This window comes from Sapajus apella, unplaced genomic scaffold (genome assembly GCF_009761245.1).
Source record: "Sapajus apella isolate SASKATOON/1434 unplaced genomic scaffold, GSC_monkey_1.0 scaffold112, whole genome shotgun sequence".
In the NCBI taxonomy this organism is placed as follows: domain Eukaryota; kingdom Metazoa; phylum Chordata; class Mammalia; order Primates; family Cebidae; genus Sapajus; species Sapajus apella.
This window is the reverse complement of record NW_022437052.1, coordinates 5,235,603-5,307,691: the sequence shown is the minus strand read 5'-3', so window position 1 is coordinate 5,307,691 and position 72,089 is coordinate 5,235,603. Positions and strand designations below refer to the sequence as shown.

At 48.1% G+C, this 72,089-nt stretch overlaps 1 long non-coding RNA gene across 2 annotated transcripts; it reads right to left on the bottom strand.

Moving 5' to 3' along the window:
• Positions 1-23,734: 23,734 nt before the first annotated feature.
• Positions 23,735-49,251, bottom strand: LOC116537637. Of its 2 annotated transcripts, none has more exons than XR_004263222.1 (3): positions 49,053-49,251; positions 26,325-26,503; positions 23,735-26,196 (listed from the first exon to the last, which is right to left on the bottom strand). It is a non-coding gene; the product is annotated as an uncharacterized LOC116537637 (long non-coding RNA). The 2 variants fall into 2 exon arrangements; XR_004263223.1 differs by lacking the exon at positions 49,053-49,251 and adding an exon at positions 33,322-34,315.
• Between the last annotated feature and the right edge of the window lie 22,838 nt (positions 49,252-72,089).

The following is a 72,089-nucleotide window of genomic DNA, read 5'->3' as shown; positions in this document are numbered from 1 at the left end:
TGTGCATCCATGCCCACACACTCAGCCCAAACACGTGGCACATTATACCCATGTACACATGCAACCTGAGCACATGCACACATGCTCAACACAGCATGTGCACACATGCATACCCATGCACACACAATCCAAGCACACGCACACATGCATATCTGTGCACACACAATGCACACACATGAATGTGGATGCCCACACATTCAACCCAAACATGTATTTACATGCATACATAGCCCAAACACATGCACTCATGTATGCAGTGCACACATACTCAACCCAAGCACATGTGTGCATGACACCCATGCAAACACACAGTGCAAGACCATGTGCACATATGTGCATGTACACAAGCACTCAACCTGAGCACATGTGCACATGGACACCCATGCACACTCAATCCGAGCACATAAGCAGATACATGTGCACACACACGCAACCCAAGCATGCATGCACATGCATGCCCATCTGCACATTCAATTCAAGCACATGTATAATACAGACTCATGCACACACCCAACCCAAGCATGCACGCATGCACACATGCTCAACCCAACCACAGGTGCACTTGCACAAACGTGCACACACACTTAGCCCAAGCACATACTCAACCAAACATGTGCATACAGGCACACTAATGCATACATATTCAACCCAAGCATAGTTTAGCAGGGAGAGAGGTACAGGAACGGACTCTGACATAACAATGAACAGAATCCAAAAAGCAATTACACTCCTAAGTGTTATGCTAATACAATGATTGGAATTGCTAGTCAAAAGCAGTTAATAGAATAATTAAGATAGATTGACCTCAAAGCTGATTCTAAATTAACCTGACGTGCATACTATCTAAAAAGTTACTCTTTCCTCTGATTCAGTCTCTAATTAAAATCAGATTTCACTGGGAGAAAGTATATATTTGCACCATCCTTGGGAGGAACAAGCCATGTTCATTCAGCCACTGATGAAAATAGAAGATTATTAGAGGAGGTAAAATGGGAATACACTTTCCTGGCATTCCCAGGTGCAGTGTGATCTGTCCCTGTAATAAACCACCGCTTACTCCTAGCCTGTCACTCAGGAGGTGATGGAACCCAGTTAAAATGGCCTCAACTGAGGACCCCAAACCACTAGGGTCTGTGTGGGTATCTGTGCTGCTCCCTCACGGGGTAAGGGTTCATAGGGTGAGCAAGGAAGAGAAATGAGCACTTGGAGACACCAGGCAACCCAGAAGACCTAGAGGAAACTCAGTGAGTCTGCATCAGACATCGTGGGTAAAAAACTGAAGCCAAGGAAGGAGAGGGATTGTTTTGAGGCAAACAGCAAAACTTCTCAGGTAGCGGCAGAAGGACAGAGGCTGTTTCAGCATCCACCATCTTCTCTTTCAGCATTCACCATCTTCTCTTTCAGCTCAAGATTTCTTGCCACACCCCAGATAGAACAAATCCCTGTGGAGGTTTCTCTGTGCACACTCCAGGGCCTATCCCAGTCGGTGTGGACAAACTGGACCTGTCCGGCAGAGGCCTGGGAATGCCCCACTGCAGAAGGCAGGTCCTGGTCACTGCTTCCTCCAAGGCCCTGGTATCTAAAACACAGGGGCACTGGGTCACCACAGCTAACGGCCTCCTTGTTGATTTACACCCTTAGAATTACCTGGATAACATTTTTTAAATCGATAGCCACTTCACATTTTTATAAGGAAAAGAATTTCCCTCATTAAAATTATCCAGATCCAGTAATAACACACTGTTAGTATAAGCAGGAAATGCAAGATGCTACAGAATGATCTGTTACCTGGGGGATTTTAAAATCCTAACGAGAAAAACACTCACTACCGTTTGTTCATTCTCTTAGCCTTCAGCACTGTTAGTCTGAGGAGCAGTATGGGACTGCAGCTGGCTGCATCCGCACTCATCCCTCTGATAGCTCTAGAACCTTTTCTTCAAAGGGAAATCTCTGCGCTCTGCAGGGACAGTAAGCAGTGACCCTTAGGTAGCTGTGAGATCCTGAAACATGAGGAAAAGAGAGCAGGAATTTGTGGTAACATGGAAATGGAGAACACAGGCAATGGCACGCTCAGCGCAGGCAGAGTCTATGTTCCCCTCCAGCGACAGCCAGAACCAGGACCATCAGGGATCCGACGTCATTGGCCCCATCACATAGGGTGGGCTGTGGGCAGGGAATAGCCAAATCGCCACGCCACTTTCAGACCCTCAGCAGACACAGGGAATAACAGCTGTGTCTGCCACTGTGACCGCAGTTCCGAAGTTTGAAGAGAAATAGCAGCAAGTGGTGGCACGGCTGTCTGTCAACTTGAATGCTTCTCAGAGAAAGGATGACAGTTCCTTAGGCTCCCAAAGACTTGCAAAGGCTGTGTATTATTCAGGCAGCTACTGTGCCATCAGACTCTGAGTGGTAAGGAAAGGAACCTGGACCCAATCCCATTCTTGAGTGAGTCAGATCAACTCCGCATTCCCTGCCAGCACTGAGGGGGACACCTAAGCACTGCTCAGGTGCTGTGGGGGCCAAGATCTCCCTTCCCAACCATGGGCATTGAAGGGCAGCAAAGGCTCTCCACCACACTTGTGTTCGGGCATCAGGCCTCTTGGCCTGGTGTCTGGAACATGGGATTATTGCCTTGGGCCAGTCCCTCCTCCTTGGTTTTCCCTTCTTCTCACATGGAGTTAAAGCTAAGGTCCTCTTCCTAGATCAATATTAATTACAGCAGGCACCATTTACAAACACCTCTCCGTATCCCAGTTCTGATCCCAGTGCTGTACCTGTATTCTCTCACGTCATTCTCTCTCAAGGGCCCAGTAAGGTAGCCACTTCATTAACCATCTTTTATGAAAGAGCAGACTAGGCACAGAGATGGTAGGTAGGTAGCTTCCTGAAGGTCACACAGTGAATGCAGGTGAGAACCAGGCTGTGCACCAAGGAAGTCTGAGCCCTGATCGGGCTTTAATCACCATGCTGTGCAGATGCTGTCTCCATCAAGTCCCTTCTGTGTGGTGCCCCCTCATCCCCACCTCCCTCTCTACTTGGAAATGAAGTCGCTTTCAGAAACTTTTGTGGGGTTCCTGCCTCCCCAGGGGCATCTTGGTGGGCTTCTTGAGGTTGCCTTAATCATCCCCAGGCACCCACAGGAGACACCTGCTCTTTGTGGGTTGTGCCACACAGCTCCATGCGTCCAACACCCACCTGCAGGCATGGCTTCAGTGGCCCATGCTCCTTCAGTTTCTTTCCGCAGCTTGTTTAGGTTTAATTCACCAACAGTAAAGCCCATTCATGTGACAGTTGTATACAGTCATGAAACATCTACCACAGTCAAGATGTGGAACATTTCACTCTCCTAAAAAGCGTTCTCCTTCCTGCTCCTTCAGATTCCCTCCTGCAGCTCCCAGCCCCAGGTAGACAGTGATCTGATTCCTGTCCCTGTAACTTCACCTTTCCTAGAAGCTCATAGACACGGAACAGTGTTCTATCTCTTCACTTAACTCAATGATTTCAAGATTCATCCATGTCATGTGGGCTTAATATTTTGTTCATTTTTTATTAATGGGTAGTATCCCATAATATGGATGTACCATGGGTTATCAACTTGCCTGTTGATGGGCATTTGGGCTCTTGCGGTTTGGATGTATTATAAATATCACTGGTGTGAGCACTTGTGTCCACATCTTTGTGTGGACATGTTTTCATTTTCTCAGGGTAAATAATTAGAATTGGAATTGCTAAGTCATGTGGCTAATGTTTTACTTCTCAGATAGTGTCAGTCCATTTCCCAAGTATTTCCATTTAAATTTCCAACAAAATTTACATACATTCCCATTTAAGTTGTATGTAAATTCCCATTGTTCTGTATCCCTGTCAACACTTAGTATTGTCAATCTTGTTAACTTTAGACTGATTTAAATGTGTACCTCTCTGATGGCAAGTGATGTTGATCGTTTCCTTATATGCCATCTTTTTGTTATGTATTTGTTTAAGTCCTTTGTCATTTTTGATCACATTTTCAAAGTACTGATTTATACGATATCTTCACATATTCTGAGTACAAGCCCATTGTCAGATATGCATTTTGTAAAATTATTCTGCCAGTCTGTAGTCTGCTTTTGCATTTTCTTAACTCTGTGTTTTTAATTTTGGGCAAACTTTTTCAATTTTGCTGAATTCACTTTTTCATTTTTTATCTGTGCTTTTCACATCTTGTTTCTAAAAAATGTTTATTCTAGCCCAAGTCATAAAAATTCTTCCCTGTTTTATTCTAGAACTTTAAAAGTCTTAGCACCAATTTTCAGTCCACGATCCATCTCAAGACAATTTTGCATGTGAGGGGAGGTAAGGCTTGAAAGTATTTTTTTTCCATGTAGATATCAACTTGTGCTAGCAGCATTTATTGAAAAAGCTAGTTCTGAAAGAATTAAGTTTATAACTTTATGAACAATCAAGTGGCTATATAAATGTGGGTCTCTTTTGACGTCCCCTTCAGCTCAATTGGTCTCTGTCTCTTTCCTGATACCAAAACCACACTGTTGTGATTACTATACCTGTAGGGCGATTTTCGAGATGAAGTAGTGTGGGCCCCACAGCCTAGTTCTTGTTTTTCAAAGTTGTTTCTGGCTATTTTAAGCCTTTTGTTTTTTCACATAAATCCTAGCATCAGCTGTCCCATTTCTTCAAAAGGACCATGAGTGTCACTGGTAGTATACTGGTGAGCAAAGCTTCCTTCCAAAAGGAGCACTAAAATTTCAATCAAAATTTCATTCAATATATAAATTGACTTGGTATCAATGTGGAGAGAATTTTCATCTTAACAGTATTGCGTTTTCCAATCCATGACCAGAATATATCCCTCCACTTATTGTGTTTTTCCTTGCAATGTCTTATGGTTTTCAGTGTAAAGGTCTTTCAATTCTTAAGAAAGTTTTTTTTTACTCCAATTAACTTCATTTTCTAAGTATTCATTGCTAGTAGATAGACCTAAAATTGATTTTTCAATAAAGGTTAAATGCTGCAAGGCTAAACTAATTTATTTGGACTAATAGTTTGGTTTTTATCATAGTAAAATTCAAATGCTATAAAATCCACTACTTATACACAATTTTGAAGTGTACAACTCAGTGGCATCTAGTGCATTCACAATGTTGCCAGCCATAGCCACTGTCCAGGACATTCACCTTACCCCAAAAGGAGACACCATACCAACCAAGTAGTCACACTGCTCCTCCTTTCCCCCAGCCCTGGCAACCATGAATCTGGGTTCTGCCTCTTTAGATTTGTCCCTTTCCTATGACTGGAATCAGATAACATGGGGCCCTTTGTGTCTGGTGGCTTCTTTCACTCATCATGTTTTCAATCTCAAGGTTCGTCCATATTGTAGCATGTTAGTGCTTCCTTCCTATTTATGGTTAAGTAATATTCCATCATATGGGTAGACCACACTTTCTCAGTTCCTACGCTAATTGTTCGCAGGTTTCTTAAGATGTTTCCTCATACATGATTCATGATATCTGCATAAAGAGGCAGTTCTTCGTTTCCAATTTTTATGTTTTAATTTTAATTTTATTTAAAACTAGCTCTGTCTTTGTTCTTAAAGTGCAATTTTGGAGAAACCATATGTGTGAATCTTGTTTTTATATCTATTCTGACAACCTCTGCTTTTTACCTGAAATCTTTGGTTCACTAATATTTAAATAAGTATTGGCATGGCTCTGTTTGGGTCTGTAATTTTGTATCTTGTTCTCTACATATATCCTCCAGTCTTCCCCTTTGTCTCTCATTTCTTAACTTGTTTTAGGATTATGTGAATATTTACTGATTGATTTTTCTCCTCATGATAGGATGTATCTGAAGCTTTTCAGCATGGTATCACCTCAGTAGAGGAGTATAATCAGTCCTAGGCTAATTTAGGCCCCACCTGAAAAAGCTTAAAATCAAGCCTCACGTGTATCAAATTGTTTCCAAGTAAAGTAACTTCACCCCAGAAAAAGTTTTAAACTATTTTTAGGAGTGCAAAACTATCTAGGCTCTAGCAAGGAAAAATACATAATGTCTAGCATCCAGTAAAAAATTACCAGGTATGCAAAGAGGCAGGAAAACATATCATGTAATCAGGAGGAACACCAACAAATTGAAACTGACTCACAAATGGCACAGATGAAGAAATTCGTAGAAAAGCCGAACTGAAGTTATTATCACTGAACTCCACATGATAATGTTAAGTAGAGATATGGAAGACATTACAACGTCCCAATTCAAACTTTTAGAGATGAAACAATGTCTGAGAGAAAGAAAATTCACTGGATGAGATTATGAGCAGATTAGACAGACACTACAAAAGGAAAGATTAATGAACCTGAAGCTGTCTAGTAGAAACCACCCAACATGAAACACTTTGTGAAAGTATTTCCTTCACAAAGTGAAAGAAAATAGACATCTTCCAAAAGAGCAGAAAGCTAATTGGGAGGCAACTTCAATTGGCCTAAAATACATACATTTAGAGTCCCAGAAAGAAAACAGAAAAAAAAGAAAGATATAATGACTGAAATCTTCTAATTTGCTTTTTAAAAGCTACATATCGCAGTCAAAGAAGTAGGAAGTAGGAAGAAGGCACATCTTAATCAAATTGCTTAAACTGGATGAGAATGAGACAATCTTAAAAGCAGACAGAAGAGAGATGTGCTAGGTACAGTGGAACAAGACAAGGATGACAGCAGATTTCTCCTTGAAAATGAGGTGAGCTAGAGGACAGTGGAACAAGCTTTGCAAAGTACTGCAGGGAAAAAGCTGTTGATTCATGATTCTGTACCTGGCAACAAAGGTACAAACAAGGTGGGATACCAACTTTTTCAGACATATAAAAGCTAAAATATTAATCCTACCAGCAGATAAGCACTGAGAGATATTAAAGAAAGTCCTTTGAACAAAAGGAAATGACATTGTAGGAGACCTGATAGAAACGCAGAAAGGAAGTGTATGTTTTGCTGGATATAGAATGTAAAGAAGTGAAATGTATGCCCACAGTGACATGGAGGAGGGGGTGGGCAATGGAAGTGTGCTACTTTAAGTTTATTAAACCATAATGACGTGGTATCACATTATTTGAAGATAGACTGTGGTAAGTTGACAGTGCATACCATAAACCCTAAAATGTATGCACGCACACACACACATACACACGCACATACACACACACATACATACGCACAGAGTTACAGGGAATAAGCCAACAAAAGTGATTAAGTGGGTTCTTAAAAAAATACCCAGTCCCGAAGAAGGTAGGCTAAGAGGAACAGGGAAACAAAATGTAGGCAGGATAAATAAAACACAAATAGCAAGGCGGTGGTTTAAATCCAACCATTGTCAACAGTGCATGTTAGATGAAAATGGCCTATAACCATTGGTCTAATTAAATGGCAGTTTGTCAGATCAAATAAGAAAGCAAGACTCAACTAATTGCTGCCTACCCAAAACCCCCTTTAAATATAAACTCACAAATACATGAAAACCAATGGGATTTTAAAAGATAGACTGTGCTAACACTAGTCAGAAAAAAAGCTGGAGCAACTATATTAATATTGGACAAAGTAGATTTCAGGGCAATGAACACGACCAGGGTTATAAGAAGGTCATTCTGTAACTCCAACACGGTCAATTACCCAAGAGGCTATAACACTGTTTATGCACCTAATCCAGTTCCAAGCCACTTGAAGTAAAATCCTCATCTTCTCTCACAACACCTGGTCATTTGCAATCCATCTCAATTGATGCTCTTTTCTTCTAAGAAAGTGTCCCACTTAGTTGGTTTCCCTGTATGCTGAGTAATTGTGAATTGAGTCCTGGACACTATGCATGTGATGTGGAGGTTCTGGACTCTGTTGCTTTCCACCAGCTGCTATTTCTCTTGGGGTAGTAAGTAGTAATCGTGTGTGTACTAGGTAGTGATCATGTTTGGTCTTGAACTGCAAATGTGGCTCCTGGCTACCGCTGCAGCCTGAACTCAGACTTTCTGCCTTTAGCTGGATGTCTTTCATCCGTTTTGTGTGTGTGCAGCTCAGGGCCAGTCGGAAACACGAGTTTGAAGTTTTTCCTTTGCAATCCTTCCCCTTCTGGACGCTCCCCCTCTCCAGGGACCACAGCTTCCCCAATTTCATTCTGCTCCTGTTCCAGGCCATGAAGACTGTGGTCTTCCCCGAGGACCTCCCCGCTTCCTCATGCCCTAACTACACAGGACCCAGGCTAACAGCCACAGGCAGTGAGAACGTGTGTCCTACAACTCCGTTATCCCCCATGTGCACTCCAGGCCTGTCTTGCTGTTCATTCTCCAATGCCCACCAGCGGCCTGTCTGAATTGTGTACAGATTTTGAAGCTGTTTTCAGTGAGGGAGTGGGTTTGGTGTAATCTTACAAAATCCTTACAGGAAGCAGAACCAGCAATTACCCATCCACTTTTAGAACTGCCTTGTGGGTGAACCTTTTGTCCTTGAGTCACACTTGGAAAAAGTGTATGTTTATCTGTTGCAAAGGTCATGGTGGCTTCACTCCGAAAACTTGAGAAACAGTCATTTTCTTAAGCAGGGCACAATGGCAGCATTGTGAAGAGCCCTGCATGGCCATGGAGTTTGCTGGATGAGGGACGCGGACGGGCTACTGCAGAGAGAACAGAGATAGACAGGGAGAGGGAGACACAAAGCAGAGACGGAGATGGAGGCAGAGAGAAGTCGGGAGACAGACGGAGAGAGAACATCTGGCAAACCCATTCCACCTTCAGATCCCTGCTCTGGACCTGGAGACCTGCTCTTCTCCATAAGCCCACTTTGAGATAGGAGCCTTCCTGTCTGTTTTTACACCGCCCTTGAAGGCATTTACCAGGCCCCTCTGCTTCATCTCGTGGGCCATGTCCATCCTTTCATCAGATACTAAGTCCCTCGAGGCCCCTGCCAGTCTCCCTGACCCCTGTCCCCTCCTTGTCTCTTCACCAGGGATCAGTGTCACCCCCAATCCTGCTCTGGCCTGGCCTCACCCACAGCAGCTGGCGCCTGCCTTGACCCTCCTGGCTGTGGCCTTGACCCCTAGTGTTCATCCTGGCTCAGCCCCTGGCCCTGGTTCTTCTTCCCAGTGTTTTCCTGATGTTATCTAAACAGTCTAGATTGTCTTGTGCTCATCTTTTCTCTAAATATTTGTTTAGCAGAGCAGAGCCGATTTAAAAAATATAAATCATTGTCTGTTTGACCAAATGCAGTGATTTCTCCCAGCTTGAGAAATAACTGTTATTTACAAGGTTGTGTTGCGTCGAAGCAAAGCTGGGTAAACCTGAGCCACAATGGGCAGGAGCCCACGGGAGCCAGGCCGTCGTCCAGCAGCAGTGTCCAGACAGCTGGGTGGAGGGAACATGCAGCCCTCGCCCTAGAGCCCGGCCAGGATCATGGGGACTTAGAAAAAAAGAAAGGAAAAGACAAGGTGGGATAAGAGCTGGGTTTGGTCCAGGAAAGGAGGGGTGGGGGTGCAAAGCCCTCCCGGGCAGGACTCTGGGATCAGTGCACCATCCCATAGCCCCTGGGAGCCGCCGATCTCCCCTAGACAGGCCTGCACTTGCGCATGTGGGGGTTGGGGGCCCCCATTGTTCTGCCACAGTGGCCCAGCCAGCTGGGAGATCAGTGGAAGAAATAACATCCTCAGGCCTCACATGGGATCCAGATTCAAGGCCAGAAGAGCAGACTTTGCCCGGGGCACTCACGCAGGTCCCCACGGCTCAGGCACTGCAGCCCTATTACCATAAGTGATCATGCAAAGGTGTGATAAAAGCCATCTGTCATTCATAAAATGTGATGATGCCTTTCTGCAAAGCCGTAAGCTATCCTGGGGCTCAGCCAAGAAATGGCTATAAAATCCTGCATAATGACCTCAAAGCATACTTTCCAATATAAAGGTTATTCTAGGCAGCTGTTTCCAGATTATTTACGTGCAATAACTTCACATCCCCCAGACTCTGACGTGCTCACAGTCTGACACCCCGTCTCATCTGTAGCACTGAAGGGTCTGTGCAGAATTCTTACGACGCTTAGCACTCATTTTGGGCTTTGTCCTCCCAGAATCAGGGCTCAGTCGCCCTTGACACTGTTTCCAGTTCTCCACTACCCTGCAGTTTCTCAGAGTGGCCCATCCAGAAACTTGCCTTACACAGATGCCTCCTGGTGACCACCTTGCTACGGGACAGCCCACAGGACGCACCTAAACCCCACGCCCTGCAAGGACTGGGCTGTTATCCCACAGCAGACCCCTCCTGGTCCCCGGGTGACCTCCTGGGGCTGTGCCCCACTGGCTCTGAACACCTGGAACTCCCTGTGGGAAACCTGCTTGGGTAATACTCTGGACCCCAGTGAAGGTTTTGGCCACAGTCCCTGTCCCTCTGGCTAAGTATAAGATGGCACCCCCTTCCCACCAGCAGCCCTGCAAGGTGGCTGCCCTCTTCTTCTGGGTCTGTGAATCACACTGTTATCTCCAGTGTTCTGCAGAGTTGCCACCTGAGTCTCCCCTGACTGGGACACCTAAACCCACCTTTCCTCCCATCAGTGCTATCCTATGCATGGTTGTCTAGATAGGAATAAACTGCAGGCAGGCATTGGCCAGTTTTCTGTGACAGGGACACCTGGGTCTTAGGCCATCCACCAGGACAAAGAAGGGCCAACCACTGGAACCCCAGGTTAGCCACCTGTAAAAATTAGGAGCTGTCACCCCCCCAATGCTGTCCCTGCCCCCAGCTTAGGGACATTTCTGAGGTAAATGAGATAATGGTTGGAGTCTTGAGCATAGCGTAGCTGCAGAGAAGGCAAGAAACCATCGCCACTGTCCATGCTCATGGTTAGGAAGAATCAATATCGTGAAAATGGCCATGCTGCCCAAAGTAATTTATAGATTCAATGCTATCCCCATCAAGCTACCATTGATTTTCTTCATAGAATTGGAAAAAAACACCTTAAACTTCGTATGGAAACAAAAGAGAGCCTGCATAGCCAAGACAGTCCTAAGCAAAAAAAAAAAAAAAAAAACCCAAAGCTGGAGGCATCACACTACCTGACTTCAAACTATACTACAAAGCTACAGTAATCAAAGCAGCATGGTACTGATATCAAAACAGCGATATAGGCCAGAGGTCTCAGAAGTAACACCACACATCTACAACCATCTGATATTTGAAAAACCTGACAAAAACAAGCAATGGGGAAAGGATTCCCTATTTAATACATGGTGTTGGGAAAACTGGATAGCCATGTACAGAAAGCTGAAACTGATCCCTTCCTTACACCTTATACAAAAATTAACTCCAGATGGATTAAAGATTTAAACATAAGACCTAACACCATAAAAACCCTGTAAGAAAATCTAGGCAATAACATTCAGGACATAGGCATGGGCAAGGACTTCATGACTAAAACACCAAACGCAATGGCAACAAAAGCCAGAATAGAAAAATGGGATCTAATTATACTTAAGAGCTTCTGCACAGCAAAAGAAACTATCATTAGAGTGAACTGGCAACCAACAGAATGGGAAAAATTTTTGCAATCTACCCATCTGACAAAGGGCTAATAACCAGAATCTACAAAGAACTTAAACAAATTTACAAGAAAAAAACAAACAATACCATCAAAAAGTGGGTGAGGGATATGAACAGATACTTCTCAAAAGAAGATGTTTATATAGCCAACAAACACATGAAAAAAGCTCATCATCACTGGTCATTAGAGAAATGCAAATCAAAACCACATTGAGATACAATCTCACATCAGTTAAAATGGCTATCATTAAAAAATCAGGAGACAACAGATGCTGGAGAGGATGTGGAGAAGTAGAAACACTTTTACATTGTTGGTGGGAGTGTAAATTAGTCCAACCATTGTGGAAGACAGTGTGGCAATTCCTGAAGGATCTAATAATAGAAATGCCATTTGACCTAGCAATCCCATTACTGGGTATATACCCAAGGTATTATAAAATGTTCAGTTATAAAGACACATGCACACGTACATTTATTGTGGCACTGTTTACGATAGCAAAGACTTGGAACCAACCCAAATCCCGTCAATGATAGCCTGGACAAAGTAAATGTGGCACATATATGCCATGGAATACTATGCAGCCATAAAAAAGGACGAGTTCATGTCCTTTGCAGGGACATAGATGAATCTGGAAACCATCATTCTCTGCAAACTGACACAAGAACAGAAAACCAAACACCACATGTTCTCACTCATAAGTGGGTGTTGAACAATGAGAACATGCAGACACAGGGAGGGAAACATCACACACCAGGGCCTGCCAGGGGATGGGGGGGTCTAGGGAAGGGATATCAAGGGGTGGGGAGATTGGGGAGGGATAATATTAGGAGAAATACCTAATGTAGGTGAAGGGGGCATGGGTGCAGCAAACCACCATGGCACATATAGACCTATGTAACAAACGTGCACAATCTGCACATATAGCCCAGAACTTAAAGTATAATAAAATAAAATAAAGAAATCATTGCCACTGTCATCATGTGATAATTGGGAAGTTTCCATGAAACATTGCGACAGTGAGTTTAAAATTAGGTCAGCAGAGGCCAAGGACTCCTTCTTAGCTGCAGGGAGGAGAGGGCAGAGCCGAAATCCGGTGGGTAAGGTCAAAAGGAAGTGGGAGCAGCGGGCACAAAAGTCCCTGAGCCCGGATCCCGGTTGCCCCACTGAGGGCCAAGAGAGCAGCTTGGAGAGGCATCGGGTGCCCTCACCCCATGCCAGAAGCCCACCTTCACCCAAAAGCCAGGAGCCCCCAGAGCCCCCCACCCCAATGATGACTTCCTCCAGTGGGAAGAATGGGATCAGCCGGAGCCCCTGCTGAGCCTGGACAAGAGAAGTGAAGTGGACGCTTAGCATTTCCATAGCACTCAGCAGTCACAGGGCGATTTCTCAACTCTGAACCTCGGTGCTGGGGGGTCATGGGGCTCCTGCTGTGGAGAAGGAAGCAGGGCTCCCACCCCGTCTGGCCTCGGCCTCTGAAGACCTGGGCACAGCTCCACACACTCCTGCGATGTGGCCATCCCTGCGTGGGTTTTATTTTCTCCACTCAGCATCCTGTGATCACAGAGATGGCATGAGGTAGGAAGCTGCACAGCCTCAGCACGGAGCCCACGAGAGGAAGTCTGCAGCAGGCAGCTCATCCTGGGCTAAGATGACAGTCAGCAGTCGTGGGCTGTTTAAAGTCTTCACAGTTGCTTCCTTGCACCCTGCGCTCCAGCTGCACAGAAGATTCGGCTGAGGGGGGTTCCTGGCATCTGTTCCCGGGGTTGAGCCTTCAGGGGCCAGGCCAGTGGGAGCTGGGTCTTCCTGTGCCAGAAGCCTTGTCGCCTGCAGACCTGTGGTGTGGCCAAATGATCTTGCACTGAGCAGAACTCCTTGGGCTGTAGGGGACTCTGCCACCAGCCACCCATCATTGGCAGGGTGGGGAAGGCCAGCTCACACTCAGGTTCTGCTGGGAGACCCTCTAAGGGAGTGAGTTATGAGCAGGAGAGGGGCCAGGAGCCCCTGAGAAGCAGGCCCTGAGGGCTCAAAGCCACAGAGCATTCTTCAGCCAGGCCTAAAGCAAACACAGATGCCACTCCTATTCCAGCCCCGCTGCCCCAGCCAGGGGACCTTGGCCCTGGCGACTCACAGGTCAGGGCACTCACTGCCACGGAGAAAACCCATTCCTTTCCTCTGGTTCTCTTCCCCAAAGACATGCACATACTTTTCCACGAATTTTCTAGCAGCAATGATGCACAGACTCTTAACTTTAAACTAACCTAGAGGCTCAGGACAGCCTGATTACTTCTGGCACAGGCACCTGGGCACAGTGTCTGGCCTGGCTCACTCTAGAGTGCCTGAGTCATGGTGCAAATTCACTATTTGTTAAGGAAATTGACCAAAGGATGAATGAAGAAAGAACATTAAGTTCAGGAATTTGTTCCTGGGTGGCTCCTGCACTGCGGCTAGAATTGCTGCACCATGGGGCTCAGCCCAGTACACCTGTGTGGGGAGGGAGTGGGAGCTGGGGGAGGAAGGAGGGGTCCTGTGAGACCACCGCTGGGCCATGCCCACTTGCATTCTCTGCTGGGCTTGCAGCCAGGCCACCGCCCCGGCCTGGACCCCTCAGGGCCTCTGGACAGGGGCTGTAGGCTGCCTCTGGGCTCTGCTTTTGGACTGGTCTCTGCTGGATGGTGGCACCCTGCACCTCAACAGCTGGGCACAGCTGTCACCTAAACACTCAAAGGTGAAGCTACAAATTTAACCTAATATAGGGGAATATAATCATGGCCAAGGAGCAAGGCAAGGCTTTTTAAACAGCATGTCAATAGCACAAATCAGAGGCAAGAGAGAACCAAGCTTTAAAAAGATCAATGTGGTATAATCAGCATTAAAGTTTCCTGCTCAGTCCAGGACTCCTTGGGCCTGGGAGACAATCCGAATGCCCTTGGTGTGAAAGGGGACAGATGGCAGCTCAAAGGCTGGGCTCTGCAGCAGGGCAGGTCCAGCCCCGGACAAGCACTCGGCCACACAGAGGGTCCTCTTCAGCATGGTGACTCCTGTACCCACAGCAGTCTCGCTGATTCTTCAAGAAAACATACAAACTGAAAGATATCAAACACAGCAAATCGGCTGCCCATGGGGAAGGGTGGGAACCAAGAGAGGCACTGGCAGGAAAGGGAGTAAAGTGGAGAGAACAAGAACCTGAGGATCTGTGGGGCCAGCTTTCCCAGGAGCTAAGGAAGAGGACCTCAGACCTCTGCACCTAAGGGCCGGGGGAGCTGAGGAGGGAAGATGGGAAAGAGGGAGGAGGGAGGGAGGAGTAAAGAGGGAGTGGGAGGGAGAGAGGAAGGGAGGAGGGAGGGAAAGAAAAGAGGGAAGGGGAGGCAGGAGGGAAGGAAAGGGGAGGAAAGAAAGGAAGGAGAAGGGGTAGGGAAGGAGAGAGGAGGGAGTAAATTGGAAGAGAGAAAGACAGAAGGGAGGGAGGAAGGGAAATGGATGGAGGGGGTGGGGGAAGGGCAGGGAAAGGCAGGTGATGTGAAATGCATGTGAACCTGATAAAGCCAGACCAGGGTGTTCACTGTGCATCCATTTCCTCTGATAACAGGCTCCTCCCTGATAACAAAAACAATAAAGAGGAAAAATAATGATACTATTTTAGGAATGGAAGTAAGTAAGTGAATGGAGATTCCAAAATCATTTGAAAATGACCAGGCGGCCTGCAGCGGTGGGGGCTTCAGCGGCCCTCTGTGAACCCAGGGTCCTGTATCTGTGTCAAGAGACCCAGGGGGTCCTGACAACCACATCGCACCTGGAGTGGGAAACGCCTCTCTCTTCAAGGAGCCGTGAAACCTCTTCTTTAAATTGAACATATGTCAAATCCCAAGAACACTTAGACCATATTCCTCAGCCAAAATCAACAGCAGGAAGAAAATAACAGCAATCGTAGAAGCGGAAAACCTAACATCCTGAAAAACAGGTAAGCAAACAAAATCCCTCCTGAACAATTTTTGAGTCAAATAGAGCAACAGAGTCTAAATTTCAGAATCACAGAAAACAGCAATTATGGAATATGATCTTTCGGAACTCAAATGATATGAGTAAAACAGTCTCAGAGGAAAATTCACAGCGATAACAATTACATTAGTAACAACCAAATATAAACAAATAAATTATTCATTCAACTTACAAAATTAGACTCCAGAAAATAAAAAGAACAGGATAAATGTGAGAACCAAGAAGAAGAAAATGAAAATGGTAAAAGTGTATGATTTGAAACCAGGAGAATAAAAAGCGTGTTCACGTGCTGGGCCTTTGAAATTCATCAGTGAATAAGCCTGTGTCTACCCCAAATCAGGAACTATGGGGCACTCACACATACATGTACACAAGTTTAACACCGTGGAAACACTGACAGCACAGGAGCACATGCAAGAGCATCATTTACAAATTCCATGCAAATACTTTGAGTTCTAAATCGTATGGATGATTACCCCAGGGAAACATGAATTGCCCCAACTGACTAAAAGGAGACAGAAATGTAAGCAGAATATTAACTGCGGAAGAAATTGAGAAATCTATTAAAAACCAGCCCACCCACCTCTGAAATTCCAGCTCGGATAAATCACAAGTTCACTAATTCACAATGTCAGTGCACCAATAGAGTATGATTAAAATTCCCTATTTATGGCAGGGTGCGGTGGCTCACGCCTATAATCCCAGCACTTTGGGAGGCCGAGTCGGGTGGGTCACGAGGTCAAGAGATCGAGACCATCCTGGTCAACATGGTGAAACCCTGTCTCTACTAAACATACAAAAAATTAGCTGAGCATGGTGGTGCACACCTGTAGTCCCACCTACCCGGGAGGCTGAGGCAGGAGAATTGCTTGAACCCAGGAGGCGGAGGTTGTGGTGAGCCGAGATCGCACCATTGCACTCCAGCCTGGGTAACAAGAGCGAAACTCTGTCTCAAAAAAAAAAGAAAAAATCCCTATTTATGAGCATTAAAAGAACTCCTGCATTCTTTTAATCATTCCAGTATAATATTTGTACCAAAACATTAAAAAGTTACATACACATGAAATGAAACATACCAGATACTGTGATAAAGTCCTCACACATTACTTCACGTGGATAAAACACACACATACAGTAACGACCACTTCTCTGCTTCAATTGAGGTTTTCCAAGAACCTTAAAACAAGTTCAATATTAGGAAATCCATCAATACAATGCAACAAAATAATAAATCACAAAACAACCATTTCAAGAGGCCAGGAAAGGCAGACAGAGTGAACCTCAGAGCAGCCAGCCATGACAGAACCACGTGCCATCACACCTCTGTCCCTGAGGACCCGGAATCCCAGAAATAAACCCTAAACTAGGCTCACCCATCCCAGCAGTGCTCAGGGAGGCCTGGACGGTCACCACACACCCACAGCCACCATTACGGCAGCCAGCACTCTCCTGCTGGGGGCTGGCGGGATCAGCGCCTTGGAGGGTGGTCTGCCCCGGACCTAGGCAGGCCTCATCCATGCACTTCCTAACAACCCAGCATCTTGGGCGGCAGCTTTGACAGCATGAGGTGATCAGCAGCTGCCCTGAGCCTGGCTGCTTACCTGAGCCTGTTCCTTTCCCCAGAAGACCAAAAAAATCATAAAATAAAAGCTACAAAGATGGGAAAGAGGCAAAATTGCCATATTTTGCAGATGGTTTAAGATCGACCTAGAAAACACAGAGGGTGGACCGCAAGGGTAAGAAATAGGAGCACTTCACATGAGAAAATGCACACCAGTCAATAGTCAGTGATATCCACTTAGAAAACAGAAAAAAAGTTCATTCACAATAACAGAAAAACACATAAAATCCTGATGGGTGAGGAATTTAGTGAGAAAGGTGGAGCTGTTGAAGGAAACAGCAAAACTCTCCTGAGGAACATTTTAAAAGCGATAAATGGACACAGGTTTTAGACTAGAAAACGCAATATTGTAGGGCTAGGAAGATTGGATTTTTTTTTCGTTGAGCATATGTATTTCTATACATGGAAAAGGACCATATTTTCAATGAGTTATTATTATCATTATTCCTATTATGAGAGGCAAAATCTTACAGCAGATCCTTCTTCCCCACCTCCTGGCCTGATCCTTTTCCCATCTCTGAGCCTTAGCCTCCTCCTCTGTGAAATGGGCACCGTTATGGTAACTCCCTCGTGGCCCAAGGACAGGTGCACTCGCATGAAGAGCCCCAACTGGCTGGCACTAGGAAGCCATAGCTCAGATCCCATTGGCAGGTGTGTCCTCCCGTGGGAAGGGGCAGGCTCAGGCGGGAACAGCCCCTCCTAGCTGGGGTTCAGCAGGGCTGTGCTGTGCAGGAATGGGGACTTCGGGCTCAGGGACCTGCTTCCTGGGTCCTACACAGGCTTCGTGCTAGTTTATAATGTGACTTGGGGCAGCCACCCCTGTGAGGCTGGGAGGAGCCTTTGGGAGATGGGGTCACTGGTGATGCCTGAAGGATGCAGCCTGTGAGAGCGTGGGTTCAGCAGGATAGAAAAGAGGAGCCAGGGTGTCCTTCAGCTGAATGAGCTGCTTTTCCCCAGGGCAGCACTGGTGCAGCCTTTGGCATCCAGCTTCTCGCTGTCAGCACTGAAAGAGCCTCTGGACAGTGTAGGCTGGTCCGGTAGACAGGGGCCTCACCCCTGGGGCTCAGCAAGCCTCCCTTTTAGCCCATGCCTGGAAGAGGAGCTTCCCTTGCCTGCCCCTTGAGGTCCAAGGTCAAAGTCAAGGTCAGCCTGCAGGCGGTTGGGCTTGGACTCACTGGCAATCCTTCCTCCCCAACTTGCTCACTGGCCACAGTAGAAATAAACGCTGAGGACAGGGCTGACATGCCCACTCAAACACCAGGGCTGTCAGGCCTCCCAGGGGAGCCACTGGCAAGAGCGGATGTGATTCTGGGAGGAATCCCTCTGATATCCAGTTCTCACCTTGCACAAAGTAAGGAAAATTAAAGGTTTCAATAGTACCGATTAGCCGAGAGTTCTGCAAGACTGACTCTGGTGGGAACATTCCCATATAAGCAGGCTGCTCTGTTTTCCAGGCCTGATGCGATCATTTGTGCACAACCGCCTGTAATATTAATGCTGGCAGCAGGCCCCGCAGACTCTCTGACTGCCTTCCTGACCCCTCCATCCTGTGCTGGCATCCACCAAGGTGTATACCCTGTACATGAGGCCACTGTCCCAGAGTGGACTTTGAAGAGACCCTCCTCCCCTCGAGACTCCTGGCAGAGTGCACTGGTAGCCTTTTATTTATTTATTTATTTTTGAGACAGAATCTTGCTCTGTCGCCCAGGATAGAGTGCAGTGGCACGATTTTGGCTCACTGCAACCTCCATCTCCCAGGTTCAAGCAATTCTCTGCCTTGGCCTCTCGAGAATCTGGGATTACAGATGCCCACCACCATGCCCAGCTAATTTTTGTATTTTTAGTAGAGACGAGGTTTCACCGTCTTGGCCAGGCTGGTCTTGAACTCCTGACCTTCTGATCCACCCACCTCAGCCTCCCAAAGTGCTGGTATTACAGGTGTGAGCCACTGCGCCCGACCTGATAACACCTCTTACAAAGACATGGTGGTAAGTGGGCTCCTACCCTCCTGGATCAGGACGAAACATAATGTCTCCATGCCCCCTCATTTGCACCCAGAGCCTCACTTTGCAGATGTGAAAACTGAGGCCCAGAGGGAGACAGGGGCTGCCGAAGATCACATGAGGAGTCAGCCTCACACAGAGCCAGACTGCAACCCTTTTCTCTAAATATACTTTTAAATTAAAGCATATGGGATACACAGAGATTACAATACACAGATATTGTAAACTCAGAGCTTCATAAACTGAAAACACTTGTGTAAGCCACATTCAGATCAAGAAAGAAAAAGTTACAGACACCTGGAAGTCCTTCAAGTGCCTCTTCTCATCACCATTTCCCAAAGAATAACCACTGTCCCCACTTCTGAAAATATGACATCATGACTTCTGACATCATGGCTCATGACATCATAACTTATGATGTCATGACTCATGACATCAGGGCTTCTGGCATCATGGCTCTTGACATCATGACTTAATAACTTCTGACATCATGACATCATAACTTTCTACATCATGGCTCCTGACATCAGGGCTTCTGGCACCATGACTCTGGCATCATGGCTCCTGGCATCATAGCTTCTGACATCAGGGCTTCTGACATCATGGCTCCTGACATCATGGCTCCTGGAATCATGGCTCCCAGCATCATGGCTCTGGCATCATGGCTCCTGACATTAGGGCTTCTGGCATCATGGCTCCTGGCATCAGGGCTTCTAGCATCATGGCTCTTCACATCATGACATCATGGCTCCTGACATCATGACATAATAACTTCCTACATCAGGGCTCCTGGCATCGTGACATCATAACTTCCTACATTATGGTTCCTGACATCATGGCTTCTGACATCATGACCTCTGGCGTCAGACCTTCTGACAGCATGATTCCTGACATCATGGCACCGTAACTTCTGACATAATGGCTTTTGGCACCACAGCATCATAACTCCTGAGATCAGAGCATTATAACATCACAACTTTCTATATCAGCACTCCTGACATCATAACTCCTGACATCAGGGCTTCTGGCATCATGACATCATAACTTCTGACATCATGGCTCCTGACATCATGGCACCATGACCCATTTCAATGGAATCACATGTTGTGTATTCTTTGGTGTCTGATTTCTTTCACTCAACATTGTGTTTGTGAGACTCATTCATTCTTATCATTTATTCCCATTGTTGTATTTGATGGTATGACCACACCAGTTTATCCATTCTACTCTTGTTGGACATTTGGGTCATTTCCAGCTTGAGGACTGTCATGAATAGTATCACTGAGCATTGTACATGTCTTTTGGTGAACTTATTTATGGATTTTTCTTGGTTACATACCTAGGAGAAAAATTGTTGAGTCATAGGCTAGGCATACATTTAGTTTTAATAGATATGATGAAAAAATGTTCCCAAATTATTCTACAGGTTCACAATTTACATCCACTCTGACCAATAGAAACCGAATTTTGGTGGCTCCACATCTTTGCCATCACTTGCTATTCTCTCTCAGTCTTTTACTTGCAGCCATTCTGTTCACTGTGCATTATATTATAGTGTTAATTTTCGTTTTCCTAATGAGTAATTACCTGATTCACAGCAAATGCTTAGTTTACTGATTATTAGGTTTTCTGACATTCTAATTTTTGCATTGAAGTCACAAATTTCCATCTAGTTATAGCCTTACCTGCATCACTTCTGTATCCCTGAGTGAAAGCTCTGAGCCGGGGTCTGCCTGGGAGAGCTTCCCTGGGTGCCTGGAGACCCCTCTGCCCCTGGAGCCTGGGTCTTATATCTGACAAAGTGTGTCCCTCCTTGGGCCCAGCCTATGTTGTATGAGGTACAGGTGTCCATTTTGCAGGAGCAGAGGGTTCCTCCCTGAGCCTGGTCTCCTGTGGGAGCCTAGGGACCCATCTAACCTGCCACTATCCAGGATGCATCCCAACTCCACTGCCTGGCTCATGCATCTGAGAAATGGAAACACTCTTGTTTCAAAGATCGCAGGGTCCACCCTGTTCTTGCTCCAGACTGGGAGTGGGTGAGTTGCTGAGATGCCGGCCCCAGCTCTGCTCCTCAGCTAATCCAGCTTCCCTGGATGTGTCAACCCTCTGCTGCCAAAACACATGATAGCAACCCAGCTCCCTCTCTGTGGGAGAGGGCTGATAAGCTACAATGATGGGGACTCCAACAAGAGGAGTGGGCCCCTGGGTGTGCCACTGCAGGCCCTCCCATGTGGTGCTCACCAAGGTCTCCCCGGCCAGCCCTGCTGAATCTGCAGATGCTGATGCTTTAGAAAACAGCCTGTCCAAAGAGTGACAGGTGACACAGCTCCAGCCCCAGAGTCCCTCACACAGCCCCACACAGAGTGGCCCTGGGCAAAGGGCTCTTCCCTGGGGCCACCCAATAGCACTTCCTGATCTGGCGGTGGTGGGGACCACTCATTGGAGTTGTTTTCTGGGCACTTCTGGAGTCAGAGGAGACTTAGGGTAAAAGTGTCTCAAGGCAGCCAGGATGAAATCATGGTTAGCATGGCAGGTGAGAAAGATCTACATGGAAGATACCATGGGCAGGGCCCAGCCACAGGGTAGAGGAGGAGCCTTTGTGGGTGCACACTTGCCGCCTTCAGAGCAAACGCATGTCCACCTTGGCCAGCCCCGGGCAGCACGTCTCATCTCAGCAAATCTCTGTTGTGCTACAGACGCTCCGGTCACACATGCCTCACCTTGTAAGAATCAGTTTGCATGTGTTAGCCAAGGAGTGCACCCCAAAGGGTTTTGCCTTGCACGTAGTGGGGCTCAGCCAATTTGGGTGCATCGATTCCTCAGGCCTGATCTCAGGGACAATGCTTACTCCAGAGTGGTCAGAGGAGAGGCCACCCTGGTCCTGCATGCAGGGTCCACAGTGCTGTACAAATGGTGCACAGTCCTTCATGCAGTGTCCATAATGCTACATGAATGGTGCACAGTCTTGCATACAGGGTCCAGAGTGCTGTAAGAATTGTGCATGCTACATGAATGGTGCACAGTCCTGCATACAGGCTCCAGAGTGCTGCATGAATTGTGCATGCTACATGAATGGTGCACAGTCCTGCATGAAGGGTCCATATTGCTACATGAGTGGTGCACAGTCCTGCATGATGCATCCACAGTGCTGCATGAATGGTGCACAGTCCTGCACGAAGGATCCACAGTGCTGCACGAATGGTGCACAGTCCTTCATGCAGCGTCCATAATGCTACATGTATGGTGCACAGTCTTGCATACAGGGTCCAGAGTGCTGCATGAATTGTGCATGCTACATGAATGGTGCACAGTCCTGCATACAGGCTCCAGAGTGCTGCGTGAATTGTGCACTGTCCTGCATGAAGGGTCCATAATGCTACATGAATGGTGCACAGTCCTGCATGAAGGGTCCATATTGCTACAAGAGTGGTGCACAGTCCTGCATGATGGATCCACAGTGCTAGATGAATGGTGCACAGTCCTGCATGAAGGATCCACAGTGCTGCATGAATGGTGCACAGTCCTGCATGAAGGGTCCACAGTGCTGCATGAGTGGTGCACAGTCCTCCATGAAGGGTCCATATTGCTGTATGAATGGTGCACAGGCCTGCATGCAGGGTTCACAGTGCTACATGAATGGTGCACAGTCCTACATGAAGGATCCACAGTGCTGTATTAATGGTGTACAGTCCTGCATAAAGGATCCACAGTGCTGAATGAATGGTGCACAGTACTGCATGAAGGATCCACAGTGCTGCATGAATGGTGCACAGTCCTGCATGCAGGGTCCACAGTGCTACATGAATGGTGCACAGTGCTCCATGGATGGTCCATGCTCCTACATGGATGCCTCCTCATCCTGCTCGGGTTCCAGCATCCAGCTCTGAGCCACTGTGGTGCTGCTTTGACCTCCTGTTCAGATACCCACCATGTTCAGCCTTGTCTAATTGGTTAGCACTCAATTTTGGGAAAGAGTATGAAAGTCAGAGAGAAAGCAGAAGAGCGGCCATGTTGACATCTTACATTAATTAATGCCTACAGAAAGTGTGTAAGTGTTTCTGCCACCATCCAAGGAGCTTGAAAATGCCTCATTACCAATGTTGCATATTACCTTTAAAAAAAGTTTCTTTTTATGTTTGCTTTATTTGATTAGTGATGACAGTAAACACTTTTCATGTTTATTGACTATTATTATCTTTCTCAAGTTTGTCTTCTCATGACTTGTTCATTTTCCAGTTGATATGTTAATCGTTATTTTTAAGAAATGATTGTAGAGAAGGGAAGTAGCCCATGAAAGCTTTTTATGACTCCCCTTATACTTTGTTTTTATCCTTATTTTTGCTATTGTCTTAAATTATAAACTTAATGTTAATTAAGTCTATTTTTGTGCACTTTCTTACACATTTTTCTTAAAATGTCATTTTTGCCTTAGAGCCAAAGAACATTGTTGTGTTTTATCTTCTTGTTTTTTATGGTTTTATTTTAAAATAAAAATTGCCTAGAACTTGCATTATAAGGTGATATGAGAAGATATTACTTAATGAACATCGTTTTTTTTAATCACATATCACAGATTGAATAAATCTTTCTCCAGAGATATGTAATGATACCATTAACCCCTAGTATATTATAATATGAACACATAAAATTATTTCATAAATTCTAATTCTTTCAGGAGTAATCTGTTTTCCCCGATATAACTGATAATTGCAGTTGTGCCACTTTTTTGTGATTGTAGCTTCACACTATGGTTTAATATCTGAGAGGGAATGTTCCTCCTTAATAATCTTCTCTTAAAATGGCTTGTGCTTCTTCAAGCTCAGTTGCTTTCCGGATAAGCTTTTGAATCCTATTAGCATGTTTTAAGACAGCCAAATATAGTTTTGTTTTGACTTTATAAGTTCTTAAATCCAGAGGAGAATTAATCTATTTGCTCATCAGTCTTTGTCTCCAGGGTAATAATGTGGTGATAATGTGTCTACACAGGTAAATTCCCTTAACCTTAGTAAGCCTGGGACCTTTCCTCACACTAAGCCTCAGTTTTAATACTGTTCTTAATCCAGTTCTCTGCTAAGTTCATGTGTGGGTTGTTAGTACTGAGGAGAGAACTAAGCTTGTCCATATTGCATTTTCTAATTTATGGCTGACTTTCTGGAGGAAATGTGTACATTGTATGCATTTACATTGTCACCGTTCTTACCACGTATTTCCTCTTCCTGTCGTATTGCAGTGGCCCTGTCAGTGCATCATTGAAGATGAGGCCAGACCAGCCCTAGAGGATGCACAAGGCAAGCAGCTGCACTTGAGTAACAGCAGTCAGGGTGCTGGGAGGGGCTCTGCTCAGTCCTAGCTGGGAAGACTAGTGTTAACCAACTGTGTACGTCTGTGCACGGTCCCAGCGGTATTTCTAGCACTGCTCAGGTTCACTTGGGTCAAAGGCCATGTCCCACCTCTCTGCCTAACCTCCTGGCTGTGTGGCCTTGGGTTTTTTCCAGCCACAGACACCATTCCCACTGCCCTTCTAGTCCCTGACCTTGGATCCTAGGAATTTTGCTCACACCCAAGCATCAGCCAGGTGGTAAGTCTGGGACCCTTGGTCCAGGCAGGGTGAGTGCAGCAAGATGGGAAAGGGCCTGGCCTGGCAGCCTCAGGAGAGAGCTAACTCAGAAAACCCACCAGGTGGCCCTACCTGTGAGGAGGATGCTCCTCAGAGGGCAGGGTCCTCCTCTGATGTCGTGCCCAGCCCTGACCCACCCATGGCCCACCTGCTCTGTGCTCACTGGAAATTCCCCAAAATGCACCTCTGTGGGGCTCACTTAGTGAAAAGTAAGCAAGTGAGCATCACGCAGATGGAAACCTGGTACAAACGGCTCCCTCCAGCAACCATGCTTGGCCTTGGTGAGGACAGCGCTGAAAGCTTGGGGAAGGCAGAGCCCTGGATGGCTATCCTTGCTCCTGCCTCAGCACACAGAGCCCTGGATTGTGCTCTAAGTCTGTGGCCTCTCCTTGCACAGGGAACAGGCCATGCAGAGACCCTGGCAGGCCACTGCTCCTCCCTGCCGTGGGCTGCAGGGATCCGGGGACCCTTGAAGATGCCATTCCTCCTATGGGCCTCAGCCTCAGACCCCAGGGAGCTGTCTCCGGGCACTTCTTGGCAAGTCCACCTCATGGCCATGCATGTTGGCTCAAGGTTTTCTTCCACGTCTGATTTCCAGGAGTTGTTTCCTGAAGATCTGGACCTGCCCCTAGACCTGAGCTGGATTACAGAAAAGAGAAAACTGGTGAAATCCACATCGTGTCTTTTCCTTCAAGGACATTTTAAAAATACATGTGGGAAAAATCAGAGTTTCAAAAATGGCAAGTGTTACGAAATAAAGTGCACACGTCCTCTTTTCTGCATGAAACAGAAAGCACGTGGTTATTTTTAGCTTCTGGAGCTCCACTGGAAATTGGGTGGTAGAGTTGCCAATGTGTACACAGAAGCCTTCTTTTTTTATCAGCCGCTGAAGCCTCCAAGGATAGAGTGTGATTCTAAAGGGTGCATTAAGGCAAACATTGAGCTAACAGAGTGAACGCTGCCAGCAAGCGGCAGTAGAGACGGGCGTCCCTGGAACGCCTCCACTTCCCTGGCTGCCTTGCCACACTCCCAGGATGCTCAAGGAAGACCCTGGTTTCCTAAGGGGGATTTGACGAGGTGCTAGCACACTGCTTGCCACACTCAACAAAGGGCATTATTATTTTTATTATTGTTGGTATCGTCAGTGTTCATCTGCAAATTCCAGTGTTAACTCACTTGATTCATTTTTTAACTTTGTATTTTGAGATAATTTTAGGCTAACAGGAAAGTTACAAATGTTGCAAAAGTCATATCTCCAGGGAACAACAGCCTGGATGAGTCACTCTTCCTTGTGGAAACTGACCCCGCACCTCCTGCCTTGCACAGATGTCAGGGAAGAGCGGTGGCTCTGGGGACTTCAGGGAGTGAATGTCAAGGAGGTCTTCAGAGCTCCCAATGCCCAAGCTGGAGAAATTCTAGGAAGAAAATGAATACTCATAGCACAGATGCTCCTGGACTGGTGAGGTCACATCCCAACAAACCCATGGTAAGTCTAAAATGCCCCAGGTCAAAATGCATTTGAGGCATCTCACCTTCCGGGCATCATAGCTGAGCCCTCTCACTCAGACGTGCTCAGAGCATGGACACGATGCTGCAGTTGGCAAAATCATCTCACACTGCTCATGGCTGCCTGCAGATTCTCACTAGCTGCCAGTGCTTCCTGGGGCGGTCGTGAGAGGGTCTGCAGCTGCCGCACAAGGCGAACGCAATGCTGAGAACAAAGTTACACAAGGAATGTGTCAGAGTTCCACTGTTCACAGTGGGAATCACCTAAGACAATTCACACCACAGAATGAGCTCCAGGCAGCTGGCTGCAGGGACGCGGAGGCCAGCAGGTGGAAGTCAGTATTTACAGCCACAGGTAGACATGGTCTCAGCACCTTCCCATTTGTCCCAGCCCAGAGGCGCTGTCTGAGCACACCACCTGGGGAGGGGGCAGGTCTAACCAGCCTGAAAGTGACCCTCACCAGGCCCTGCAGCCACGACTGCGGAAGAGGCCCATCCTCCCACAGGCCCTGCGTGTCCCTCCCACTTGGGCCACAGTCCCTGCCAGGCCCTGTATGTCCCTCCTACTTGGGCCATGGTCCCTGCCTCCCACAGACCCTGGATGTTCTTCCTGCTTGGGCCACAGTCCCTGCCAGGCCCTGGATGTCCCTCCTACTTGGGAAGAGCACTTATTCTTTCCAGAGCAGGGGCCCCACCCCAGCCCACCACAGACTTGGGGTGCAAGCCTCCTATTCACGGGTGCTCCTCGAGGTCTTCCTGGACGTCCCGAGCTCCTCTGGGTGCATTTTCTGTGCTGTTCACAGGCCCACTGCATGGCCCAGGAAGGAAAAGGGAGGGGAGGGGAGGGGAGGAGAGTAGGGACCCTTCTTGCTCCCAAACTGATGAATACTCAGCATTCACCTCCTTTCTCATTCAAAGGAAGGCCCTCACCAAACATCCCTGACTCTCGAAGGTGCTGTTCACTTATTCCTGATCCACTCAGTGGCTGGTCACCCTCAGCTGCCTGTAGCCCAGTGATTGGCTGACCTCCTGCACACGCCATGTGGGTAGCTTGCCAAGCCGCCCTCCCCACTGTTTCCAGGAAGGGCCAGGACTCCCAGAAAACAGGCAGGTTTGTGAGCCACACTGTCACTTACACTTTGCAAAGCAGCATGGGTGCGCTTCTACTCTGAAGCATCTGCCGAGGCCTGGAACACACCCAGCGGGCAGCCGTCTGCTCTGTTTTGGGGAAGGGTCTCTGACAGAGGGAGTACCAGGCCTGCAGCTCTGATGGGAAGAACAAGGGTGTCTGAGGGACCAGGGAGGAGGCTGGAAGAGTCAGGGGGACTTGCAGACCACGGTATTCATTTCTTACTGCCCCTGGACAATGTGGCAGCCTGAACAACACCCATTTATTACAGCAGTTGGAGAAGGTTGGCTCAGTGGGGTCCTTTGTTCTTGCAGGTCAAAGTGAAGGTGGCGGGGTGCCGTGGTGGGGGAGGGGGCGGTGCTATTGCGGGTGATGCTCTTGTCTGGGGCTCAAGGAAAGAACGTGCTTCAGGGTCACTGGGGACTAGAGCACTTCTCCCTGCGGCTGAAGGATGGAGGCCCTGCTCCCCTGCACGCTGTCAGTTCAAGGCTCACTGCACCCCTCTTCTCAAAGCCAGCAAGGAAGCCTGAGTCCACCCCACCCACTAAGGCACCCACTCTCCCACCCCATCCTCTCTGCCACCTCTTCCACCTGCAGCCAGAGGACGCTCTCTGCTCTCGGGGCTCATGGGATTACACTATGCTCACCCAGAATTCAGGATAACCTCCCTGGTTTAAGGCCAACTGTCTATGAAACAATGTGCTTCGAGGTAGCTTCTCATCACAATCAAGCTTCCATGGATGAGCACGGGGACTCCTTGAGGGGCTCTTAGAAATTCTGCTTCCCACAGCCATTGTGAGAGTGGCTTTTCCTGACCTGCTGGAGGGATGGGAACTGAGAGAGGTCTGAGCTGACATGTATTTTGGAAGAAACCTCTGGCTGTTGTGTTGAGACTGGATTGGATATAGATACAGCTCATGTATATTGTTCATTCACAGAGCACTTTCACCAAACACCCACATTCCAGCATTCCTGAATGTGGCCTGCTACCTCAGAACAGAATCTATGTCATCATCTATGTCATCATCTATCTAGCTATCTATTTGTCTATATCTATCATTTATCTGTATCTATATATCTATCATCTATTACCTATCTGTCTCTATCATCATCTGTCTATATCTACCCACCTGCCTATCTATCATCCTCTATCATCTATCTATCTGCCTCTGTCTATCTATCTATCCACCTGCCTGTCTGTCTGTCTATCTATCCATGTGCCTGTCTGTCTATAGACTGGATATGGGTGGGAGGGGCAGGGCAGCCATACAAAACAGGTACAGAAGTCACAGTGGTTCTGCTGGAGTAGTGATGGTGGAGGTGGTAAGAAATGGTTGTATCTGGAAAGAATTTTAGACCAGAGCTTCCCAAAGCACTCTCGATGCATACCCCACACCCTCGCTATCTTTGACAACTAGGGTTTTGTGGGTTTTTTTTGTTTTTTTTTTCCATAAGAATCTGGCTTAGCTGTAAATTTCAGGGCAATTCTGATTTACAATACAGAAAAATCCTCTAAGCAAAGATGTACAAAGACTGCAGGTCTGAAATTAGTGTGAAAAGAGAATATAAAGACAGGCCGGGTGTGGTGGCTCATACCTATAATCCAAGCACTTCGGAGGCCAAGGCAGGCAGATCACCTGAGGTCAGGAATTCAAGACCAGCCTGATCAATATGGTGAAGCCCCATCTTTATAAAAAAAAAATAAATAAATAAAAAAGAGAATATAAAGACAACATATGCAGTAAATATTTCAACACATTTACTCTGTGCACACGTCTGCAGCTTCAGTCACCCTTCTGATTCAGGTCCAGCCATACATCTCTCCCCCTGGGGGAAGGAGTCAGACCTAGAGCCCTTTTTCTTGAGGAGCTGGGCAGTGTGGACTGGACAGCAGAAGGAAGTCCAAGACGCCAAATCTGCACAACAAAGACTGAGCCAGATGCTTGAAGTCGCTGAGGCCCCAGAGGAGTTGGGAGAAGAGAGATGAGTGGCAGATTCCATTCTGCTGGCAAAGGAAGTGGGGACTGAGATCCATAGTGAGGGGGAAACAATTTTCAGAAGTTTTGGGATGTACCACAAATGTAATTCCCCCTTTGGTATTTTCTTGAAAGGCTTCAACAAGGGCTAGCAACACTTTCGGATGCAGGTGCTGTTTCTCTTCTTGACTGTGCCAAGACAGGGCACCCAGAATGACAGGGACGGCCTAGTGAAGCTCCGGCCCATTTACATGCTTTCTGCGAACAGAGGGTGTGATGACGCCTTTCATCTCTACTCTCTGATGGGAGAAAAAAGGTCTTGTTTTAATTTGCATTTATTTGATGGATTGTGAGGCTGAACACTTTGCTATGGTTGAGCAGTCATCTCCATGTCCTCATTTGTAACTCATCTGTTCAAGTACTCTGTCCCTTTTGCTGCTGCCGAGGTGTTTTTCTATTAAAACTCTTTACACATTGAGGATATTCTTGGCGGGGCATGGTGACTCACGTCTGTAATTCCAGAACTTTGGGAGGCTGAGGCCTGAGGATTGCTTGAGCCCAGGAGTTCAAGACCAGCCTGGGCAACATAGTGAGATCAGTCTCTAGAAATAAATAAATAAGCCAAGTGTGGTGGTGCACACCTGTGGTCCTAGCTACTCAGGAGGCTGAGATGGGAGGACTGCTTGGGCCTGGGAGTCAAGGCTTCAGCAAGCCATGATCACAGCACTGCATTCCAGCCTGAGTGACAGAGTGAGATCCTGTCTCTAAATAAATAAATAAATAAATGGATTTATCCTTTTTATGTAAGTGTTGACTATTCAATCTCAGCAGGTCATTGCTCTATGTCTTCTGTTTGCTTGCCTGTGCACTGCCTTAACTTTGAGGTTATGTATATGAATTCTTCCTGTCTTCTTTTTGTTGTGTTCCAAGATAAAAGACAACATTGAGGAATGCTTGAACGTAGGTGTTTTGTGAAAGTATTCTGTGAAATAAACAGTATAGATGAGCAAATGTGGGCCACCAAAAAGAAAAGAGAGAGAAGAGAGGGAAGGAAAGGGAGGGGGAAGGGAAGGAAAAGAAGAAGGGAAGGGAGGAGGAAGGCAAGGGAAGGGGAGGGGGGAGGGCAGAGGAAGGGGAAGAGAAGGGGGAGGGGGAGGGCAGGGAAGTGGGGAAGGGAAGGGAAGGGGGAGAGAAGGGAGGGGAAAGGGAAGGGAAGGAAAGAAAGGGAGAAGGGAAGGGGAGGGGGGAGGGCAGGGGAGGGGTAAGGGAAGGGGAGGGGGAGGGCAGGGGAGGGGTAAGGGAAGGGGAGGGGGAGGGAAGGGAAGGGGGAAAGGGAAGGGAAGGAAAGGAAGGGGGAAGGGAAGGGAAGGATGGGGGAAGGGAAGGGAAGGATGGGGGAAGGGAAGGGAGGAGGAAGGGAGGGGAAAGAGGAAGGGAATGGAAGGGAAGGGAATGGAAGGAAGGGAGAAGGGAAGGGAAGGAAGGGGGAAGGGAAGGGAGGGGGAAGGGAAGGGAAAGAGGAAGGGAAGGGAATGGAAGGGAAGGGAAAGGAAGGAAGGGAGAAGCGAAGGGAAGGAAGGGGGAAGGGAAGGGAAAGAAGAAAGGAAGGGAAGGGAGGGGGAAGGGAGGGGAGGGGAGGGGAGGAAAGGGAAGGGAGGGAAAGTTTGTGGTACATCTCAAAACTTCTTAAAATTATTTCTCTCCTGGCCCCCTCTTTATGAATCTCAGTCCCCATTTCCTTTGGCAGCAGAATGGAAGCTGCCACTCAACTCTCTCATCCCAACTCCTCCTTCTCCACGTGTCCAGGGGAGAAGAGAGGAGGGGAGGGGAGGATAGGATCCCAGGCGCACTGGGATCTGGCTGACCCAGAAACAAAACTGAGGCTACAGGCTTCACTCAGCAAACTCACTTCATGTCCCTATTTCATGCCAGAAACTTTTTTGGAGCTGAGGATTCAATGGAAAGCCAGACCGAGAGGATTCTGCTCTCATGAGTTTGGAGACCGGTGAGCAAGCCGTCAAAATGTGCTGCGTTACAGGCAAAGGAAAAATAAAGACAAAGAGAGCCTCGCTGCACTTTCTCCAGCGTGACTCTAGGCAATGGCTTGAGGGGACAGGAAAAGAATGGTATTTTTCAAAGTAAAACCACGATTCTCATTCAAATATAAAACGGACACACACCAAATATTTGGTTTTATTTGTGAATGAATGAGGAAACCAGTAAGACATTACAATCAATTCAACAAGGATTCACACACACTCATATACTGGCAATCAGAATGCTAAGATGAATTTACAGGCAGACATAACACTGGCCAATACCTATAAGGCAATAAGCGATTGCGTTCTTACAGCAGACATTTGCCTGCCTTTCAGTGGACAAGAATCATGTGCATGACTCTCTTTTCCACAACTTAAGAAGAGTGGTGACAGAGCTTAGGGACAACAGAAGGCCTCATAGACTCAGCCAAAGCAGGGAGCAGGCCAGGAAAGGTGAGCCAGCAGGACAACCAGAGACTGTTTTTATTTTGGTTTTTGCCATAGTAGAATTTCACGATCTTCCTGGCCTGCCCACAGCAACCAGTCAGTCCTGAGTATGGCCAGGCCCCTGCATGTGGTGACCTGGCACCTGGCCTTGATCTTCAAGAAAACTGAGCCCAAAACAAAGGCACTGTCATGGGGGGAGGGGGGCGGAGGGTGGTCTGCAATCCCCAGGAAGAAGGAGTGGGGTTAGGGGAAGGAGATGGTGAAGAAAGGGGATGAATTCAAAGTGATGCTCTATGTTATTTATTTATGTATTAATTTTGAGCTGCCACAGATCACAAAGAAAACAGCCAATGATGACTGGTGAACGTGTCTCAGGGAGGCCATGGGGGCCCCTACACCTTGAGATGTTCTAAGGTGGGGAGGAGGGAAAGCAATTGGCCTGGCAGTCCCTTTCCCTTGCTCAAGCCCCTGGCGTTTGCCCAAACAGAAATGGTTGGAGGGGTCAGGACGACAGGCGGGCTGCTCAGTGCAGAGGAGGCAGCCGGCACCCACTCTGGCTGGGGAAGAGCTGATGGCCCAGGGCCCGGAAGGGGTGCGCAGTGGAGCAGATGGGGAGCGGGCAGCAGACCCAGTGAAAAGCGAGAGCCAGCACTGCAGCCACAGGTCAGGCATTCGACAGTCAGCGGTCATTTGACATGGTCACCTGGCCCTACTTATCCACTCATGATGTCCAGAGGAAGCATGAGCATACACGGCACCTATGTGATAGAACGTGCTTCTCCCCATCCTTTCCCAGGTCGCTGGGAGCTGACACCCAGACGAATGCAGCAGGGACGAAACAGTGGTAAGCCGCCGCTGAGCTTCTGTCCTGGTGTAGGTCAGCTGACCCCACTGAGAGCCTACACTTACCCAGGAGAGAATCACACCTGGCCCTTCTGAATGCTGAGGTGCCTTCAGATTCTAATCGTAGCAGATGCCATGAGCTCTGCCCACATTTCTCTGTGTCTGTTGGCCATTTTTATGCACCTGATCCCCAGGTCTCTCAGTCCCAGCATCCAGCTTCTGAATTTTGCAGGGGGCTGCCCTCCAGTCACAGGACCCGCTTTCCTGTGGCTCTCTGAGCTCCTGGAGGGCTAGGCTGTCTGGAAATTTACAATCCTTAGCCAGTGAATGACAGATAAGACAGAGAGTACCTGAGCACCGCCCCTAAACCCGAAAGGGACACCTTTGAGCAGTGACCAGTAACTTCCCAGTTCCTTCATGGGATGAAGCTGGAATCACCCCCAGCACTTGGCCTCCTCCCCACCCAGTACTGCCCGAAATTCCCATGCTGGTTTTCCAGGGAACACATCATTTATCCTGCTTCCACACAAATCCTCATCTTGGGATCTGCTTCTAGGAACCCAGACTGAGATATCAACCACTTTCACACCAGTGTCCAAATTCCATTTCCAACCAGGTGCCGAGGATGGCCAGGTGAGCAGCAGAGGGCGATGGCGGGAATTCTGAGTCAGCCTCAGGCACACGGTCACGCCATGAGTCCCAGAGTCAATTGCAAAACCAAGTGTGTAGTGCAATCCAACTTTTAGAAAGAAAAATAAATCCTTTACACATGACTGTGTAATAAAGAATTGAACCTTGCCTGGAGAGACCTGGCTTCTTCTCTCAGCTTCTGAGAAGTGGTCTCTAAGCCTTGGAATGTCATGCCTGATGAGAGGGTCTTGGTTTGCCTGGGACCTCCAGACCATACCAGGAAGACTACAGTGAGATTTAAGTGGAAGTTGTGATCAGCTCACCCCCCAGGGTGAGTTGGAGACCACCATCTGCATGGGCAGTCAACCGTGGGGCCCCAGTAGAGACTCTGGGACATTAAGCTCAGGCGATCCCGCCTGGATGCCAGAAGTGACGCTGTTCACAGCTTCACAGGGAAGGATAGCTGGATGTTCTGCAGGTAGGACCTTCCTGAACTCTGGCCTGAGCACCTTTCCCTGGGTTGATTTTAATCTGTGTCCTACCCCGTGCTAAGTCATGACCATGAGTATAACAGCTTTCAGTGAGTTTTTCTAGCAAATTATCATACCTGAAGGTGGTTTTGGGGACCTTTACCCTTGCAATTGGTGCAAAACTGAGGGCGGTTTTGTGGATTATGGTTCCCTCTAGCCCTGCAACGATGCTGACTGTAAATTCATACAAGTATTTGTTAGACACTGGAATACTATATGCAAAATGCAGGAAGTGGATACCTCTGGGCTGTAGGGTCATGCACATGTGTGTATTCTTGTGCTTTTTATTTATTTTGTGCAAGGCACTGTGATTACGAAGATGGCTGATCACCAGCAGCTCAGGATTGTAGCTCCCACTGAAAGCACAGAGAACAAGAGAATGCCACACTTTCAGATCAATTTTTGTTGCTCACGCACCAGGAGATTCCCAGCAGAGGAGCAGCACGGGTCGCCAGCGCGACTCTTGAGGCTGGTGAGGTGGTTTTGCTGCTGCCTTGGTGCAGCGGTTCTCAGTGCACAGTCAGAAAAGCACCATCAATCTTAAAGCCGCTGTTTTGGCTGGCGCAGTGGGTTGCTCAGATTTTAGCACCAGGAATCAACAAGTTGGACGTCCATTCAGAAACCCAACCATAAAGATGGTAATTATAAAGACCATAGATGGATAAATTTATAACGAAGGGAAGAAATCAGCCGAAAATGGCTGAGAATACCCAAAATCAGAACGCTTCTCCCTCTACAGGAGATCACAGTTCCTCATCAGCAACAGAACAAGGCCTGATGGAGAAAGACTGTGTTCCATTAGCAGAGGCAGGCTTTAAAAAGTGGATGATAAGAAACTTCTGGGAATTAAAAGAACCTGTTCTAACCCAATGCAAAGAAAGGACTTTGAGAAAAGGTTTGATGAAATGTTAACAATAACACACAATTTAGAGAGGAATATAAGTGAATTAATGGAGCTGAAAAACACAACACGAGAACTTCGCGAACTAAGCACAAGTTTTAACAGCCGAATTCATCAAGCAGAAGAAAAGATATCAGAGGTCGAAGGCCAACTTAATGAAATAAAACAAAAAGACAAGATTAGAGAAAAAAGGATAAAAAAGAATGAGCAAAGTCTCCAAGAAATATGGGACTATGTGAAAAGACCTAATCTACGTCTGATAGGTGTACCTGAATGTGACGAAGAGAATCAATCAAAGCTGGAAAATACGCTTCAGGATATTATTCAGGAAAACTTTCCCAACCTAGCAAGGCAGGACAATATTCAACTCCAGGTAATACAGAGAACACCACAAAGATATTCCTCAAGAAGACCAACCTCAGGGCACATAATTGCCAGATTCACCAGGGTTGAAATGAAAGAGAAAATACTGAGGGCAGCCAGGGAGAAAGGTCAGGTTACCCATAAAGGGAAGCCCATCAGACTCACAGCAGATCTCTCAGCAGAAACCATACAACACAGAAGAGAGTCGGGGGCCAACATTCAACATCCTTAAATAAAAGAACTTTCAACCCAGAATTTTACATCCAGCCAAACTAAGCTTCATAAGCGAAGGAAAAATAAAATCTTTTGTGAACAAGCAAGCACTCAGAGATTTCATCACCACCAGGCCTGCTTTACAAGAGCTTCTGAAAGAACCACTACAAATAGAAAGGAACAACCAGTATCAGCCTTTCTAAAAAATACCAAAAAATAAAGAACATCAACATAATTAAGAACTCGCATCAACTAATGGGCAAAACAGCCAGCTAACATTAAATGGCAGTATCAAACTCACATATATTGTTATTAATTCTAAATTTAAATCGACTAAATCCCCCAATCCAAAGACACAGACAGGCAAAAAAAGCCAAGACCCATTGGTATGCTACATCCAGATCCATCTCACATGCAAGGATACACAAAGACTCAAAACAAAGGGATGGAGAAAAATTTACCAACCAAATGGAGAGCAAAAATAAATAAATAGAAAGCAGGAGTTGCAATTTGTGCTGATAAAATAGGCTTTAAAGCAACAAAGATCAAAAGAAGCGAAGTAGGATATTACATAATAAAAGGATCAATGTAACAACAAGAGCTAAAGATTCTAAATATATACACACCCAATACAGGAATACCCAGATATATAAGACTTATAAAGAGACTTGGACTCCCACACAATAATAGTGGGAGACTTCAACATTAATTTTAGACAGATCAGTGAGACAGAAAGTTAACAACGATATCCAGGACTTGAACTCAGATCCGGAACAAGTAGACTTCATTAACATTTATATAACTCTCCACTTTAAATACACAAAATATACACTCTTATCAGTACCACATCACACCTATGTATAGGTTTAAATGAAATATTGGTTGGCTGCTTGTTAATTATTTTCTTCCCTCATTTTTTTTTATGTCTCTATTATTAAACACAATTACAGCAAAAAAAAAAAAAAAAAAGAAAAGACACTGTGATTACATATAGTGGGTGTTCCCTCAACCAACCTCTGCTCCAACAACTCACATAATCTTGGTCAAAATGGGCTGGATGACTCATTGAGCGCAGGTGGGCACGGGGCTGCTCCTTGCTTGTTGTGGATTTCGTCAGTTGAGATGTGGCCAACCAGGAGACACTTAGGTTTGCTCCAAACCTGCTTACGACACCTGTGATCCTTACTAGTGTCAGAGGCATTTGAAACAGAGCAACTCCATCTTGAATAGGGGCTGGGTGAAATGAGGCTGAGACCTCCGGGCTACATCCCAGGAAGTTAAGTGTTCTTAGTCACTGCATGAGATAAAAGGTCAGCACAAGATATAGGTCACAAATACCCTGCTGATAAAACAGAATATGGTAAAGAAGCTGGCTGAAACCAAGATGGCAATGAAGGTGACCTCTGGTCATCCTCACTCCTCATTATACACTAATTACATGCACTAGCATGTTGAGACCCTCCCACCAGTGTGATGACAGTTTACAAATGCCATGGCAATGTCAAGAAGTTACCCTATAGGGTCTAAAAAGGGGAGGAACCCTCAGTTATGGGAATTGCCCACCCCGTTCCCGGAAAACTCATGAATAATCCACCCTTTGTTTAGCATATCGTCAAGAAATAACTATAAGTGTAATCAGTCGAGCAGCCCACACACTGCTTTTCCCATGGAGTAGCCATTCTTTTTTTCCTTTACTTTCTTAATAAACTTGCCTTCATTTTATGGACTCCCTCAAATTCTTTCTCGTACAAGGTTTAAGAACCTCTCTTGGGGTCTGGATCAGGAGGACCCTTTCCAGTAACACTATGGAACTTAATTAAACATTCTGTAACCTATTATACATAGGTGCAAAATGAAAGAAAGTTGTTTTTTTTTTTTTTTTGTCCCAGGAAGAGTGTTAGAAAAAAGTTGTTTCTAAATAAACCTAGATAAATGATTCAGGAAATCAAGATCAAGGCAAGTTGAAGCTGCTTTAAAAACTGATTTTGAATTAGGTATAGACAAGATGACTCTTAAAAATGAAAAATAATTGGTGAACGTTTGGAGAAATTCTGGTCTTAGATTGTTTTAAAAAAATATGAACACTTTTTGGTCCACTTTAAAAAATATGAAATTGGGTAGCCAGAAGAAGAATTAAGACTGGGGTTTATATTAAAAAAGAAGAAATCCAATCAGCAGATCAATTAAATACAAGCTTGGCTGGGTGCGGTGGCTCACACCTGTAATCCCAGCACTTTGCAAGGCTGAGGAGGGCAGATCACCTGAGATCAGGAGTTCAAGACCAGCCTGACCAACATGGAGAAACCCCGTCTCTACTAAAAACACAAAATTAGCTGGGCCTGGTGGCACATGCCTATAATCCCAGCTATTTGGAAGGCTGAGGCAGGAGAATCACTTGAACCCAGGAGGTGGAGGTAGAGGTTGCGGTGAGCTGAGATTGTGCCTCCCGCCTGGTCAACAAGAGCGAAACTCCATCACACACATAAAAAATATATACAAGCTTGTCCCTATACGGAAATATCCAGATTCATGAATGGAGCCAGAAGTGGCCAGACAGTGATGACGGCCAGAGGGAGGGTTGGAGGCCTGGGACTGTGATGTGGGCTAGGAAGGGGTGGGAGGGCTTCTCTGGAGTCACAGAAGCCTCATGCATCTTGACTGGGACCATGGCTGCATGGCTTACATTGGTCCCAACTCATCCACATGTATGGCTGATAACTGAACATTTCATTGAATTGGACTAAAAGGCAGGACCTCAGGCAAAATTCATGTTAAGAAGGGAGTTTGGGTGAAGCTTGGGGATTGCCACCAGAAGTATAGATTCAAGTTGCCCTGAATACATCTATTAGTAGCAATTATAGGTGGGTTTTTCAAGGGAAAAGAAGAGGCGGTTCCAAGTTGTTTACCAAGAAGTTATGTTAAAATAACATGATCTATTTGTTGGCTCTACATTGTTAAGCCACAGGGTATGAGTTGTAGTATCTGCTGCTGCACTATTAGGTTAACTTGAGGCTGCAGAAAGCAGTTTGCAGACATCAATACACAGCTCCAAGGAGGGGAGAGGGAGATGACTGCCATCTCATTTCATACCTCTCTGGGCCTGACCATTTGAAAGGACTTGCATTCCTCAGCAAAAAGTTATTTTCTTAATTGTATGAAAATTATACCTCAGTAAGTTTATTACAAAAATTAATGAATAGATATGCATAAGTTTACAAGTTAAAAACATATGTAAATATGTTCACTCCCTTTTTTAACCTATTTTCATCAGTTTTAAAAATTAACTAGAAAGAAATAATAAGAAATAAAAAGAAATCACAACGGAAAAGTGTTTCTTCCTTTTGTTACTTTCATAATGAAATAAGAAATGTATTTTAAATAACATTTAAATTTAATTTTTTCATTATCATCTGGGAAGCCCCAGCTCTGTATGAAAGGAAAATAATGTCCACTTTAGAGTAAAAACTTGCTGATGGAAAAACCAAACTCCATAAAATTCTTTTTTTATTTTGTTTTTTGTTGTTTTGAGATGGAGTCTCACTCTGTCTCCTAGGCTGGAGTACAGTGGCGCGATCTTGGCTTACTGCAACCTCCACCTCCTGGGTTCTAGCGATTCTCCTCAGCCTCCTTAGTAGCTGAGATTACAGGCATGCGCCACCATGTCTGGCTAATTTTTGTATTTTTAATAAAGAGGGAGTTTCACCATGTTGGCCAGGCTGGTCTCAAACTCCTGACCTTAGGTGATCTGCCCACCTCAGCCTCCCAAAGTGCTGGAATTACAGGTGTGAGCCACCCTGTCCGGCCTTCCATAAAATATTTTAAAGAGGTTATTTCTGAGCCAATAGGAGTGACCATGACCTGGGGAGACAGGGTCCAAGGAGGCCTGAGAAAGGGCCTGAGGTTGGGTTGCAGTTTGGTTTTCATATTTCAGGGAGGCCGGAATTTACAGGCAAAGACATACAGCAATGCATGGAAGGTGGGCATTGGTTAGGCCTGAAAACGCGGGACATCTCAAAGAGGGGGACTTAGAGGACATAGGTGGATTCAGAGATTCTTTAATTTGCATTTGGTTGGAGGAGGAAGGTCCTATCTAAAACTTCAATGCTGTGTAGAAAGATTGATGACCTGCAGGTGTGACTTAACCCTTGCCTGGCATGGGTCCTGGTTATAATTTGGTATCTTATTGCCACAAAGAGTCCGTTCTGGCCGTCTTAAGATCTCTATGAACTTTAATGCTGGTCTGTGGTTCCATCTAAACTGCAAAAGGGCAGGGGTATAATGAAGCCTGGCTGACCTCCCTTCCCATCAAAGCTGGGAATTCAGCCTTTCAGGTTTCTCTGGGGCCCCTTTCAGTCGTTTAGGGGGCTTAGGATTTTATGTTTAGCTTACAAACTTTTCCTATTGGAAATTCAGCTGGAGTTGAGGTCACAAATCTTGTGGGGCATTCCCTAACGTGCAGAAAATGTCCCGCCCTTTAGAATTCTAACAGGGCAGAGAAAGTGGAGGTGAGAAGCCCACCCTCTCCAACTCCTGCTCTTACCCGGGCCCCAGGACCCCAGAGGAGTGGCCTGCCTCGGCCCTGGGGAAAGGACCCAGCCTGTGCTCCATGGAAGGGTGGGTTACTCCGGGCAGGCTACCCCTGTTGGCAAGGCGATGACTCAATTTCAGCCCTGTACCTGTGGCCTCTGGCTGCAGCTAGTCTGCAGGGTTTCTCTCTGTTCCCCTCCTCTCCATCTTCTTCCCATGTGGGGCTCCCAGGCCTCCCAGTGGGGAGGGGAGGCCAAATTTCCTTTCATTCAATAAAGCCTTCTGATGGGTGATTGCAGCTTTCTCTCACTGACGACGACCAAGGAAGAGCTGGGGCAGGCTTCAGGCAGCCAGAGACACCACTGTGCTTCTGTGGGTTTCCCTGGGGCACCTTCAAGTTCCAGTGTGAGTGCCATTGAGATTCTGGGAGTCCAGCGCATGCACTGAAGATAGCCATTGCCTCCCCTCCAGCCCCAGCCAAGGTGCACAGGGCGAAGCCTGTCTGGGTGAAGGCAGAAAACCTTTCACAAGCCCTAGCACTATGGCTGACAGCCCTGTCCCCATTCCCCCATGCGTCTTGACCTTGGGCTGTGCGGGTCTCCTCCACAGGTGCCCCTGCACCTCATCATGCACACCTAGCTGTCTCCTAGAGAAAGGCTGAACCCTGCCACCAGCCCCATGCAGCTTGCTGAGGCCTCCCGGGCTGCTCAGGAGTGGCTGGACTCTTCCCATGCTCCCTCTTTGAGTGCTGAGCATGGGAGGCAGGCGGGGGTACCAAGGTTGGAGCCTTTCAGAAGCCCCGATTGTGTGGTTTTCAAGTCAACTCTGATTTCCATGTCACTGGTGATTACTTTGTTTTAAAAGGTAACCTCCTGTTTTGGAGATGTGAACAAAAAATGTAACCCTGAATCCCCCGCCACTGAATGAATCGGCCCCTTCTTGGTCAAGGGAAATCCAGAGAAACCTGAAAAGCTGAGTTCCAGGCCCTGACAGGAAGGGAGGTCAGACATGCCTTGTCATATTCCCTCCTTTTCAGAGTTCAGACACAACTGACCAGCATTTACGTTAAAACAGAGATCTTAGGACTGACAAAGCAGACTCTCGGCAATAGGATGCTAAATTATGACGGGATCTGAGGTCACACAAGGCAGGGTGAGTCCCACCTGCTGGCTGTGCAGGACTAAGGCTACACCTGTAAGCTACGGATACTGCTGCACGGCACCCTTATCTTAACTTAAATGTTCCAAGTGTTAGAGCCTTGCTCCTCTCACCAACAGCACATCAAAGAATCTCCGGATACACCTATATCCTGTAAGCCCCCTTGAAGATGGCCCACCTCCAAAGGCCAGACCAACAGTGACCTGCCACGCACTGCTGTATATCTTCGCCTGTAACTCCCACCTCTCTCGGCTGTTAAAACCAAACTACAATCCGATCTCCTCAGGCGCACTTTCTCAGATTCACTGGGACTGTGTCTCTCTGGCTGTGTCACTCATTGGCTCAGAAGAAACCTCTTCAAAATATTTTACAGAGTTTGGTTTTTCCATCAACAGAAAGAAGACTTAGAATATGCAGGCAAGACTTGATATATTTCATGTGGTGGACAGAATGCTGGTCACAGATGCACCCACTGCAAGTCTGCAAGGCTGAGGAAGAAGCTGGCGCCTGACACTGACTGTGACCTGACCCCAAAGGGCCACCTGGCCAGCACAGGCTGGTTATTAAGGGCATCACTCCCTCCCCCACCCAAAGCCAAAGGGGTGTGTTTAGGACTGGGGTGCATTTGTCTTAGTATTCATCAGCCTGGAAATCAAAATGTGTTTCTGTCAGGGGTGAGCCTTGCCCACTGGAAGTGGGTTTCCGAAGTTTGCCATGGGAAGCATGAGCTTGCGTCTGTGCTCACATCAGCACCAGCCGTGATCAGTCGCTGAGGTCTGTGCTGGGTGTGGAAGATGAGATTGGTGCCACACGTTCCTCCATCTGGACGAGGAGTTGGTCTGCGATTAGCAGAGACCACCCTATCAAGAGCCAAGGGCACTGTGTTTGCTCAGGCAGCAGGGCTCTGATGCAGTTCTGGGGCAGATGCCAGCCAGGCAGAGCAAACAAGCTCCACTGCTTCCTGCGTGGGGTCAGAGTCCACAGAATGGGGCCTGGTCCCTGGAGACTCTGATCCCTGGGCAGGGTAAGGGGAGGGAATGATGGACAGGAACAATGCAGACAGCAGGCCAGGGAAGGGGCCAAGTCAGGGCCTAGGTAGCCGCGGGTGCCGTGTATGAAACATTAAAAAGGGTGAAAACCAATTATATATACCGAGTACTTAATATTTCTGTTTTAGCGCCCATTACTGGTTTAGGGATGGACATTCCAGGAGGTCTGGCACAAAGAAAAGACACTATAGATTTTGGCAATTCCATTTGTTCCAGATTATGCATTTTCTTAGGACCTAAGGTCCCAGAATTTAAAATGAATGCTGTAAAGTTAGAAGCCAAAACAAAATGCAGACAGACTGTACCCAGCACTTCCTGACTCTGCAATACGGGCCTAATTCAAATAGTCATCTCCATGGTTTGCCAAAACCCTCCCACTGGAGCAAGCCCTGTGGTCCAGTGCTCAGCACCATTCATGCCTACATTCAGGGACTAGGAAGGAAACATTTAAAGGAATTGAGCTTGAAATAAAAAGAAACCGGGTATATTTCACATCCACTAGCAATATGCCTTTAAAAAGAGAGGCTGGCAACAGCAATTGGGAAGGACACAGAGTGACTGGAACTCTCATTCATTCCTGCTGGGAGTGCAAAATGGCACAGCCACTCTGCTGACAGTGCCCAGCAGCCGCGCTCCTAGGTATTTACCCAAGAGAAATGAAAATCATGTCTGCAAAAGACTCGTAAAAGAATGTTTATCAGCCTTATTCATAATATCTCCAAACCCTAATGACATGAAATGTCCACCAACTGGAGGATGGACAAGAACTCGTGGCACTTCATAGGATGGGCTCCTTCTCAGCAGGTGAAAGCACACATGTGTGGAAGGAATGCCAGACATGTGACACATGTGACATACCATGTGCAGGGATGCACCCATTTTGCAGAAGGGGGAGACCAGCCACTAAGCTGTAGGGTGGGGGCCTACCTTGTCCCCTTCCCCTGGCGGGGACTGCTTCAATGACAAATCCTCAGGACTGGGTGGGTCCTTGGAGCAGCGGGCCTGGGTGAGCCTTAGTGGAATCCTCTATGGCCTGTCAAGGGGTCTCTGCCCTCATTGCACCCAAAGAGATCAGGAGACCACACTGGGGCAAGTTTTCCAGAATTCTCTAGTAGAGGACTTCAGATCAGAAGGAAATTGCTGAATCCATCCTCAGCCTGGCAGTCTCATGGTACTGAGGCGGCCACGGGCCCAGGGAGGGCCTCATTAGTGGGCCCCATGCTACAGGCTCCTGGCGACCTGCATCCCACTGCCTGGTCTGGTTTCTTTTCCCAGACTCTTCAAGGTCCCCGTTGTCTGCAGAAGGTCCTAACCCTGCCAGGGGAAACCCCCCAAATCCAAAGGCAAAGGAACAGCCAGGAGAGGGAACCTACTGTGCACGCTGCAGAAAGGCCCACCGTTATCCTCTCTTCACGAGATGCCTGACCACAGCTAAGTCACCTGAAATCTCCCCAAAGCACTCCAAGCGCACATGAGGGTGCTTCTCCCTGTATTTCGGTATCAACATATTTCCCCTATTCCACCTCAGTCCTGTGGCTTGTCTGTGAACTTTGCTGAGCGAATCTTCTCCTGAAGCCTGTGGAGGAGCCCGGAGCACTGTCGGACACTGTGATCATGCCACGCAGCCCCGGCCACCCAGGCAGGCCCTGGGAGCCGGAGGCCTGAGGGGAAAACCAGTGCCCCTGAGACACTCCTGCGGGTCAGAGACACCATGAGTGCTGCAACCAGGCCACACAGACTCTGCGGCCTGCGGAGGGGAGGCTTCAATCTTCACCCAAAGCACTCACTCAGTGGGACTCGCCCTGGACTGGCCTGACCCAGCACAAAACTATTGTGTCAGAGAAATTCAGAAAATCAAAAGAAACCTAGAATGAACGAAAACTGAAATGGAGAAAAAATGGAAATATTAACTACGTGGTATATACAATTGGTTTTCGCCCTTTTTAATGTTTCATACATGGCACCGGCTGTCACCCAGGCTCCTGCTCGGCCCCCTCCCTGGCCTGCTCTCTGCGTTGCTCCCGCTTGTCATTCCTTCCACTTATCCTGTGTTTCCTCCAAAGCTCTAGCTAATGCCTGAAACGACAGCATGGATTTGCTTCTTTGTTGGGCTGTCCCTCATACATACGAGCTGCAAGAGGGCAGGGTTGAAGCCTGTCTTGTCACAGGGCCCCCAGTGGAGCTGTACATGTCGTGCCCTCCCGAGAGGAGCACTTTGCTCACCAACTGCCTGGAGGGGCAAGTTTTCCACCACATTCACCCAGGGGAGGCCTTTTTCCATTCTGTGCAGAGGTTCTGCGTGAGCTGGAGGTGGTCACAGGCCAGCCACACAGATGGTAGCTCATGGCTGGTGCTCATCCCTCCACATTCAGGAGAGACCGACTGCCTGAGAGGCATTCTGGCATACACACCACGGCTGTACCTAGCCTCAAGTGGCTCGTCATACTTCAGGGGATACAAAATGGATACACAGATAACTCTAATACAAAATAAAGTCTAAGGGCAGGAATGTGGGAATATTGTCATATTTGTTTCTAGAGTTCTTTTAGAAAAGCTCATATTGAGGGATCTGGATGAAGGGTCATCATTACATTCTTGATAGACCCATTTGGGGAGCAAAGTGGAGTCCTTTCGTAACACTGGTTTGGATAAGGGAATGTGAATTTACCTTAAAGAATAAGCAACAGTTCTAATTTTCACTCCACTTAGGTACAGAAAAAGGATGGAGGTAGAAAGTCCTCTCTCCCAAACACTATGATTTACACCACAGAGTTTTGCAACTCTCATACAAGAGTGATTTCACGATGATCTCAGTAATGGTTCAGAGAATCAGCCACGGATTTCACTGAGGCATGGTGATAAAAAGATCAAAGTGGTCTGCTCTGAGCAAAGTCACAGAGAGTTCCCTTGTCCAGGGCTATTCTCACTTCTGGGGACAGCTCCTTCCCTATATGGTTCCCATGTCACTGCACTTTCCTGCCTTGTTTCTGGCTGAAGCTATTATTTTTTAATTCACTAGGAAATATGCAGAGCTGACATCCCAAAGACGCTAGAAAAATTGATGAGCAGGAAATAGATCAATCCTTTCCATCAGTGCAAGGCCATTCACGAGGAAAGAAGCCAAGAACATGGGGTAATTTTTTCGAGATTTGACAATGTTTGCCAAGTAAATAAATCTGCCATTTAACACTACAATAAAAACTGTCATCCACAGGATATTAGTGACGACTTGAGGTTTGGGGACTATAAAGACAGAGTAAGATAAACATTCTTCTTAACTATACAAAAAAGAAACGGAACTGCAAGACAGCCCTTCTTACTTTTCTCCATCTTCAACGGTGAGGAAGAATTTTTAAAAAGTTGCTTTTAAAGTATAGTCATTAAAATCAAATTCTATTATTACACAAAATATTTATGTGAAACTGGCCACAAAAGAATGACAAGGAACACTACTGATTTGTCCATTCTGGGCAATAAGAATGAAAGTTATTATCTTACTCTTGTTAAAAGAAAACTTCAGCTGAATTAAAAGTAAAGGAGTTTAACTGAGCAATGAACGATTTGCAAATCGGGTAGCCCCTAGAATCACAGCAGATTTAGAGAGACTCCAGCACAGCCACTAGGTGGAAGACTTACAGACAAAAAAGGCCAGTGAGGTACAGAAATCAGAAGTGAGGTACAGAAACATCTCAATCAGTAACAGGTTGCCATTTGCCTTATTTAAACACAGTTTGAACACTCAGCAGTGTATAAGCGATTAAAGTATGGCTGCTGAGATTGGCCAAGACTCAGCTATTATCACAGGTGCATACTTCTAATTTAGGCTTTCAATCTTGTCTACCTATTAAGTTCGGTTGCAGTTTGTCTACAAGGACTCGAATATAGAAGTACGGAGTCCTTCTCAGGCCATATTTAGTTTGTTTTAACAATTCCCCCCTTTTGGTCATTTTCTCAGTTTTGAGAGATTGACCAAAACTTGAGTTATTGATATCACTATCACCATTGGTCCTGAAACCCACTAGGGAACAGTAGAACAGTGAGTTTTGCAAAGGTAGGAACAAGGACTGAGTTGAGGGTACCACGTTATGCTGGAAAAGTCCTGTTTGCAAAAGAAAAACAAAACTTGGTCTGTTCTAGGACCCATGTGTTTCCCTAAAATCTTAATTCGATTATGTCACATTTAGCACAAATGATGCCACTTTGGTTTGGTTTGCTCTGTTGGGGCCTAGTGATCAGTCCAAAACAACGGCCTCCCATAATTTTGTTTTAAAAATTCCTCCTTTTTGGTCAGATTCTCACGTAGGCAAGAGTGTGATGAAAGCTTGGGGCATTGGCGCCACTCTCTGTTACCATCATTTTGGGTTTCCAGTCTCAGCATGTTACAGTGTCCTCAGAGTCACACATTTCTTTCAGTGTTTATCATTCCAACTGAAGAGAGCTCATTTGACATTCTAAAGATGGCTACAGGCAAACCCTTAAAACCTTTGACAGAATACAGTGCACCAGGGAGGCTATTATCATGACTACTGGGAGGGTAACACCAAGAGTTTGGAGTATGCTCCTTACCCAGGGTCCCCATAAACGAAACCACCTGAAATCAAATGAATGGAAGAATTAGCTAGATAGAGTCTACTCACTTAACTAAGTGGTCTTTTCATTAGTTCCCTACAACTGAGTCTCTTTAATACCTGATGTTTTCTCCATAGGTCTGAAGTGCCAGGAGCTGCACAGATACTTTCCTGTTTAGCCAATTCTATCATTTAACATAACTTTCACAAAAGAATTTAAAGTCTATGGTATAGTCTTCATGGCAGAATCTGCTATAGAGCCTATCAAGAGGGATACATTTCTAATCATTGCCCTTTTTATTCCAAATCACGGAAAAAAGACCTAACAAATTATGCCCTTCTAGAAGAGGAAAGGCTCCTGGCAATGTTCTCTGTAACCCATGATGTGGGTTAAGAGGAGTGAACCAATGTTCTGTTTCTGAGTGATTATGAGGCAACGTTATGTACCATTAAAGTTTCTCACCTATGATACATTGGGCCTTCATCTTTTATCTATCAGGTTACAAGATTATCCATGTATAAAGCTGGCTGCAAAATCCTTCACAAATAAAAGTATACCCCATAAGTGCACACAACAGACCTCCTTCTCACTTCTATTGTTCATAGAGGCATAAGCAAGGGAAAAAAATTCAAAGATAAGAGTCTCATGATAGTAGAGAAGTTTTAATCCAAGATCTTCAGAAAAATCTGTTGACATCAAAGATGTCATCTTCTTCTGGGGAGAAACTTCCCTGGTTAGCTTTACCTTAGGGTTTCAATGAATGTACCATTCCAAGAGTGTGGAGTGACCCTCCTCAGGTGTGAGATTATGACCACAAGGTTCAAGATCCTGATGTTTTATTGCAGTGTGGATGGCAAGGGAAGTTTTTCTCTGATGTTCTCAAAGATCCTATCTTTGGGTTCTAAACTGTGAACGGATTGATTGTCCTCAGTGAACAATAAAAAGCTCTTCACTTGGTGAAAATACAATGAAGCATAATAATCTACTGTTATAACATTAGTCCTCCTGCATGGGAAGGCTTTCATACAGCCAGAAAACATACACTGAAAATGAAAACTGAATGAAATCCCTTTATAAATGTTTAAATGGCCCCTCAGGTAGCCAAACGTACGTGATGCTTTGACGGTTTGACAAACTAAACATTGGTTATAAACTATTTTAACAATTTATAAATCACCACACCAATATATTTAATTTGGATCATTTTGTCTTTTCCAGATGAGTCATGGAATGCACAACTTTTAATAACAAAAGCTTTAAGGATTCAGGAAGGACAAGGCAGCTGTCCTGGTTCTCCATGAATCCATGCTTAACACTGGACTTACGTCCTCTTGGGTGCCAATTGCTTCTCCAAATTCGGTGCATAGCATGGATAACTGATGGGTTACTACAGGTAATTTGACTTAGACCATGGAGTTCACTCAAATTGAGTACCTAAGCAATTTCAGTATTGGCTGATTTAGAATGCAAACCTGCTGAAGTATTTCCTTGGTATTTAATTAATTTTTGTTCTATTTGGGTTAGCAATTTTATAAGCCAGTCTTTTCATTAAAGTTTCAGCAATTCTTACCCAGTCCAAATGATGTGATTTTAAAGTTATTAGAAACCTGCATTCAACAGTGCTTTTCAGCATCCTTGCCATCCTTTCATGAACTTCCTAAAAGACACCATGCTCTACGATTTTGTGTGCCTGTGAAGTTTTCAGAAACTACATCAGCCTGAAGCAATTAACTGAGGAAATGACTCTGAGTACTCACAAAGACACAATTGACAAGGATATTTAGTTATAATAACAACATAATAACCGTAATTATGAGTGGTAGCATATACTCAAATTGGAATTTTAGAAATCCCATACAACTTTGGAACATATATCAGTCACTAAAATATAACCTGAAGAAGGTTCAACTTTATTTTGACACCATTCTGTATTGAAAAGTCCAAAATGTTTCTTAAAAAGTAACTATAAAAACATTGGCGTAATTAAAGGACACTTCCTGTGCAGGGGATGGAAAAATCTCAATTAAAAAGCAGCACAGAAGTGCCTGCCCAGGCGGGAGGATATGGCCAGGCCCGTAGGCGACGCGGCGGCACCAGTTGAAGGAGGCCAGCAGGCCAAGCCAATGAAACGCGAGGAGGGCTGGGCTGCCCATCAGACCCCACCGGCCATTGCCCTGCCTGCGTCTGCACCTCCGGGGAGGCCTTCTCCACACTGCACCTGCGCCAAGTCCGGCCTCCTTCACACCGCGCCTGCGCCAAGTCGGGGGCGGAGGGGGGGGGGTCCTCCACATAGTGGAGGCTGCGCCGGGGCTTCCTCCGCACAAGGCCTGTGCCAAATACAGCCCGCCTCCACACAACGCCTGCGCAGCAGCCCCCTCACCTCATCTGCTCTGTGAACAGGCGAGTCTGGCTGATCGACTCCGTGTTCCTGTAGGCTCACAGAGGCCGCCTCGCGGTCCTCCCCCATTATCTTCCTCACCCCTTCAGCTGTTTCCGGCTCTTCACTCTGCGCTTGCGCAGGAGTCGCTCTCTCGCCCCTCCTCTCTGCGCCTGCACGGAGGCCACCTCCTCCCTAGGCCGTGCGTTCCCTTTGCGTCGTCTTGGGCGCGCGCGCCGACCCCCTCCGCTTACGCATGCGCAGCAGTCGCCCTGCGCGGGTGCGGGGTGAGTCCCTGTGACTTGAAGTTTAAAAGCGTGGGCGCCACCCACGCAGGCATAAGTGCTGCTAGTCGTTTTATTTGTAGCGTTAGATTTTCCTCTTTAACAAGGAAGTTAAAAAAGCAAAGTTGTGAAATAAATATTAACCGTCCTTATACGTACTCGGAACGTTCGTCCTTTAGGTTTTCTCCGGGCTGGTTTTGGTTCTAGAGTCCTGGGCACCCACGCCCCCCTGCCTCGCCTCGGCGGGGACGCGGGACTGGAGGCCCGGACCGACCCTGACCGGTCCCCACTGGTAGTGGCGGGCGGTGACCGGTCCTGACCAGCCCTGACCGTCATGGCAGCGACCAGGCTGGACTCGGCTGTGGGGGGTGGAAAGGGGAGCAGGGCGGGGTGACGCCCAGAGAGCATCCTGGCCCTGGTGGCTGTGGAGGGGAGGAGAGGGGCGGGGTCGTTGCCTTGCAGTGGCCATTGTTCCAAAGGAAGCTGGGTGAGTGCGAGCTTGGTCCCCTTTGCTTCTCCCTGGGACCTCGGGCTCCACAGGGCGCCTCCGAGGCCCACGTGCACACTAGGTGACCCACAGTCCAGACCCAGGCAGGGCACAAGCCAGGGAAGGAGAGGCCAGATATTGGCCTGGGGGTGCTAAGTGAACCCCCAAGGTCGCCGAGACCGCCGGCAACAGCAAAAGGAGCTCTGCAGTCTGAAGCGAGAGCCCGGAGTCCTCCCCAGGCGTGGATGGCAGAGAAGCCCCTTTTCAGGCCCTGCTCACTTGCAAAGCGCTCCGGAGCTCCGGTGCTTCCACCAGCAATCCTGGCTGGTGACATTCACGCCTGTCCCCCGTTGGGTTTCTTGAGGTCTGAGGACTGGGGCTGAGGATTCTTGGGCACTGGGGTTGGGGGACAGGGAATGTCCTTTCCCAGTCTGTGCTTGTTAAAGAGGGCAAAGGTGTCTTTATTCAAAGGGAGGGGGCTGCTAAAGCAAGGTGTGGGGTTAGGGGAGGCAGGTCCAGCTTGACTCCAAAAAGAAAAATGGGAATTGCCAGCCAAGGAGTAGGGTCGGGGGTGGATATTACTAAGATGAAGGGTCAGGGGCAAGGCAGATTCTGGCTGCATAGACTTGACAGGATTTTTGCTGAGGGCAGGCAGCGTGGTCAGACACCAAGGGTGGGAGTTGAGGACTTTGGTCGGGATTTTCACTAAACCGACTCAGCAGGATTCTTGCTAAATTGGCCTAAACCTGCCAAGGTCAGGGACTGGTCACAGGGAGGGCTCAGAAGAACCTGACTCGAGTGTGGTCAAAGGAGAGGGTCTTTATCATATTTTAAGAGGCAAGAGTGAAATATTAGTGAGAAACAGTGAAGGGATCACGCCCAGGCCAGCAGTCCCTAGTTTGAGATGAGGACAGGCTGGGTCCAGGAGGGACTGCAGGAATATTGGGCATCTGGGACTGCAGAAAGTGGGAGGCCAGCACCAGAGCCCCCGCCCCCAGGCAGACGTCAGTGTGTCCTGCCCTGTGGGCGTGGCAAGGCCAGACCAAGCTGGATGTAAACCAATCCCAGAATCTGGCCTAGAATTTGGATTGCAATTTTGTTTTAGATGATATTGCTGTTTGATTTCTCTCCTTCTCTCTGCCCTGCGCTACCCCCAGCCCAAGACTGAGTCTTGCTCTGTCGCCCAGGCTGAAGTGCAGTGGCACCATCTCGGCTCACTGCAACCTCCACCTCCCAGGTTCAAGTGATTCTCCTGCCTCAGCCTCCCAAATAACTGAAATTACAGGTGCACACCACCACACCCAGCTAAATTTTGTACTTTTAGTAGAGACGGGGTTTCACCATGTTGGCCAGGCTAGTCTCAAACTCCTGACCTCATGATCCACCTGCCTTGGCCTCCCAAAGTGCTGGGATTACAGGCCTGAGCCACCTCGTCTGGCCTCTACAGTGTGGCCATTGTGGCTACATCCGTCCTGGCTAACAGAGATTTTAGTGCACTCAGATTCTATTGACTAATAAGAATTAATTATAATTCTGGGGTATATAACAATGTCGTTACGCAGTTTTCATTGTTGCAAATGGAGAATTAAATCACGTGCATGTGACACTAATGTGACCTGTTCATGCTCTGTCACTTAAATGGAGTAAAGTAACATAGCCCTGGGCAGGAAGACCTCTGGGACACTTTCCCCACTTCTTTCCAGGAGCCCCTTACTCAATTCTGGGGAGCATAAAGGCTCTCAGTGGTCAACGGGAGTAACAACAGACAGGAATGAGACACCTTCCAGAGCCCTTCCGTGCTGCTCTTTCATGATCTGTCAGCCATGGCATCCACCCTAGGTGGCGGGGTTCTGAGTTCCCCATCTCAGAACATCTTTCAACCTGGTTTGTCTGAATCAGTATCATTATTGATCATTGAGACAGGGCCTCAATCCATCACCAAGGCTGGAGTGCAGTGGTGTGATCATGGCTCTCTTGACCTCCCAGGCTTAGGCGATCCTCCCACTGCAGCCTTCTGCCTGGCTGATTTTTTTGTATTTTTTGTAGAGATTGCATCTCACGATGTTGTCCAGGTTCGTCTCAAACTGCTGTCTTGGCCTCCCAAAGTGCTGGGATTACAGGCGTGAGCCACCAAGCTCAGCAATCTGAATTATTTATGCAGAACTTTTTTCTCTAGCTGGAAGACCTGTTTATATGCATGTTTCTTTGGGTGCAACTCTTCTCCATTGTCACATTTTTTTTTTCAACCCATTCCCGGGGGATTCGTTGGAATGATGTCAGAGAGGCATGAGGAAGTGGCCTTCACCCAAGACGGGTCCTGGCGCTCCCTCAGCTGCCTTCCACTCAAGTGAGGAGAGAGGGGAAACTGGTGTATTTTTAGATGAAGTTTCCTTGGGAAATAGTTTCTATTTTATATTTTATCAATAATCCTCTGGCTGATGTTTTAAACCAATATTTATAACACTGCCTAAGAGCTTTGGAATAAGTGGATTTCCATAAAGAAAAGCTGTTTTAAGTGCTACGCTGTAAGAGGGGCTTGGCAAACAAGAAGGGATGGAGGAAATACCACCAAGTGAGAGGCGCAGGTGTTGGGACAGAGAGCACTGAAAATGGGGAGAGGTCAGCAGGAGCACAGCGTCACTGACCCGCCAGGTACTTGGCTCTGCTGGCCTCCTCCCTCGAGGTCAGCAGTGGCTGTGGTGGGAGGAGACCCGGCTTGCCTGTGGTTGCCTTTGTTGCTTTAAACAAATGTACTCAGGACTATATCTTGTCCCATCATTTCTGGCAGTGTCCGGTGGTCCCTACCCTGTAATGCCAGGAGGTTCCAACTCCACCCTTCCCTCCCCACTCTCTCTTTCATCTCCCAGATATTATCAGATGATGACTTTTATAGCTGATGAAGTGTGCTTTTAGCCCTGTAACCATAACTGAGTTTCCCCTGTGCACATCGGTATGAATGGTGTGCACCAGAGCTGAGCGGTCTGCTAGGAGGTACGTCCCTCCCTAAGGCCCAGGACGACGACCCCTGAGCCACTCGAAGGAATTGTTCCCAGCCTTAAGGTCAGATATGCCTTTTCCTTGTATTCCATTATTTCTTTCAAGTCCTCCACATTTAAGTTTCTTTATATTTAAACTAAGACCTTTTATTTATTAAACTTCTAAATGCTGTTCTTTTATTCTTTTTAATAGAAGTTTGTCTGGCTGCGGTAACCGACTGGGAAACTTATAAATAACACATTCATCTCTCACACTTCTGGGACATTGGAAGTCCAAGATCAAGTTGCCATCTGGGGAGGGCCCATTGCTCCCAGCGCCTTCTAGCTCATGCCTTATTTATAAGGGCACTCATCCCATCCACGATAATGTGTCCTCATGACTTATTCACCTGGAAAGCCCCCACCCCCTAAGACTATCACCATGGGGGTGAGGATTTCTTCTCTTTTTTTTTTTTTTTTTTTTTTTCTGGAGACAGAGTCTCGCTCTGTCACCCAGGCTGGAGTACAGTGGCTCAATCTCGGCTCACTGCAGCCTCCACCTCCCAGGTTTAAACAATTCTCCTGCCTCAGCCTCCTGAGTAGCTGGGATTATAGGTGTGTGCCGCCACACCTGGCTAATTTTTGTATTTTTAGTAGAGACAGGGTTTCACCATGTTAGTCAGGCTGGTCTCAAACTCCTGATCTTGTGATTCACCCACCTCAGCCTCCCAAAGTGTTGGGATTGCAGGTGTGAGCCACCTTGCCTGGCAAGGGGGTGAGGATTTCAACACATGAATTTGGGGGCTGCAAACATTCAGACCATGGCAAAGCATGAGGTGCCCTCCCCCACGTGCTTGGGTTGATCCAGTGTGTCACGATAGCAGCCATGTGGAATTGTTATTTTTTCTGGAGAACTCCATCTGGGACCCCTCTGATGTCCTGGAGCACCTGGGTGGGCCATTGACGTTGTGCACCATGTGGCTGTCCTCTGGGGAGTTCTGCTGTTTCTGTGGGTTCTGTCTGTATCTGTGTCCCTGCAGGAACACAGGGCACATTAGCATCATCCCCAGAGGGCTTGGTAAGGGGACTGTTTGCAGAGACATAGGCACAGTGCTGGAAAACTACCAAAAAAGTGCAGTGTTCTGGGCCTAATAATAGCAGAACTATTCTCACCCTGGTCTGAAGGGATGAGGAGAGGCGCAGTTAATGGATTCTGGAAGTCAAGTTGCACAGAGTGACCTTGAAAGATGCTATGACCTTCACCGAGGGCCAGAGAGAGACTAACATGACCCCATAAGAAAGTAAAACCTGGACTTATCCTCCCACCTCCTGCCATTCCCTGCCAACTAGTCCCCACTGGCAAAACAGGACTGGAAGCCAGAGGCTATGAAAGCCAATGGATGAAGTCCACAGGCCAGCCTCCCCGAGCACAGCCTGGACAGTCCACAGGAGGCATCTCCTTTCTTAGGCGTCCCATGCTGCATGCTCCTGTTCAGCCTTGCGGAGGTGGAAGCTTGGAGTGGGTCACAGTGGGCACATGTACGCTGCAGACGTCAGCAAGTGCTGCGAACCAGGGCCGTCCTTTAACTTAAAAGTGATGGAGAAGATATTAATAATGCAGATTAGACTTAAAAGTGTTGAAGCTAATACATTGTGAGTAGCAAAAAAAATTAAGGAAATCTTCTGGCATTAAAAACAGTTATTCAATTCAGCAGAGAAGTCACTGACAAACAAGAGAACACACTGACTTCTTTGTTGTTTTGCTTTTGTCTGACTCATTAATGCAGATGAGAACACTCACTGACGTTTGTGTAAGGCCTACCCTCCCTGGTCAAATACAGCTGTAGGTTCCCTGCGGATACAAGTTTGTCAGAATTGAACAGATGTTTTCTGCGAGAATCAATTGATCATACAGAATTTACAAAAATGAATACCATATACTGTATTTGTAAACTGTATGCTGCAGATGCTTTATTTTACTAAAAAATGTAATAAACTTATCCATGTATATACATGCATGCATTTTTGTTCCTGAGATCCAGCTGTGAAATGTTTACCAGCACATATATTACCAGCACATGCTTTTTTTACCCACTAGGTAAAATCTTCTTTTATCACATCAAATTCTTGTAGTTTTTGTATTGCAATTATACAGATATTGACTATTGCAATATTATTGGGGTTATACAGATACTGCAATTTCAGATATTGTCATGTTGGTTTCTAAGGAGGTTGACTTACCTCATGGTACACCTAGTTTGCATAGTTTGATTATATTTAACTCCTATTCTAATTGTGGGAAATTATCGATTTAGTCAACAGATGCTCCTGTGGTCTTTCCCGAGCACATCCTGGCCAAGGAGATTTGAGAAGTCCTGTGAGGATCACGTCAGCATTTTCAAATACTTACAGAAAGGCCAGAGGGACTGACGCAGAATTAGCAATATAAGCTTGACCCTGAGATTACAACACCATTTTATGTTTGCATGCAGAAAACCAGTGCAAGAGATTGATTACTCCAGATCTCTTATGTAATCCAATAAAAAGTAGTTTCATTTTTTATTTAGTTTAAAAAGCGTAGCATTCACCTAAAGCCTGCTTGTGAAACCGTTTAGTTGCTGAAGCCTTAGCTCAAAGCTCACCTGTATTTGGTGAGAAGCCCCTCACGCAAGGCTGCCCTGGCTGGGAGCTTTGAGCAGTGGGACAAATGGTACTGCTAATCCCACCGGTGCCGTCCGATTCCCTCTGCTCTAATGGAGGACTTTTGCTGGTGTATCAAGTGGCATTTTCTGGGCTTGAGAGTCAATAATTCTCGGTGATCAAGTGTCTCTGCTCTGAAAATGCCTTTCTTTGTGATACGAAGCTGTCAGTAATGGAGGCTGACTTTTTCATAAGTCAGTTAATTTTCTCTGTCGGAGTCATTTTTTAAATTAAATTTAATTTAATTAATTAATTTTTTAGATTATATTTTAAGTTCTGGGGTACATGTGCAGATTGTGCAGGATTGTTACATAGGTATACGCATGCCATGGTGATTTGCTGTGTCTGTCCCCGCTTCATCTACATTAGGTGTTTCTCCTAATGTTATCCCTCCCTAATCTCCCCACCCCCTGCTATCCCTCCCCTAGGCCCCCCACCCCCCAACAGGCCCAGTATGTGAGCAATGGCAACAAAAGTCAAAATAGACAAATGGGATGTACTTAAACATAAGAGCTTTTGCACAGCAAAAGAAACTATCATTAGAGTGAACCAGCAACCAACAGAAAGGGAGAAAATTTTTGCAATCTACCCATCTGACAAAGGGCTAATATCCAGAATCTACAAAGAACTTAAACAAATTTACAAGAAAAAATTTAACCCCATCAAAAAGTGGGCAAAGGATATGAATAGACACTTTTCAAAGAAGACATTTATGCAGCCACCAAGCACATGAAAAAAGGTGCATCATCACTGGTCATTAGAGAAATGCAAATCAAAACCACATTGAGATACCATCTCAGCCAGTTAGAATGGCTATCATTAAAAAATCAGGAGACAACAGATGCTGGAGAGGATGTGGAGAAATAGGAACACTTTTACACTATTGGGGGGAGTGTAAATTAGCTCAGCCATTGTGGAAGACAGAAGATCCTCAAGGATCTAGAAATAGAAATTCCATTTGACCCAGCAATCCCATTACTGGGTATATACCCAAAGGATTATAAATCATTTTACTGTAAAGACACATGCACACAAATGTTCATTATGGCACTGTTTACAATAGCAAAGACTTGGAACCAACCCAAATGCCCATCAGTGATAAACTGGATAAAGAAAACACATATACACCATGGAATAGTATGCAGCCATAAAAAAGGATGAGTCCCCAAGTCATTTTAGAGCGTGAATCCAAACTCTCCAGTCTGTCCAATATTGGAGCAGGCATGGAACCTTCAGCTTTCCCAGTTACTAACCAGTTAATAAGGCCGTTGAAATGGGAAGAATCCAGGAACCTGCAGTGTGAGGCTGATTTGCTGTCTTTTTCAAGTGAGAAAACAACAAAGCATGTCTAGGCTTTCTCATGGCTGCACATGTGAAGACTGACCCCTCTTCCCACCATCGCCAGTGAGAAGAGGCCACCTCTTCCCAAGCCCCCCCACCCCAGGCAGTGGGTCCACTCACCGGGGGCTGAGTTTCTAGGGCTTGCCCCTGTCCAGAGCTGCTGCCTCAGGTGTGAGGGCGACTGCCCAGCCCCTGTGCCACTGGTCCTCCTCTCACCCAGACCTCAAGACCAGATGGTCCCAGGCTTCCAGCTGCAGGGCCATGGGGACAACACCCGTGTCCACTGAGGCCCTCATGACTCCTGTTGGAGGTCTCTTCTGTCAGGATAGGTGCTGGGGGGTTGAAGGGACTTATCCTATTTCTCTGCCATCCCCTTTTAATGGCCCAGAAACTTCAGTGACTGAGAGTAAAATAAGGTCAACATCACAGTTTCTTTCCCCTTGGCAGACTCTGGGGGCCGGTCCTCAACCGCGGCCATCAGCCCCAGTCTGTCATCATCCTGATAATTTTCCAGAACTCCACCGGCAGCTGCCAAGCAGGGTGGCCCTGCCCCACCTGCACCCTCTGTCCTTCCCTGGCTCTGCTCCGCACTGTGCTCCACAGGACCCAAGAGATTTCCTCAGCAGGAGCTGAGCAATGCTGAGCAGGCTGCCAGCCCACACCTCAGTGGTGCGCTTTCTTCATGGGGACACGTGGGGTTGTCTGGGCTGGAGGACATGGGTTCAGGGCCACTCCTGAGAGTGGCAGAAGGTTGGCCCTACCCGGGACCCAGTGGTCACCTCTGCAAATGTCTGGGCTGGGCTGTCACCTGCCCCAGAGGCCTCCCTCCTCCAGAGCAGAGGTGGAGAAATCAGCCTTGAGAGGTTCACAGTGCAAGAAGGATTTGGCCAAGCTGCCTCTGAATAGAGGCATCCTGTGAACGCAGGAGCTGTTTTATGGCAGTGGATTTAACTTGCAGGAACCCGAACACCTAGAGAACTCAGATGGGGAGACCATAGACAAAGACCTCTGGAGAGGCCGGGCAACAAGTGGCAGTCCCATGAGCCACGGGCCGTGGCCAGCCTCCTTTCAGGACACGGTTGAGCCTGGAGAAAAGAGGGGACAGGGGACCTTTCTGATTCTCCTTTTTTCCTTTTCCCTTGGAATGAGAAAATGGCCTCAATGGGCTCCTGTTCACATTCATAGTCAGTGAAGGAGCTCTTCTCCGCTGACTCTGCCTCTTCCACAGCGACGGCATTGCTCTTGGGGCATAATTAAAGAAATTAACAATGCTGGAGGCATTACCAAGACCTGACACTTGCTACCTTCTCTTTCTGAAGCTGCAAACATGACAGAGGACTCATGGTTAGATTATTATGAACGACGCACTAGCTTATGCATTTCACTGAAAGCTAAGCTGTCGCTGGGCGGGCCAGCTTAATGCTTCATAAGCCAACTGCTTAATTGTCATGACACAAAAGGTCTAGAAAGATTGCCTGGCCTTTTTCCATAAAGGTTGGCCCGAGAGCATGGATTTTCTCGGCAGCATTTTATTCTTCATGCGTGTGGCCAGTGCTCAGGGCCTGGGACCTGCCTTTGGTGCAGGGCATCTTGCCTTTGGGATGGTGGCTGCTGCTGCAGGAGCCATGGCAGGTGCCAGCCTGGGGCTGAGCTCTCCCCACATGGAGGTCAGAGGCTGATGGCACATCCATCAGAGGGCCTAGAAATGGCAGGCCCAGCTGAGTTGACAGCACACCTGGGCCTGGGCTGTATCGGCTCATGACCACATTCTGTCCACTCAGAGTGGCGCTCCAAAGAACAGGCATAGGCTTAGGCTCAGGCAGACACAAATTCATATCCGACAGGTGGAGAAAATTCACATGTGATGGGCAGAGCACCTATTGGGTGGTTTGGCGGGGTTGCCTCCTTTTTATCTGCAGAGCTGGGGCAATGGTCCCCCCACCTCCAAGGGCTCCTGTGGGACACATGTGACACATGGGACACATGTGGGAAGAGCCTCCTGTAAACCCGGCCAGATGGCAGCTGCACCCTCCCTCTGCCAGGTGTCCCTGAAGACACCTGCCTACCCAGCTCTGTTTCTGTTCACATCTCAGTGTGACAAGCAGCCTGGAAGGGCCGTGCTTGAGGGGCTGGGGCCAGGAGTTCTCACCTCGTGCGCACAGACTGCAGCTTCCCAGACACCAATAGGGGAAGGGACAGATGTTGTGCCGTGCTATGCAACTGACTTTCCTACAACTGATAGAATGGGAATAATAATTCCCTTTCAGTTAATAGGGTTGGGGGCAATAGTGAGTGAGAACCAGACAAGCCAGAAGACACCTATTGTGGATCTACTGGGCCATGAGACCTTCCTCTTGTACATGCAGGGTCAATATAGTAGTCACTCTTCTGCAACAGGGGTCTCGGGACCAGGCAGCCAGGTGAGCCCTGGGACATCACAGAGGGTGCTGACGTGGGCTTCAAGATGCAGCACAGTAGAAGCTGCGGGAAATAATTGCACACTGGGCAGTGGTGTTTGGTATTCCCTGTGATTACATTCAGCTGCCTGAACAGAAACCCAAACCACAGTGGATAAAACAAGACAGGGTGCATTTGCTTTCACGCACAGGAGGCTTGGAGGCTGGCACTAGCAGCCAGCGTGAGGCTCACAGGGGCTCCAGGGCCACAGGAGCACGTCTGCTTCTCTGCTGCATGTCCCTGCTCCTGGCTTCCATGCTCCCTGCCAGCATGTCTGCTGGAGCTCCAGCCTTCTCATCACCTTGCTTGTGGGGAGGCTTCCAGGAGTTCTGGGTCAGTATTCCTGCGTGCACATCATCAACCCTAATGAGCTTACCCACATGCACTGGCAAAGTTAGAGGGGTGGAAAAGGGCCTGGCAGTGCAGAGGCTGCAGGATTTCTGGACAGAGCAGCTATGGCCACATCAGGGTGGAGCAGTGCTGGGGGGAGGCGGCTGATGGTTGTCACCTTGTACCCCTTCTGAGCCCAACCACCACACTGGTCTATGTCTCTTAGAAAATTCTGTGGCACTGAAGATCCATTGACATCCCTGCTCATAGCTGCTTCCCTCCTCCCACCAGACACTTTACCTCACCGGCCCCTTTTGGTCACATAAATACGGCTGCAGGCATGGATCCAATTACACCGACATGATTTGTTTCACTTTTCTTCAGAAAGAGCCTGTGAAATATGAGTTTTGGTGGCAAAGTTTTCATCATCAGAGCTCTTCATTCCCAGCAGACCATTTGGGTCTCAGCAGCAGCCCTTCTTTCTGGGGTGGGAATTGAGCTGGTCTGTTGGATGCCCCACCTCGTTCCAAATGGGGCCCGTCAGGCCTCTGACGGAAATGCACATGGTTCAAAGCAATGCTGCACAAACCTGGTGGAATCCAAGGGAAGGAAATAGAGGCAGAAGAATCACGTGGCCCCAGGACGCAACTCGAGAATGAAGCCTGTTAGCTCCCGTTCAGGTGCCAGAGTGGGCCACACATTTGTCCGTAAGCTTCCTAGCAGCCAACGCAAAGAGGTGACTGAGGTCTGTGATGCACCAGAGTGAACGTGACAGAATGCAGGGGATGCTTATGCATGAGCCACCTGCCACTAAGAAAGAGGACCTTGAAAGCATGGATGCCACCTCCGTACTGCACACACATCCCTCCTGATACTGTCACTCACGGGGCCTGATGGGGCTGAAACACCGAGGCTGACACACTGCCCTATGCACTCCTGCCTGGAGCCAGTGGAGAGACCCAGGGAACATCTCCTGTGTCAGGCGGAACATGTCCGCCTCTCCTCCAGCATCTCCCTAGCTCCTCTGAGGTCAGTGGAGAGTCCATGGGAACATTCGAGACTTTGATCCTTGGTGAGACTCTTGGGTGAGATGTTAAACCCGGTGGCCAAGTGCACCCCACCTTACACAGTGGATTTGTCTTCAGTAAGATGTGGACTGTCTCAGAATCACCAGGGACATCTGATAAAAACACAGATTCCTGGAACCCACGCTAACCTATTAACAAAATCCTTGCTGGCGGGGGCCCTGCGCTCTGCATTTGGCAGCCTCACACAGCTAGTCCCATGCTGGTTTGAGCCAGAACCACACATTTGATCAGTGATGAGGGTCACTGAGCTCACAAGGCCACAGCTGTTCCTGGCTGGGTGCGCTTGGGCACTTTGCCCATCTATGCCTCAAACTTCTCTGGTGTAAACTGGAATATTTCCTTTACATGGCATAGAACTAAAGATTCTTTGGGTTCCAAGTAATAAAAACCAAGGCCAGACTAAATCAGACAAAATGACATTTAAAACATAATAAAGATTGGGCTGCAGCTGACGGTGGATCTAGAGATCCACACGGTTCACTAGCCCCCCACCCCACCTGTTGCTCAGAAGCCTCCCCTCTGTGTGGCCACACTCGCAGGCAGCTCCTCTGCATGGGGCAGTAGGCTGGCCGCCGTCAGCTTGGGTTCATCCGTCCTCAGAGCTGATGATCCTGGACAAATGGCTTCTCTCTCTGTTCCTCAAACTTGAGCTCATCGCCTCCAGAGGTGGCTTAAGGCTAAGCAGTGTGCTCACTGGGGCCAATCATGCCTCTGAGGGGACAGACACTCTGAGGACGGTGCCCCAGGTCCCATCCATGAGGGTCACATCCCCTGGGCTTCATACCAAAGTAGCAGCATCCTCTGCAAGGGTGAGTTTGAGGAATTCAGGCACACGGGGGAAACAGCCGGCATTTCTGAGAACGAGGGTTTTTTAGGGCCCCTCCCTCTAAGCCCTCCAGGCCCCAGGGGTGTCACATTCACAGAACTGCAGGGCTCTGGCGACTTCCAAGACCCAGAGACCTGGATAGGAGGTGCTAGAGCAAAAGCATTCCCATGCACGCCTGATTCCACTGGCTCCTCAAGGACTTCCATCCCAGCTTTGGTGAGTGGCAGACACCTGGGTGTGGGACAGAGACCTCCCATGAGGTCAGCGCACGGCCCTTCCCCACAGCCCATGGGATGACTGCACAGAGAGGTTGCTTGAGAGCAGACACTGAGCGTGTGTTTTCTGTGAAACGAAAAAGCTCCTGGTCTCTGTTTACCAGGTAGATAAAGAAATCATGGTTATCAAAGGTAGTCAAGTGTTCATTAAACTGGATACAAAGTATATATTTAAGGTGTCTGAATGTTTCCTGATGGAAGCATTTTCAAGGGTGTTTCACTCAGCTACTGTTTTCGTTGGCTACTTGCCTAGGAACTGAACATTTTATATGAAGAAAGATCTGAAAGTGAACGTCCAATGTGGAGGTCGGAGAAGCACTCAGGTGGCGTGCGGAGCTGCTGTCAGTGGACCAAGCCGTCTACTACCCCTGCAGCAGAGTCCCAACGCCACCCCAAGAGGCAACCCCTGTGGGCTACGCTGTTTGCCTGGAGCCTGGACTGAGGCTGCCTGGATAGGGCTCCTCACCTGGCCAGAGTTAGGAGTGCAGTTGCCACCCACATGGGCCCATTCCAGGCCGCTCAGCACCTTGTTCATCTGCATCCATCATGGTTTTTAGGAAGGCAAGTTTCTCGGGAGCTCAGAAAATAAATTTCATAGCGATTGGGCTACCCCCAAAGTAACATGTTCCAACTGTCACCATCATGGCCTTTCATGAAGCCTGGGGCCATTTGCAAGGACTCCCAGGTGTGTGTGTGTATGTGTGTTTTCCTCTGTCCTCTGAGTAAACACTGCTGTGAACAGAGACCTGGGGGTTTCTCGGCAAATGTGTGTCCTCACTTAACGTGGTTGATGATTCTTCTTTAACTCAAGAAGCAAGTACCAGGGGGCCCGGGTATCCAGAAAAAAGCTGGGCGCATGCGCGGGTCTGTGACGAGTCAGTTGAACAATTAGTTCTTAAGTAGCCATCTGAGTATAATCATTAAGCTTGAATGTAGGTTTCTTTAGAGGAGCCTGTACTTCTCCATCCTGGTCAGCGGCGATGATGGGTTTCTGGGCATGAGATTAATTTGTGGAGGAATTCTCACCTCCTAGAGCCTGGCAGATGGCCATCATGTGGAGCATTAGCCAGTGACCGGACAAGCTCCCTGTTCCCTGACGGAATCTACTTCCAGGAGCTGGGGAGAGGAGGCTGGACATTGCTTCTGGCCACTGCCAGCACCCTGTGTATCCTCCTCTGACTCGCCCTCCTCCGAGAGGGAACATCCCCACTGGGGAAGACAACCTGTGGGCTCATCTCCAGCTGCTGCTAAAACTACTATCGTGCCCGTCACCCCAGAGGCTGTCTTTCTGCCATGGCCAGATGCCAGCAGCATTTGTCCCCAGGACCCTGTGGGGCGTTCCCTCTTCATCACCTTGGAGTGTGACATGGTCTGCTCAGCAAAGCTCCTCCTCTGCAGCAGGTGCGTCAGAGGACATGGACAGTGGTTTTCCAACTATCGTGCTCAGAACAAACTTTCACATCCAAGAAATGTTGCAGGCATCCTGGAAAGGGTAAATCAAACCCACAGGCCCTCATGGCCCCTGTGCAACATGGTGCTGCCTTGGCACAGAAATATTTACAGCAAAGTTCCCATGTGATCCTGCAAACACAGCAACCATCTTTGATACCAGTTCTCTAAAGTCTCTCTTCTTGAAAGCAGAGCAAGTTGTAGCCTGGCCTCCTTATCACATCGGCCATCAGTTTCACACAGTCTGCTTGGTTCAGGGTGCTGCCTTTCAGACCTGGCTGTGGCCTCATGCTCCTCACAGCATAGCACAGACACAGCTGGTACACCCATCAATCTTGGTACCACGCCACATGGGAGGGATTTTACCACACCTTGAGCTCAGGGGGGCCGGCGGTACCTGGGGGAGGGGGAAGCCCATGGCAGGCACATGGTGGGTTTGCGAGTGACTCTAACCAGTCCTTATGGAATGAGCATCAGCTCACCAGGGGCCTCATTCTCGCCATCCTGGGGCCACACATGTGGCTCCAAGGTCCCTCTGGCAAAACTCCTTTCCCTAGTTGAGGGCTCTAAGTGGCCAGCCTGGAGACCAGAGCCATGCTGTTCGGTCAGCAGACCACTGAGGGGGTCAGCACTCTGCTGTGGCTGCCAGGACTCCTCTTCCTCTGAAGACAGCCGTGTCTGGGGACTGCCAAGAGCTCTGCATGGAGGAGCAGTGCAGGATCACAGAATTCCACGGTTCCTGCTAATCAGTGATTTCCTTTTCATCCGTCAGCGCGGAATCACAGAATTCCATGATTCCTGCTAATCAGTGATGTCTGTTCCGTCACCATGGGATCACAGAATTCCACGCTTCCTGCTAATCGGTGATCTCCTCTTCATCCATCAGCATCCACGCTTCCTGCCATATCAGTGATCTTTTCATCTGTCAAATCTCCCTTCCCAATTGTACCATCAACATCAGTTCCACAGCCTCCAAGGGCAGCTCAGCTCGACCTCTAGGACTGGCCACCCCCTCCCTGGACTGTGATATTGGAGAGAGACCCAGGGCCAAGGCAGCCAAAAGGACAGTACCTGACCAGCCACACAAAGCAAGGGCCCAGCAGGAGAAACAAGCCTCCATTGCTCCAGCTGCCTCCTTGTGCAGCCATACGCCCCCAACCCAGCCAACCTGCATGTGAGCGTTGCTCATTGGCTCTTTGGCTTGGCAGCTGCAAGATCTTGAGGGTTCCCGAGCTGCTAGCCAGGAAGCTGAGGTTGGACTCAGACAGGCAGGAGGCCCTGAAGTGAGGCACCAGGCAGAGAATGCTGGTCTGAGGAGGGAACATCTAAACTGAGGCTTGGACGGTAGGTGGTTGGGGGCAAGGGAGGGGTGTGCCCCAGCCTCCTACCTGACCTGAACATACCCATTTTCATCTTGGAAGGTGCTGATGCAGCGGCACTGCTTGGTGGTTCCACAGTCTCTGCCCGCAGTGAGCACAGACAAGCCTCTTGCTCAGTGCTCTCAGTGTGGGGTGGGGGTCCAGGCTGCAGCTCGGGTCGGGTCTGCTCTGTGTGCCCCTCACTCTGCTGCGCTGCAGGCATGTTCTTCCTGAAGCTGACTCCCTGGAACACATTGCAGGGCCTGTGGATATCCACCAGTGCTCATGTGGGCAAAGCCCACCTTAGTGGGGTGGAGAAATATGTCCCTTCCATGGCCATCAGGCGCAGAGTTGACCATCGTGGGCAGGGTTCACATATGCCCAATCTCTGCCAGCTAGTCTCACCTCAGTGCAGGCCCTGTCCACGTGCACAGATCCCACACGGGCACCCCCTCTCCACTCCTTTGTCTCTAATATTAAATCCAGGCACCTTGAGCCCCACTCCCCACATTCCCCTCCAACCCCTGCTCCCCCCACCCACATTCCCCTCCGACCCCAACTCTTCCCCACCCTCGTTCCCCTCCGACCCCAGCTCCTCCCCACCTGCGTTCCCCTCTGACCCCTGCTCCTCCCCACCTGCGTTCCCTTCCGACCCCTGCTCCTCCCCACCCGTGTTCTTCTCTGACCCCAGCTCCTCCCCATCTTCTCCTACCCCTGCTCCTCCCCACCCAGACATGTGGCTCCAGCTCCACACTCGTGCACCTGCTGCTTACGGTTTGTGCTGACTGGATGCCATTTCTCCTTCCATCTCCACCTGCCAATGTTCTCTTGACCCTCAGGCCCATTTAGAGACTGGCACAGCACATGTGGTCAGGGCACAGGGTTCCATCCTAAGTGGCTGGCCTGTCCAGGAGAGGAAATTCCACCCCACACCCACCCCACCACCACAGGAGGTGCCCAGAAAGCAGTGGGACTGGCCACTGTGAGGGCTCCTGTGTCCAGGCTGGGGCTCCTCAGCATAAAACCACCTGATGGCAGCCTCAAAGCACCACTGCCTCCGAGGACACAGCCCCTCCAAACCTGGGAAGAAGGCAGCCGCGCCCTGTGTTGGTGGGTGCCAGGACTAGCCAGGACTTCCTCCCAAATATTTAGAAACTTGATTGCAATGAAAGAGAGCATCACTTAATTAAATATGTCATTTAATTTATGGAGCTGAGATTTGGTTTTCCCAGCAGTTTAAAATGATTCCACTCAGCCTTGTGGCACTCTGGGATGGGAAGGTATCTACACAATTATTGCTTAAGAACATACCTTCCTGTAAAATAGCCAACGTTTTACATAGGTAAATGTATTTACATGGGAGACTTTCTGTCACAGATTTGATGTTTCATAATCATTTCTCTTAGTATACATTAAAAGTTAATAGTAATTGTTATCAGAAACAATTATCTGAAACCTGGAACTAAGCTCCCAAAATGTGCAGTGTTGGGGGAAAGTTTCCCTAGACCTGTGCTGGGGAGACTTTGTTCACCTCCCAGTATGCCGTTGATCAAATGTTACAGATTCTGGGACGTCCCCTGTTATCTGAATTTTAGCCCAAGGGAGATGCAGTGATCTCTGTCCAGGGACACAGATTTAAAGCTGGTTGGACATTAACCAGTCCATAACCCAGAGGTCTTATTTCAGCCTTTCTTTCCAAATTGCCTATAAATACCCTCGCCTGTGAAGTGTGCTCAGCATCCAGTCACCACGCCTGTCGAAACATCGTCCCTCATTTGTTAATAAATTAAACGAAATCTTCCATGAGTACCTATTTTCCATTTGCTGAAGAATCATGATTTTACCCCTTTGAAAATTATACATTAGCAACGTAAATAGTTCTCTGACTACATATAGGTACACCTTAAAATCATCCTGTGGGCTGAAGGCCGGGTGGTCCTGTCAGGGTTGTCATGGGTAGGGAGGTAGCTGCTTTGTGGAGGAACCTCCCTCCCTCCCTTTTTCCTTCTTTCCCTCTCTTATTCCCCTCTTCCCTCCCTCCTTCCCTTCCTCCTTCCCTCCCTCCTTCCCTCCCTCCCTCCTTTCCTCCTTCCCTCCCTCCCTCTCTCCTTCCTTCCCTCCCTCCCTCCTTCCCTCCCTCTCTCCCTTCCCTCCCTCCCTGCTTCCTTCCCTCCCTCCTTCCCTCTCCCTCCCTCCTTCCTTCTCCCTCCCTCCTTCCTTCCCTTCCTCCTTCCCTCCCTCTCTCCCTCTTTCCTTCCCTCTCTCCCTCCCTCATCTCTCCCTCCCTTCCCCTTCCCTCCCTCTCTCCTTCCTTCCCTCCTTCTCTCCCTCCCTTCCCTCTCTATTTTTCTCCCTCTCTCCCTTCCCTCTCTCCCTCCTTCCTTCCTTCTCTCCCTCTCTCCCGCCTTTCTTCCCTTCTTCCTTCAGCCAGCTACTTACTGAACAGTGTCTCTGGGGAGCCCACAATGCCCAGCCCTTCCCCACCACCAGCTGGGCCCTGACCTGGGAGCTGATCTGTGGGAAGGTGTGGGCGGGAAGGAAGTGGGGGGGCGTGTTCCAGGTTTCAGATAACTTTTTCTGATAGCAAGTATTATTAACTTTTAATGTATACTAAGAGAAATGATTACAAAACATTGAAGTGAGGGTGTCCCCTGAGAAAGGGCTTAGCCAAGGCCCCTAAGTAGGTTTCCCAGTGTTCACCCACCTCCCTCCTGCGACCTGGCTGGCTGGCATCCCCTTTGGTGCTGATAGGAGCCTCTGCTCGCAGGCTGGGAGCCTCCCCAGGCAGGAGCTGGTATGTCCGCCATCCCATCAGCTTCCCCTTCTCCCCTTTCTTTTGCAGGCAGAAGCCTCAGGCCAGCCTCAGAACACTTTTTTTTCTCCCAGCTCCCCAGAAGTCCCCTGGCCTTCCCCTTCAGGGGTGTTTCCCTTCTTTTCCATTCAAGACAGGGTGAGACCAGCTCCCCTGCCCCTCTGTCTCAGAGCCCCCAAGGCTCCCAAGGCAGACTTGAAGCTCATCACCAGAGGGACCTCAGGGGGCTACAGGGGCAGGCAGCAGGCAGGCAGATCTGCTGGTTAAATGTTTGGGTCGGTCCAGCGGGTGGCGCTGCGTCGTGACCACACATGTCACAAATTCCGAATCAGCACCTGTGTGAGGAACAGGCTCTATTTTTGTTCAATTGCCAGAACGTCTCACAGCTTGGAAAACGAGCTTCCTATGGTGCTAGGAATTTCCCCACCAGGCACGCATGTTCATGTGATCAGGAGCCAGAGGTTTTTACAGGGTCCCCACCAGGACAGCGAGCGCCAGGACTCTACCTCTCGATTGCATTGTGTCCACTTCTACCTGTGACTCCAGGATATCCCCGGATAAAGTTGAACATACACAGAAAGGGAACATCTGCTCTCCCCTCCCTGAGCACCTCATCTAAGTCCAAGTGTGGTGCCACATCTGATAGACAGAGTCTCTGTAATTTACGACCAGGCATACGGGGTGTGCAAAGAGACGCAAAGCCCTGCAATGGGAACAAACACGGGCTCTGCACAGGAGCTTCTGGCGACCTCAGGGTGGCACGTCACTGCGTCCAGTGGGTGGGGGAGCTCCAGGCTGTGGGCGCCAGGCCATCCTGTGGGTCAGGAGAGAGCGCCCATGGCTTCTCTGGCTAGGCCTGAGGTGGAAGTGATTGGGGGAGGGAGGTGATCAAAAATCAGAGGCACTGGCAGTACGGACCAAGTCCTGACCTCGGGGCAGCTGCTGCAGAGGCCCTGGCCAGAGCCCCATGGGCATCCTCAGTCTGGCTGGGGTTGCAGTGTCCCTGGAGGTTCGGGGTGTCCCTAGCAGTTCAGTGCCCTAGGCAGATCAGGTGTCCCGGGCAGATCAGCGTCCCTGGGTGGGTCATTGTCCCTGGCAGATCCATCTCCTGGCCACTTGGTGTCCCTGGGTGGGTGGGTGTCCCTGGCAGATCAGTCTCCTGGCAGGTTGGTGTCCCTGGGCAGATTGGTGTTCCTGGGTGGGTAGTGTCCCTGGGTGGGTGGGTGTCCCTCGGTGGGTTCGTGTCCCTGGCAGATCCATCTCCTGGCAGGTTGGTGTCCCTGGGCTGATTGGTGTCCCTGGGTGAGTGGGTGGGTGTCCCTGGTAGATCTGTCTCCTGGTGGGTCAGTGTCCCTGGGGGGGGTCGGTGTTCCTGCTGGGTGGGTGTCCCTGGGGTTCGGTGTCCCTAGGTGGGTGGGTGTCACTGGTGAGGTCGGTATCCCTGGCAGATCCATGTCCCTAGCGGATCCCTCTTCAAATCTGCATGCTGCTCCTCACCAACGAGGGAGGTGCTGGTGGCCAAGCCACCCTCCCCAAGTGGGCATCCACTTGGAGGAAAGCATGTGTGGGTCCCTTGTTGGCTGGGTGTACCTGTCTAAAGGGACAACTGGAACTCCCTGTGGTCCAAGGTCTCACTGGAGCCCCTCAGATCCCACACAGCTGCAGGGATGTCCCCGCTGCCTGAGATCTGGTGAGAGACTTGATGGGGGATTCGGGCAACTCCCACCTCAAAACCCTCACAGCAGCTGCATGTTGAGGTTTCATTCAATTTTATTAACAGGTCAGCAGAATGAAAAAAAAACAGTGTAAAAAAATACCAGGCCAGGCATGGTGGCTCATGCCTGTAATCCCAGCAATTTTGGAGGTCAAAGTGGGCAGATAGTTGCGCCCAGATCTTTATGGCCAGCCTGGGCAACAAAGTGAGACCTTACCTCTACAAAAATTAAAAAGTAGCCAAGCACGGTGGCACACACCTGCAGTCCAGCTACTCCAGAGGCTGAGGTGAGAGGATTATTTGCACCCGGGAAGTCAAGGCTGAAGTGAGACATGTTCGCACCATTGCACTCCAGCCTGGGTGACAGAGTGAGTCCACTTCTTTCTCTCTCTTTCTATATATATATATGTAATCCAGCAAATCTAAAACACTTCCACGTTAAAAGTCACTAGGATCGTTTCAAAGGGAAAATAGACCTGAGTTATGCTCTGCCTCAGTGCAAGACCATGCCAGGAAATGGTTAAGTGGAACCTTTGCTGGAAACAGCGCCCCAGCACCAGGGAACGCAGTCATGCCTATCCCCTCCCCTACCGTCCCAGAGGGGATGGCCCTGGCGGTGGACATCCATGCATTAGGCAGAGGCCTCAGTTCTACCCGGGTCTGCCATCTCATTGTGTGGGTTCCAGCCTAGCTTTAATAGCACCCACACCATTACCAGGAAATGGATCCACTTACTCTGTGCGGATGAGAATTCCATTAATGTTCTGAGAATTCCATTAAGGTTCGCTCTGACCTTTGCTAATTCCAGTGTCATTAGCAGTGCCTACGTCTCCAAATCTCCTTCATGCCAAAAGGCAGTAATGGGTGTCTGCTGTGCCTGCTTAATAAGCTGTAAAATGAACCAGTGTGTGATTTGTTTCTTGCCGTCAAGAGCCTGGTTAAGTAACAGCCAGGAGAGCAGAAGGAAGGCCGCACGACCTGTCACCCAGACGGCACTCCAGACATTGGCCTCTCTAATCACAGTGGATTCAAAGGAAAACTATGTTCATGCACACACCTCATTTTCCATTCCCTTCACATTTTTTCTCCATGATTAGTTTTTCATCATCATCTTGGGAGAATGTTGACGTCACTGACCTTTGTTTCTCAGATGGTGATGAATCTGGACAGGGGGCTGGAGTGGAGCATGCCAGCACCTCCTCAGCCTGGGCGCCTGACCTTGGCTCCCTCCAGCCCTGGGCTCTGTTTTCCTTCCAGACTTGGCCCTGTGCCCTGCACCACACTCTGCCTGGACCCTGCACACCCGGTCCTGCAGCTCCACTCCGCAGGGCCCTCATGCCTACAGATCCTCTGTGAGCAAAAGCTATCTTGTTGTTAACGAGACTTGCAAAAGGCACACACCAGTAGTCTGTTACTTTGACACATTCTTTTTACCTCACCCATGTCTGCATCCCTTGAAGTGCTCACGGGGACATTTCTATGTGGCTTCTGTCTTAGTGCACACAAAATGTGGTTTTAACTTATAATTGGCATGATATTATCAAGATCTGTCATTTTGAAAACTGTCATTGTCAATCATTGCACATATTGTGATAATTTCCTAAGTCATATTTCTCCATCTGTCCTTCAAATGCTGAAAACACTCTTGTTTACCAATTTCAATACTTTTATAGGTAATACCACAAATATCTTTAGAAATGGAAGTTTGTCTCTTTAGTATTGTTATTTTTGTCTCTTTGTTTCTTCAATCGAAGAATGGCCTTGTTGGGTTGGGGAGAGTGAGTCACTTGTGGGTCTTGATTTCCAAAGAGGCTGAGCAGATTTGCAAGGCCACAAACACCTGATTCAGGTGAGACATTTGGGGTCTCTCAGGAGGGGTGAGAGACAAGAGCCGGGTGACTCACTGGGCCTTGGCAGGACCCTCAAGAGTTAGTTCTTCATTTCTGTTGGGATCAGTGCCACAAAGAAAAATTAGCTGTGAGACAAAGGATCTCTCAGCAAGGAATTTTCACTTCCTGGACTGCAGGAAGGGTACTCTCTATAGCCATCTTGCCATGAGCATACAATGAACAAAGGAAAGCAGACATATTTTTTCCTTACGCATTTGGGGTCATCCTTACTGCTGTGTCTGATCTCTGTTGGCTGGAGCCAGATCTCACAATCTAAATTAAAACCCGACTGGTTAACAACTTAAAACTTTTCTAAACATGTAAAAGCAATAGAGAGCTGGGAAATTCCTGGGAGCATGTCCAGCACAGATATCTTGGTTAAAGTACAAGGACGTAGAATGTACTACATGCTTATAAGTATGGCATGTCTAACAGCTACATAGGATAGGGCTTAACAAAGTTATTAGCACACTTATGATTTATTCTTTAACAAGAAAGGAAACTTTAAAGAGGAACTTTTCTACTTTCCACAATTTTATTTTCTCCTCTTCGTCAGTATCCACTACCCCTTCTGCTCAGTGATCACTGCTCTAACATTGTGGATTGATTCTGCTGCTGTAGGATTTTCTATAAATGTGAACCCACCCTGTTTGTCTCCACCCTTTGGTCTCAGCATCATGGCTGAGACGAGTCCAGTTGTAGCTATGTCAGAGGGGCAGGGATCTTCACTTGTCACTGCTTTCAGATTCTCCTGTGCATACCCCACACGCTGCGCACCCACTCAGCCATCTGTGGGCATCTGGGACACATAGTAGACCACAGGCATGTTGGCCCCCATAAGCCCATCTTCTGGTGTGCGTTCCGTGAAGCCTGTCCCTGGGGTGGCCTGGAGGCTGCCGTGGGCTGAGGCTGGGACAACTGTGCCCTCTCTTACCCTCTTGCTGGTGTCCTCTGGGGAGTGCCCAGAAGTCAGTGACCTCGTGGAGAGGCGCACATGGCAGGAATCCTGGGCAGTGCCCAGCAGCCCCAGGAGAGAATCCCACCTGCAGCCACGT